This window comes from Nilaparvata lugens, chromosome 4 (assembly GCF_014356525.2).
Source record: "Nilaparvata lugens isolate BPH chromosome 4, ASM1435652v1, whole genome shotgun sequence".
Taxonomy (NCBI): Eukaryota; Metazoa; Arthropoda; class Insecta; order Hemiptera; family Delphacidae; genus Nilaparvata; species Nilaparvata lugens.
Genome location: NC_052507.1, coordinates 3,597,173 through 3,669,261, shown reverse-complemented (window position 1 = coordinate 3,669,261; position 72,089 = coordinate 3,597,173). Strand labels below are relative to the sequence as shown.

Here is a 72,089-nt window from a genome sequence, read left to right as displayed (position 1 = left end):
AAGAGAGCAGCGTTGCCGACTCTATGCCCTGCCACTGCCGGTAGCTGATACCGGTATATCTGATGTAATACTAACTGTTCATCTTTGTTTAATAATCTATATATAAAAGCGAAATGGCATTCACTCACTCACTGAATGACTCACTCACTCGCAGAACTAAAAATCTACCAGACCAAAAACGTTCAAATTTGGTAGGTATGTTCAGTTGACCCTTTTAGAGGCGTACTAAGAACGGATTTGGAAAAATTTTAACTCTAAGGGTGGTTTTTAAGGGTTTAAAGTTCGTCTTTTAGAATGTATATTCTTTCTTATTCCAATCTCTTGATTATAATTGAAATGTCCATACCATATGATAATATAGAACTATAGTCTAGAAAGAGTACCTCTTCGAAACAGTTGTTAACTGGTAACTAAATTAATAATTTTGTCAGGTAGGCATTAAGTTGAGTTGACTTTGTTAGGTTGGCACCAAGTTGAAGATTGAAATACATTTATCGCGGAAAAATTGATTGGGCACTGCTTCTTCAATCAGAGCTATTCCTGGGAATATTATATTACTAGCCGTTTTGTCTGGACCCCCGACTGGATCGTCCTAACATATGATAAAAACGCTCAAATGAAAAATGCAGGCGAGCGAAGCGAGCCTTCTGATCTCATTCTTGGATGATCCAGTCGGGGGTCCAGGGGGCGGAGCCCCCTGGCTAGACGGATATGGCGAGCAAAGCGAGCCTGACGGCTAGTCAATTATATTTCATTCCTTAAGAAGGTGAACGAGATATTTTCGAGTTCAAAATTTGAGTGGTTTATTCTTTATTATTTTGTGAATCTGAAGTTTGTTTCATGCTTTTACAAAAGTTTTGTTATCAATCTATCCAATTTAAGAATATTGGTTGTTTTATTGTAATTTATATTCTCAGATTGTGATTTAGTGTAGAAATCGAAATGGAAATAACCTATATATAATATCTGGACAATTTGAAACTATAAATTAGAAAATTGAAGAAGTTTTGGGCAATAGCCCAAACTAAATAAATAAATAAATGAATAAAAATATATACTCCAATTATTAAATGATAAACAATAAATTTGCACAATTGAGAGCTACTATTTTGTTGATTAGTTTATTTTTACATTGTTAAATAACGATCTCTCAACGTTGCAGATGTAGAGAAGGATAGCACTATCTGCTTTGTCGAATGATTGACAAGGATAGCAACACCAATGTCGATAAAATACTGCCATTATAACGTGTACCTCACTATATAGACTTCCTTATTGTAATGAAAATATATATATATTAGTGAGATTCACTTTGAACTGTCAGCAGAAAATTCTTTAAGCTATTTTTATTATTTAGTTGTAGAATTTTCAAGAGTTTTATTTCCTCATTTAGTATTATCCTTCGTTTCCCATTTGTAATATTTACTCCAATATTTTTACCTTGTTTAGAAGTATATCAAATGTTTTCTCAATTAAATTATCATATTCTATCCAATACTCAAGTGAAACATCTATGTTGGAGTTTGATCTCCTTCTTTTATTTAGCTTTTTTCATTTTTTTTAATAATAATATTCGAACTTACGACTCAAACCTTAATGTTCATGTGAGTGTAGTTTCAATAATTGTGAACATAGTTATTCTATTATGTATGCTGTGTATGCTAGTATTTTGTTGGAAACAAATAAATTCAATTCAATTCAAATAAACAACATTAATTTATACATTGACAATAGCATTGAATCTATGTCTGTCATTTATTCTTGATTTCAGAATTGATTTTAGTCATTTTAGATCTCAGAATACACTCTACCCATTAGTGTAATAGACAGTTGCACACTCAGGATTCAAAATAGAAGCTAAATCGTAAAACTTCACTCACATGGGCTACTTTTTAACAATTAATAAAAACAATAAAAAATCTTGAAGTACCCTTCATTTTAAAAAAAATAATTGTTTAACTATATTAAGGTTTTTTTAAATAAAGGATACTTCAAGATTTTCTATTGTTTTATCAAGCTAAATCGTGTATCTGTCTCATTCTAAAGAATAAGCTTCATCTATTTTTTCACATAAATTATTATTTGGATCTCAAGTACAAAAAATATTCTTGGACATAAAATTGTGATGATGTGTAAAAATGACTCAACCTTATCCCAAGTGATATAATATAAATTTTGGGAGAAGAATATTGAACGGTTCGCCTGTTATTCCTCTTTTAATATAATTTTAATGATATGTGATTTTCTGCAAATTGAAAAATGAATCATGAACCTAGAGCTTTTCACTCTGGAACAAGAGAATATCCGAAGACAATACAAGTGTATCTTTCATTTTGCGACATGGTCTATCTGATTGTAAATATACAAGTGAAATTGTAAATAGAAGTAAAAACTGATTTGAACTCCCTGATTCTTGTGATAAATAAATGAATAAGCAAATAAATAAATATATGCCTACCTTAATTCATAGCAAAATTATAAACACTGCTTTCAGAACCACAAAAAACTGCTCGAAGAATGTAGGCTGTCAATATTTATGTTACAAAAAGTTGAGAGAAGAATAACAAGAGGAATTCATTTACAAAATACTTCTACCCTCAATAATTAATCATTGAATTGGACAATCATAAGAAGGGAACTTTCAAAACTTACATCCTTTTCCAAATCCAGCATGTGTTTATATTTATCACTCCGAACGGTTTGCAATACAAAAAATTAAGCAATCATGATATGAGATTGTCTCACAAGATATTATGTATTTTACAAATTAATTATCAAATTCAAAAAATCATGAAAATGGAAAAAGCATATCCTCCTCTAAAACCAGCATATAATTCAGAACATGTTGCAATGAAATATTATTTTGATAGGTGACTTAACTTAAATATCAAGTTTAGTTATTTAACAAAATATGTTTTCTTCAAATTTATAAATGAATTTAAAAAAACAAGAAAATAGAACTTACATCCTTCTTCAAATCCAGCATAGATTTATCCATCACTTAGAACTTTTTGCAATGGACTATTATTGTGGTAGGTCACCTACCTTATAGATTAAGTTTATTTATTAAACAAAATATGTATTTTTCAAATTAATAAATGAATTTAGAAAAACAAGAAAATAGAACTTACATCCTTCTCTCAATCCAGCATAGATTTATCCATCACTTGAAACTTTTTGCAATGAAATATTATTGTGATAGGTCACTATACCTTATAGATTAAGTTTAGTTATTTAACAAAATATGTATTTTTCAAATTAATAATTAAATTTAAAAAAACAACAAAATAGAACTTATATCCTTCTCCAAATCCAGCATGAATTTATCCATCACTTAGAACTGTATGCAATGAGAGACTGTTGTGGTAGGTCACTTACCTTATAGATTAAATCAATCAATTTTATCAGAAAAACATTTTTACATTGTTGGGTCCTGCTGAACCCGTGGTCCAGCAGGTGCCACATCAAAACAAAATTATTCACAACGTTAAATTAAAATTAAGTATAAATAAAATAAAATAGCTTGTCGTGAATCAAGAGAATGTTTAAGATTAAGTTTAGCTATTTAACAAAATATGTATTTTTCAAGTTAATAAATTAGAAAAACAAGAAACCTGTTGCAATGGAATATCATTGTGATAGGTCACTAACTTTGTAGAATAAGTTTAGTTATCAACAAAATATGTGTTTTTCAAATTAATAAATGAATTTAGAAAAACAAGAGAATAGAACTTACATTCTTCTTCAATCCAGCATAGATTTATCCATCACTTAGTACTGTATGCAATGAGAGACTGTTGTGGTAGGTCACTTGTGGGAGGTGATTTTACATCGAAACAAAGCATCAGAACAACGTGTGGGAAGGGGATACTTTGCAAAGTTGGATCAAGTTCACAAACTTCGATCAAGTTTACTAACTAGACTAAGTCCGCCCCCGCGATCATTGTATTGTATCGGTTTCATACACGCACAAACCACGTGGATTGGCTCTTTCGTACAAGAGAAAGAGAGAGAGAGAGAGAGAAACTGTCAGACAGGAGTGTGAGAATCGACTGAGGAGAAAATTGAAAATTGATCGCGATCAGGACCGTAGAATCTCATACAGCTTGTGGAGAGGAAGCTCTCATGTGTGTTTGTGAAGGAAGCTCTTCTCCTGAAGAGGACTGGGTTCCTGTGATTGGTCAGGATGGAAACGTTCTAGAAATATGAAATAATATTTAATAAGACTTTGATAAACATAGGTAGGTAAGATACTACTTATTATTACCATAGACAAAAGATAGCATAAGATATCTTTGCTAATTAATATGATGACTAGGCTAGCTTAGATTGAAATTCTATTTGCCAAATAATTTTACAGACATTTCTACAATCACAAAATACTAGTAGTTCTGTGAACAATAGACCTCACGCAGTATTCTCATCTACAAGTACCTGATTGAAACTATAGACCCTATGGAAATACAGCAATAGACTGGCTTCTCCACACATCTGTGTAATCACTTGTCAGCTGATTTAGGATGAATAATTCTATTGTCTGATTTTTACTCTTATATTGGCGTATGAAGGAGGCTCCTTTTTCCTTTCATATTATCCTTGAAATGCAAAATTTCCAAAAACCTTGTATATACGTCGACGCGCAATTAAAAAAGGAACATACCTGTCAAATTTCATAAAAATCTATTACCGCGTTTCGCCGTAAATGCGCAACATATAAACATTTAAAAATTTAAACATTCAACTAGTCTGGAGGCTGTAGTGTGAGAAGTTTTTGATTTATTAGTTCTCTCCTCACAAAACAGCATTTTTTTTGTGTTGTAATGTACTACATAAGAATACATTTTATTTAACTTTTATTCAAATTTAGTTTACACAGCTTACATAATTCTTTTCAGAATTAAATTTTCTACAATTTTTATTGCGAAAAATGATTTGTTTACTGGTCATTAAAGAAAGTTATTGGGCATCAAAAGTAGAAGTCTGTGTTTTTCTACTTAGATTTTTTGCATATTTCAACTTTTCTCTCAAAAACTACTCACACTACTGCTTCCAGACTAGTTTTATTCAATTTTTCAGATATTTTTCCATATGAGTCCAGCATAAGTTTATCAAAATCTTGTCCCCAAGCAATTCAGCATCGGTGTATTTCACCACAGGAGCTGAATTCCGGACAAAATCTTTCACTCTGTATAGCTCGCTATAATGAAGCGTTTATGGATATATGTTTATAAGAACCTTTTTTCTTATTTTTAGCTATACTATCACATATTAAATTATTTTACCATAATTAAGAGTAACTCTGTATAAAAGTTCATCCTTTATAAAAATGTGTTGTTTTCTGTCAAGAATAATGCTCACATATGCTCTACGATTTTGTAAGGATCTAAAGATGATAATGATGAGGAGAGATGAGTTGAAGTTCAGCTTTGAGTGGATTCCCAACCACTCGAAAACGATTTTTTAAACTAAAATTATATTTAAGCGAAGTCGGCTGAAGGTGATATTGAGGTAGTCATACTCAATAATAAGACCAGACACCAGACCCGGTTGCACAGAAACCTGTTGAATTTTAATCATGATTAAAATCCATGAGAGATAATCAGAGAAAGTTTTTTTCTAGAGAAGACTTTCCTGATTGGTTCTTATGGTATTTAATCGGGATTAAAGTTGTACTATTATATACAGAAACTATAGTAGCCAATATATTTCATATTGAAACTAGAGCTACAATATCTAGTCTTTTTCAAATTGAACAGGTTTCACTTGGGTACAGTTATCAATTCAAGTGGATAGCATAATCTATAATTTTTATTCATTCATAACTCTACCTTCATTGTATTATCATTCATCCCATCATCATCACCTGGGCTTAAAATACTTCTAGAAAGTCGCCTTTGTAAACTAATGAATAAATATAATTAAATAAAATCAGGTAAAGATACTATGATGTACATAAACTATAGAAAATACAGTTACTATATGAAAAAACCTCATATCGGAGCTACAACTTATATGTAGAGAAACTACAGTTACTATATGAAAAAACTTCATAAGTAACTGTACCCTCCGCGGCTAACTTCAGATTGATTATACATTTTACAGTTTATGGATGTTATCAATTTTTTGTATTATCTTGTAAACATGATGCAGCTCCATATTTCAAAATTGGGAAATGTTATTCTTCAGTTTTGTTAGTGTTTTTTGACTGATTGATACAATACCTCCACTGTTAGGATATAAGGAGAAAAATGATTGGAATTTGTGTTTTAAGTATTCATTTATGGTTTTTATATATTTATACGTTCTGCAACTCTTTTTATGATTTACATTATAGTCATTACAACGAAGATGTTGTGGAATCGCTCCATATTAAGTTGCAAATATCAGGGACCAAACTTCGCTCTGACCAAGAACAAAATCATAAAAAATTTATTATGAAAGTAGAAATTATAATAACATTCATAATTCATACAGAAATGTTATATCTAATCACAGTGAATTGAGTTTAATTCCCAGAGGAATGCAAAAATTTCCCTCACGAAGGCCCGGTTGCTCAAAAGCCGGTTAAATTTTAATCCTGATCAATTCCACGTGAACCAAATCAGAGAAGACTACTATTTTCGAAAAGATGGATCTACTGGAATTAATCAGGATTGCAAACAACCCGGCTTTTTTGCAACCGGCACTAAGTACCCGATTGAATGATTACAAAAGTTCAACAGCTGAGTCATAATTTTGACACAGTACCACACACATGAACTTGCTCACTCACTTCCATCACCAACAGACGACGAAATATCATTATCAGCTGTTTTTCCAAGGATGAATGATAAGTATCCTTTTAATGTCCTTCAGCGAGTTTCTCCAGGGATGAGACCTAGTGCAATCGAATTTTTATATAAACCTACTATGTTCTGAATTTTGTGAGAATCGTTAGAGCCGTTTTCGAGATCCGGTGAAATACAAACATATAAACATCTAAACATCCAAACGTATAAACTATAAACAGAAATTGCTCGTTTGATAGTACAGGGTGGAAGAGATGTTGTCAATTTAATATAAATATCGGGGCACCAAGCTTCGCTCGTTATTTTTATTTATTGATAAACTGAGCACAATTCATTCTCTGGAATCATTAAGTGGAATTGACATCTCTCTCATTTCATAATCTTATAATCTATTGCTACCTACTTGGATAGAATTTGTAAGCTAGCTTTATTTATGAACAAAATATAATTTATAACGTTATTCATGTATCAAATAATAAATTAAAGTTTACAATGAGAATTGATTTGAATAATTGCTTCTATTATGGGCAGAGTTAAGATTCTAGATCATTTTCACCACACAAACCTCAAATAGAGATATTGTGGGATTCATAAATATTAGAAGGTGAATAGAAGAGATGTCAGGTCCTCATAATAATTTATTTAACCTACCGGCAGTCGCGCTGTTGTAAAAAGTACAACAGTGTCAGTTTTGAATGGGGTGGTGTCAGTGAATGAGTCACCTATGCATTCAAAAACTTCCCCCAATCACTCCACTGAGAACTGAGTTTCAGTATCAACCGAGCAATGGTTCAGTCATTAGGTGCCATTTATACGCGGCAGTGCATACAGTAAGTCGCACTGTGCATAAGATAGGGAAAGACTGTATACGGGGACTGTAAACGAACCAATAACACAGAATTGATGGCTTTGCTTGATGTACCTTATTGGGCTATGAAATGGTAATCATCCAAATGTTCATAGGCGTAAATATTCCAAGAAGAAGGAAAAAGTAATTATACGATTAATTAATATGTTTTAACAATAAACAGAGTACATAACACTTGGAAAATTGGATGTTGTACAAAATACAACACGCTACTGCTCGTGTGATTGAGTAGGGCGCGACTGCCGGAAGGTTAAATAGTTCCACATAATTTATTTAATAATCAAAAGACTATAGTTTCAATTCATTCAAGGCATCATCATCAGTGGTATTTTTGGATAGACTGACTAGAAGAATTAGCTTGCCAATATCTCTTTAGTTTTACCCTAATATTAAACAATTTCTTGAGATGATTACACAGTACATTATCATCACAGGAGTTTTTATATAATTTGACTGATAGGAAGTTTTGAAAGTTTTAGAGAGTTTTGTAAGACTGATAGAATATATTTAAGTCAAACTTTTATCAAGTTGGAAATGCTATTTCAAAAAGAATAATAGTGTTTCTTTATTGAAATAATTATTAGTCTTAGTCTTGTTTGGTACTGTACTTCTTGTAATACCTACCAATCATACTAATCATGATACAGTAATTATTTTTATAAAATAGAATTATAGTACCCTTTAAAACTAATAAAATATTAAAAAACAAGAATACAAATTGTTACTAAAAAGGTACTTGTTTACTAAGAAGGTACCAAAAGGTAATTGTTTTAAAGGGTAGGCTACTTTAATTCTTTTTTATAAATACAAGAAAGTAGCCCTGAATTCATACATTTTAAAAAATAATTATTTTATAGGAACTTGAGTAGGCCTATTCTAGAGATCTATTGATTCTGTATAGCCCTGTACTGGGATTTGTCTGTGAGCATTTCTGTGTTTTTTAATTGAATAAATACATGAATAAATAAATAAATGATTAAATAAGGAGTAGCCTACAACACCTTATTCTTCATACATATTCCTCAATCCTCATTCCACAGGCAGTAGATAAATAATTGTATTTTCCTGTGACGATTCAATTAATCTTCTAATAAAATATTAATACAAGTAATATTGATCACTTCATCCATCGGAACAAAGATTACTTTGATGTAACATTTGAATAAGCTATATTAAATTTCTAACATTCACATACGGTAATAAGAAAATAGTACTGGTCAATTGAATAGCAAGGATAATTCAATCCAATTTGAAATAAATTTTGGACATCAATTCCATCAGTATTATTAACTAGAAATGAAAATTACCACACATTTCTCTTTTCTATTTTATTGCATTATTTGTTTCAAAAGAGTCAAGACACTCTTCAAATGATAAGCACTAATAAGCAATTAATCAGGAATTGTTGATCTATCAATAATAAGTTGTTTATTGAATTGTAAGTCAAGTTATCAATAGTATTATTATTCTTTATCAAGTCTAAATACACTTACCATCATCCCATCATATTTATTTCTAAACCAATATGAAGTCAAGTCTGAAGTATGAAGCTATGAATCATTGTATCTTTTTGCAGCTTACATAATATCAGATATACCGGTAATATATACATATAACATATTACCGGTTATTACATATAACAGCTATCCTCAAATCAATTTATTTTCCATTTTTTACAATACATAAAAGAGCATGTAATTTACCATAGTTACTGAAATAATTACCATATAACTAAAAAATCACAATCATACCCTGAAGAACATTACAAGAAAACAATTTATATGGAAAATAATCCCAAAGGTTACAAAAACCTGTTTGGGCAATATCTCCCTACATATTGGATGAAAAACAGAAAAAATTTCATTCAATAATATATTATTATTGTTCAAAGAATATAAGCTTGCTTTGAACATTTATGAATGTAAATTCTCATGTTATCTCTTCAGCAGAATCCAGTTTGCAAAAAAGTTACTTCATGAAAAATTTGAATTATTTCAATTCTGCTTGGAGAAACTTTCAATTGAGAGTAAGATATAAGATAGTAAGTACCATGAAGCCTACCTAATAAAACTAAGTTTCTACAATTAAACAATATATTATACAGTGGACACTTATTTTAATAATTAATAACAAGGGATGGAAATAGAATGGAAATAGCATCTTTTTTAGAAAACGCCTTCCACTTCATAAAAATGTGTTTTTTAAGGGTGGGCCTATACTAATCTCATTTTTTCTTGATCCTACTTATATTATACAATGGGAGTAATTTCTGACTCAGTGTCTGGTGAGATAATAATAGCTTAATATTCAAACTTAAAGAATACTAAATTATTATATCAAACTAGAAATGTTTAGATTTTGTCAATCATAATTCTTCTTATTGTAAATTAATTCTGACAGTTTAGATAGGCTACTCCTATATTGCTTTGTTATGCCTCACTTTACTGTTGTCATTTTATTGAATTTTAATTTTAATTGTACATTCCCTATCATTGAAATTTAAAATTAAAAAAACTCTTCCACTGATTACCACTAATCAGTTAATCTTGTACTGTATTTGCAGGCCCGGCCCCAGGGGTGGGCGGACCGGGCGGCCGCACAGGGCGGCAGGTTTTGGGGGCGGCAAATTTAAAGGAACGGAAAATTTTAAAATACAAATAAATAATAAATTATATAAGACGTTTTTCAACCTCGAGCTAATGAAGACTTTTCTAAGATCAACAATGTCCCAGTCTGAGTGGTCTAGCGAACATAAAATAGTTCAGTCCCCAGATCTTGAAGAATTGGTGAAGGAATTGCAGAGGTCAGACGAGTTATACTTAATTAAACAGGTGTGTTAAAAAAACATGTAGAAATTGTAGTACTAATTACTTAGCAAGTTGAGTAGGCCTAATACTATGTTGCAGTCTACGTCTTAAGGCTGTGCAAAGGCTAAAAATAAACTTTCTTGTACTGGTGATATTTAATAATAATAATAATAATAATAATAATAATAATAAATTTGACTTTATTCCTGCGTGAAAAAAATACAAAACATGTGAAAATAAAGAGTAATAGAAAACTAAGCATGCAGTATTATCATTCTGCTCCACTATAGAAATACAATGAGAAAAAAAAACAAAAATGAAAGTTTTATTATTTTTCAAAGTTTTTCGATTTGTACCGGTATTTATATCAAAATGAAAAAGTTTTCTTAGGAAAACATTCTCTTCCAATCATTACTTTTTGAGATATGAACGCCTAAAGTTTAAATTTTTGGGACAGGACATTTCAAATTCGGTAAGAGATAAATTATTCATGGTATTGTTGATTGAATAAAACAAGAAAATTTTGAAACATTTTCTGAAAATATCAATTTTTGAAAAAGTTATTCAATTTACAAAAAAAATCTCAACTTAACACTATTTTTGGTCATTTTTGATCATTACTTTCTGAGACATGAGCGCCTAAAGTTTAAAATTTTGGGACAGAACATTTCAAATTCGGTACGAGATGAATCCATAAAATTCAAAGGATAAATTCTTCATGGTATTTTTGATTTAATAAAACAGAAATTTTCTGAAAATATCAATTTTTGAAAAAGTTATTCAATTTACAAAAAAAATCTCAACTTAACACTATTTTTGGTCATTTTTAGTAAATTGAAAAACTTTCTCAAAAATTGATATTTTCAGAAAATTTCTGTTTTATTAAATCAAAAATACCATGAAGAATTTATCCTTTGAATTTTATTGATGCACATTTTGGCACAGTCCATTAAGGCACTCAGTATGATTTTCAGTTAAGTGTGACTCCAATGTGATGACGTTAGTGTTGGGCTGATCTGGATGCACGTAGTGTTGGGCTGATACTTGTAGTCGACTGATGCATATCAAACTCGATACAGGTGACATCTCAGTTAGCATTGCTTCATGTTTGTAGTAGACGGCTGCATACCAAATTCAATACAGAGTCACATAAATTTTGTATCATATTTGTAATTATACAATGTACATTTCAGGCTTGAAATGACAATGTAATTCGTTTTTTGGAAAAGAGATAGACGCTGCATACAGGATTAATTTAGGTGAGGATTAATTTAGGTAAGGTTTGGTTTTTTGATACTTTCAGTGTTCAAGGTTTAGAGTTCTGCATACAGGAATAATTTAGGAGAGGATTTTTGAATCAATTATTTCATGATACTGTGACTGTTATTCTGAATTCAAAATTGTGAATGTGAACATGGATGGCAATTACCTCCAGGTAATGTAGTAGTGTTGAAGTTTGAGATACAAAGTCAGCAATAAGCGTTGGCATTGTTATTGGCGTATGCTTTGGTGTTGGCATTGATTTTGGCATTGGCATCAGCATTGGCGCAGATTTTGGCATTGGCGCAGGCATTGGCGTAGCTATTGGCATTGGCGCAGGCATTGACATCAGCACAGGCATCGGCATAGATTTTGGCATTTTGGTGTAGTTATTAGTGTAGTTAGGTATTGGTGTTGACATTGGCATAGTTATTGGCGTTGGCATCAGCATTGTCGCAGATTTTGGCATCAGCATTGGCGCAGATTTTGGCATCAGCATTGGCGTAGCTATTGGCATTGGCGCAGGCATTGGCATCAGCACAGGCATCGGCGTAGATTTTGGCATTTTGGCGTAGTTATTGGTGTAGGCCGCAGCGTAGATGAGTCACACTAGTTCGAAAATCACCCAAATGTTCTTAACACTCTTCCTGGCGTTCACTTGTTGCTGATTTCGAAATTCACATGATAACTATTTCAATGTTAATGTCTGTGCTGTATCTGTTATCTTAAAATGCTTATAAACTAGAAAGAAAAACTTGATTAGGCTATCAATACAATCTAATACACATGAAATTATTTTAAATATATATGAAATTGAAATTTGTTAACATCCTATTATACAGTCAGCAATACATAAATTGTGAAATATCAATTACAAATTTTCACTAAAAAAAAATTTCATTTCCATCTATTCACTGTTCAAATATCAAAATTTAATCCATTCTTCAAAATAGAAATAGAATTCATAACACCCTGTATCATTATCAAAATTGTAAAAAACATCAGATCATCACAACAAAATTAATTTCAATATATAATTTCAATAATTTCAGACAATTGGTCTCTATTCACAATCATTTCATAATATATCTGCATTCATTATCATTTAATATAACATTTCATTTATAGCAAGTTCATTTCACATTATGATTTATCATTCAGGGTTTCAAAATTATTTAGTTTTAATTTTGTGTTCAAAAATTGTATAAAAAGCAAATTATTTTAAATATTAATCATCGTTTGTTGGATACTATAGTTTATTTCGACTTTTCAATGTTCTAAACACAAACTACATTTCATGACAAAACATTACTATCAATCATTAAACAAGAAACCATTCAAAACATCAATAATATTTTGCTTCAAAGGCAATCAATATTCATCATCTGCATCTATGGCAATCAACATTATTAATCATTATTTTGCATCTATGGCAATCAACATTATTAATCAACACAAAAATATTATCTCATTACTGCCTCTCTAAGTCATAACCTCTGTTATTCCTTCTTTAGGCAATAATGGGTTTCCATCTCAAAAAACAATACATACAGCAAATTCTAATCAACAAACCCCACTAAAAATTCTACATACACTCCAGCATCCATTCAAACGATAATCAATCATATCAAAATTATAGAACAAACAATTTTAAAAATTTTGAAAAGATGTCAATCACAAAAACTTATCTCCATTAATAATATAACAAAACGTTTTTATTCAATGAAAACATTATTATTCAAGCTAACTTTCATTAATACATCACATATATATGGCTACAGAATTCATTAATACTTTCAAATTTTGAAGTTTATTTATTATAATAACATAATTTATAATTTAAAGACTGTATAATAAGTACAAACATTTCAAGATTATAATACAAAGATGATCAAGATGAATAATGGGTAAATAAGTTCCCTAAAAAATACAAAAAAGAGAAATAGAAAACTGGGTAAATAAATTCCTAAAAAAATACAAAGAAGAGAAAGATTAATTAGAGCCTATCCTACATGTCAGTACTGAACTTTCATGAGGAAGTATATTAATAAAATATACTACTATGGAATTTTGTAAATTCCAAGTATGACTAATTTGTTATAATTGTGTGCTATCACTCCCACAAAAACAACTGGTGAAGGAAAAAATGTTGACTATTGTGACTGGGTGGAAAGTTCCTAGATGTCTGTAAGGCAATGTGATAGCAGACTCTAGTATCGGACCACAAAAACAAAAGTATGCAAAAGGTTTTACAAACATTGATGTTGCAGTCTTAAGGTTTTATATCGCAAACAAGTAGGTCAGATAATCGAGTCCAGCCTTATTGGTTCACGCCCACACCTCTAAAAGAATCCACCTACTTGTCTACCAAAAATCCAAAGTATTGGACAGCAAAGAAAGAAATAAAATGCAAAATGGGTTAAAAGCCCAGAGAAAACTATAACCTAATTACATATGGCTTATGGCACAATATGCAATGAAGATGAGAACATGGGACATAATTGCTCTGAAAAACCTATTACCTAATATGATACCAAAAAAAATAGACATGATTAAAATATGTAATACATGATGAAAAAATATACCGCAAGCAAACAATTATTTACACTACAATGGATAGATTTTGGAAAAGTTAAGTTTTATCAACAATTTAAAGATTAGGAAAATAAGCTACTATTTTAACTTCTAAAATTATTTCAGAAGAATACAAATTTAAATGACTATGGACAAGATTGGTTAAGATATGCATCATAGAAGAAATTTACTGAATATTACACAAAGACAGGAAAGAATCGAAAATTGAAAAGATTAAGGGCCAAGAAAAATAGGCTACAGGAAAGAAAAAATATACAATTATGGACTCTTACCATACGTAGTATTTACGGTCATTGCTATTCTGAATCCCGGCATGACACAGGATTCCTAATCATTGTGTGTTGGGGAATACCCTTTCATCATGTGATTCACTGTCATCATCTTGTAAATAAGCAACTTGAAACAATCTTTGAATACTAACACATCAATGGTGACTTTGTGTTTTGTTTTCTTCAAGAACATAATTTTATTCATGGGTTCATTTGTTTCAACAAAGCCATTTTGCTTGCAAAAGTTAATCATGTTCACTTGCATTGCATACACCTTTTCAATTCTCAGTTGAAAGTTGAACTCATCAACTTGACTCAAAGCAAGATTCATTTTGTTTACATTGTTCCTAACCTCCACAGAAACCTGTCTCATGTAATCATTCATTTTGTTTACAATCTTCCTAACTTTTGATGTAGTAATCTGATCCATAGAAACATTTGATTTGTTTACTGTTTTCCTAACCTTCAATGTAGCAATAGTACTTTCTTGATAGTTGACTTTCAATGAAGACAACTCCCTACCTACTTCTTTATTCAATTCTACTATCTCACTAGGGTTGACTTTTTCAACAACAGTAACTAGGCCTACATTGTCAGAAACTTGAATGAGTTGATCTTGTAACTTAACACTACTATCTTCATGATTATCTTTCAATGTTTCATGTGCATTTTTCAATAGAAGGTTTATACTAGCCTGCTCTAGTCTAATGCTAGCAAATTCTTGCTTCATCTCATCAAACCTAGCATTAACTTAGCATTTTGATTTTTAAACATTTGGTCTAACTGAGCCTCTTGCTTATCAAACAGTTGTGTTAAGGCAGCTATTAAGTCATCATCATTTTTAATATTTTTCATATTATATGCCATTTTGCTAGTCTGCACAGATAATATATTCATTAGGACTTGATCTCTCTTGAACCGATTTCCCACTCAGCAACAAACCATTCATAACCTATCAAGATATCTATCCACTAATATTTCTATAACCGGATTTCATGGTGTACCATTTGGGACATATTTATTTGTAATAATTCGGTCCACCACAGGGGTAACATTTGCCGTGCTACCAATTTTTCCTTAATCGGTTGGAATAGCATTTAACACCTATTAACCTAAGGATAGTTGTCGGCTCCAATGAAATAGATTCTTGATAAATTGTGAATGGATCTATCGCCTATGAATGAGAAATCCAGTTTTCAGAGCAAATTAACTTATAATCTTCAGATGAATTTATACAATACACAAAGAACTATATCTAAGCCTAATTATTTAGAGTTACTACGAACTAAAATACTTATCTAGTTTACGTTGAAAAACAGTGGCTATTGGCTTGAATACACAAAAGCTATATATTAACAAAATAGAACACAATAAACTGTTTAAAACGCAATTTAAAACATTAATAAACGAAAATGATTCAGAGCAAAATTTTACAACAACACACGTAGCCAGCAATTTTTCTAGAGAGAAAGAACAGGCCAAAAAACTAGTCAGAACAGAGACACCTCCAACATTACAGACACGTCACAAAAAATTTATAAATTACAAGTTTAGAATTCACATTCTACATCTGTTCTCAATAAAACTTTATTTTGAAACTGTTATTTTAAACTTTCATATATATTCTCTATTTAAATAAACTATTTATTCTGTTTCTCAGCCCCGGTGACACCATGGAACAATGCAACAATCATTTACGATAAAAAATTCTCCGTCGAAAAGTTTGTCCGTCTATTGATGACTCTGATATTTACTATAAAGTTCCATAGATCTCGAATTGAAGATTCGATTCCAATGTGAGAAGAAAAATGTAATATTACACTACTTATATTATACAATGGGAGTAATTTCTGACTCAGTGTCTGGTGAGATAATAATAGCTTAATATTCAAACTTAAAGAATACTAAATTATTATATCAAACTAGAAATGTTTAGATTTTGTCAATCATAATTCTTCTTATTGTAAATTAATTCTGACAGTTTAGATAGGCTACTCCTATATTGCTTTGTTATGCCTCACTTTACTGTTGTCATTTTATTGAATTTTAATTTTAATTGTACATTCCCTATCATTGAAATTTAAAATTAAAAAAACTCTTCCACTGATTATCACTAATCAGTTAGGTAATCTTGTACTGTATTTGACTTTCCTTTACATGTTATCCTTTACTTTAATGTTGTTATTGATTTTTTTCAATACTTATTTTATATTCCCCACCAATTTAATTTATATATTAGTTTAGTCTAATGATACATTTTGGGTAAAATCTTTCATTTCACTTCACTTCACACTTTCTAAGAGAGACACCAGCCAGACCAGAAAACACCAGCCTGAGAACATTATATTATGGTGTCCTATACAGTGAACTCTATACTAACTTAATACGGTATAGAGTTCACTGGTCCTATATAGGTGTAAATAAGCTGAGAAGTGGTGACCGGTGACTTTCTCGAACTTTTGGTGTCCAGTCGAACAGAAAACGATGAATTCACATGACCCTAATCTGTTAGGTTGGTACTTCACTTTAATCAAGTTTATGCCGGACTATTAACAATAGTTGATGCCAGAGACTCTCATCTACGCACTCATAGAATAATTCGAATGTCTCAATTTATGTTTCATTTCAGGGAAAAGTGGAAAATAGGACTTTATTGATTTATTTTGCCGCCACTGTTTTTCAAGAGGTTCACGATACCGCCGCTAGGAGAGCTAGAAAGCAGGCAGTCAGATATAAACATGAGCCGGCAGAGGTCTCTTCAGATCTTCAAAAATATCGTCTGTTTTCAATGAACATGGCGCGGGGCATGTTATTATCAGTTTTTCGTCTGTATTATTTTTCAAGTATTTTGTATATTAAGCTAATAGATGCTAATGTTATTCGTCAAGTAGAACCAGTTGTAGAATCGATTAATGTTATAAACGAAGTCAGTGTACACGATTCATTCACAAACATGATTGTAGAACTTCGTGGTTTCAATTTTCACAGCGGCATGAGGGTTAGGGCTGTAAAGAATCCTTCAGATTCTGAGTGCTTTAATAGTGAAAAAGATTATTATAGTGACAGTGCTTACAATTTTCATGAGTTGTGGTCAAATTCAACGTATGCCTTGATGGCTTTGCTTGTGAAGATGCAACCGATTGATGAAAGTGTGAACTTGTATGTTTGTGTTTCAAGCTACAGAACCAAAATGAAAGATGATTTTAAAAAGTTAAGTACGTTCAACAGTGAAGTTATTAAGTGGAAACATCAAGGTGATAGCGTTGTGTTTAGAACTAAAAGTGACAAAACCACTGATGAAAAGGGGAGATCAAAATCAAAGCGACATGGTGGTGAAGATCTCAAGTAAGTTTTGGCTCTTATTCTCCTACTTAAATTTAAGAATTACTTACCTTTACCTAAACTGTCAAGGCTGTATTACATTTTTCTTATATACCATGATTATCTCAGATAATTAGGTCATGTAAATCTTGAAAATACACGGATTTTTCTGTCATCTCTATTAAAAACCTTCCAGACAATTCAGAGCAATATTTGACTAGGCAATAACGAATCCCATATCTACATTTAAATAATATATCCATTCATACTACTTTGAAATCATACGTAGTAGCTTTGAAGCTTTTCAATGATTTAGTTCATTGTTATTATTAAATAAAGTTTAGGTCTTCAACCATTTACATCCTTGCTGTAACTGGTCAAGGTAGTAAACTCTTGGTTGTAAGATCCAAGTTAGAGAAATGTTCACTTTTCTGACAGAGAAATCATAACCACTTCAAAATTATAGATTCTTATAAAGAAATACTCTATTTTGATGAGAAAATACAACGAAAAAATAATCTGGGTTCAAACAGTTACATTTTAATATTGTTGGCTCCAGTCATAAGGTTTAAAAAGTGATTTCTTTCTGAATTAGCCATTGAATAAAATAATACTCTCTGTATAATTCCAAGCTACCTACCACCTTTTATTTCAAGCCTGAATTCTCATAAGGTTTTTCAAATAAAGATTTCCTATTAAGTGTTCTTCAATAATATATTTCATTGAAAAGTAAGCTTAATTCACATTAAACACTCCTGGATTAGTTGTCAATTCTTTTCTTGAGCTGGTCTACACCATCTTGTTATTTACAAGATGTTTATTTTTCCGTCGTTAGAGATTTTATTTCAACGGAACTTGGCAAACACATATTATGTTTATCATGTGCATGATAAGTTAAGTTTAATCTAATAGATTTTTCGAATCTATAAGGACGGAGAAATAAACGTTTTGTTATTTACTCTGGTGTAAACCCAGCTTTATAAGTCTCAAGTTGGGCCTATAGGCTACCTTACATATAATAAAATATATTTTTAACAATAATAATAATAATAATGTTTTATCAACTCAAGAGCTTTTACAAACAATAATAATAGGACAGGGGTAGACAGATATCCTTAGATTTCAGCCTCTAGCTCTCAGATTTATCTTAACATTTTTTTTAAATACAAATTTCATACCTACTAATTTAATCTCAGGTTGTCTGACGTAAACAATTTAATCTCACCTTGTCTGACGTAAACAAATAGTTGTTTACCCAATCCTGTAAATTTTATTGATAAAACTAGCCATGAAGGCTCATGCTTAACTTATTGTATTCTTGAGCAAAATAAATTCTAATTTATTTTTTGCATGAAATAAATTCACAATTAATTGAATTATACACATCACAATATTCAGTACCGTACAATTATTTAGAACAATAACAGTAGATTGGTGTGTTTATGGTAAAAATTCTGATTCCATTTTTGATCTCAGATTAAGTCTACTCAACAATTAATTACAAATTGACTGTTATCAACCCTTCAAGACTAATCACATAAATAAATAATTGAAATATTTTTGATTTTCAGTTATTACAAATAATATAAATCAACTGTTATCAACCCTCCAACTGTAATCACATAAAATATAACTGGAATATTTTTGTTATCAGATTCAGGATTCTCATTTCCCACGTAGGTAGAACCTTGTAGATAAGATAAACACCGTGAGGTCGGATCTACCCTTGGAAGGGTGTCCACATAGGGACAGCCTTGCTAACATACAGCTATTAGCTCCGAAATCTCTTCCTTGTGGTTTGGAACCCACCTTGTACTGTAGGTCTATGCATCAGTCTTCTCCAACTAAGCACAAGTCTCGGGGTTTTTTAGGGCGTCATCCTCAATAAAATAGCCTGCTTCTTCTTTTCTGTACAACTAGAACCAATACAAGTTTGAAATGATTAGAATCTAACAGGATTGGTTTATATAACGCTTAAGCTGCGTTTACACCAAAGTTATTAACAAAATGTTAAAAACTTAATCTTTATAGAATCTTTTAGATTGAACATAACTTATCATACACATGATGAACATATTAGATTGAACGGAACTTGACAAACACACATGTTCATCATGTGTATGATAAGTTATGTCCAGTCTAATATAATCTATAAGGATTGAGTTATAAACATTTTGTTGATAACTTTGGTCTAATCGCAGCTTTAAGGTTTTTGGTTCCAGTATTTTGTTTTGAAGTCATGGTATTATTATGCGTGCCCATTAGTATCTATATTCTCACCTTCCAAAAACCTAATTTAATAGGTGATTAAAAATAAACAAATGAACTAAATAATGCTGGAGAAATTATAACATTTTTGATTGTAAAAAATCAATTTCCATCAGATAGAAAGATCATCACGGAACTGGATGAATTATATCATATGGAATACAAACTTAAACGTGAACTGAGTTTGTTAACATTTGAAACAGTTGTCATGTGGTACTTGTGGATGAGAATACTGCGTGAGGTCTACTGTTCACAGAACTACTAGTACCGTACCTACATTTTCATAATTGAGATTAGATATTTTGTCGATTAATTATATTTCTACATTGTTAAACAACGATATGTCAAAGTTGCAGAGGTAGAAAAGAACCTTGTAGATAAGATAAACACCGTGAGGTCGGATCTACCCTTGGAAGGGTGTCCACATAGGGACAGCCTTGCTAACATACAGCTATTAGCTCCGAAATCTCTTCCTTGTGGTTTGGAACCCACCTTGTACTGTAGGTCTATGCATCAGTCTTCTCCAACTAAGCACAAGTCTCGGGGTTTTTAGGGCGTCATCCTCAACAAAATAGCCTGCTTCTTCTTTTCTGTACAACTGGAACCAATTATAAGTTTGAAATGATTAGAATCTAACAGGATTGGATTATTGACCGAGGGAAGTGAGGTCTAAGATTCAAGTCAACAGTTTGGCATTTCTCTTAATGTTTAAATGTTTAGGTATATGTTTATATGTTGCGCATTTACGGCGAAACGCGGTAATAGATTTTCATGAAATTTGACAGGTATGTTCCTTTTTAAATAGCGCATCGACATATATACTGTACAAGGTTTTTGCAAATATTGCATTTCAAGGATAGGAAGATATATTATTATATCCTAATATAAAAGGAAAAATCTGGTGTGGTACACTCACACAACTTTCCTTGCTCATTGAACTATAAGCCTCATTCTTAAACGAGAATGATTTAGGGGAATAACATAATGACGATTGGCGGCAACATATTTGAAACTACGATCAGACTTCTGTATATGTGTATAGTTGTTTTCAGAGTACTTTTTCCTTTGTGTAAATTGTGAAATTCGATATTTTTTAAAAGTCGTCAAAACAGCTTTTCTACAGATGAAATATCTCGACTATGTGTTCTTTTTATGAACTGCTCTACCTACCTACCTCATGAACGAGATGGAGGCTACAAAGTCCATTTCTCAAGGATGGGGTGGACCCCCATTAGTTTTTCAGAAAGGAGACTCATTCCAGTTAATAGAGCCGATAAATAACTATACATGGTATGAATTTGAAAAAAATCGGTCAAGTCATTTTTGAGAAAATCGTGAAAAACATGTTTTTTTAGTGATTATCCGCCATTTTTCTCAATAATATTACGGAGCTCCTGAAATTTTCCAGAAATGAGACTCATGTCAGTTGATAGGGCTAATAAATAGCTATCCATGGTATAAATTTGAAGAAAATCGTTAAAGCCGTTTCCGAGAAAACCGTAAAAAACATGGTTTTTTAGTGATTATCCGCCATTTTTCTCAATAATATTACGGAGCTCCTGAAATTTTCCCAGAAATGGGACTCATGTCAGTTGATAGAGCTTATGAATAGCTATCCATGGTATGAATTTTAAGAAAATCGTTCGACCCGTTTTCGAGAAAACCGTGAAAAACATGGTTTTTTAGTGATTATCCGCCATTTTTCTCAATAATATTACGGAGCTCCTGGAATTTTTCCAGAAATGAGACTCATGTCAGTTGATAGGGCTTATAAATAGCTATCCATGGTATAAATTTGAAGAAAATCGTTAGAGCCATTTTCGAGAAAAACGTGAAAAACATGGTTTTTTAGTAATTATCCGCCATTTTTTCCGCCATCTTGAATTGAATTCTATTGAATTTCTTATTGTCGTGTCCTCATGGTATAAGGATCTTAAGTTTAAAATTTCAAGTCAATCGGTCAATTAGGAATGGAGTTATCGTGTTCACAGACATACACACACACACACATACACACACATACACACACACACACACATACACACACACACACATACACACACAGACCAATACCCAAAAATCATGTTTTTGTACTCAGGGGACCTTGAAACGTATAGAAAACTTGAAATTGGGGTACCTTAATTTTTTTTGGAAAGCAATACTTTCCTTACCTATGGTAATAGGGCAAGGAAAGTAAAAAAGAGCCTCCTCCATACGCCAATATTGGAGTAAAAATCAGACTATAGAATTATTCATCATAAATCAGCTGACAAGTGATTACACAGATGTGTGGAGAAGCCAGTCTATTGCTGTATTTCCATAAGGTCTATAGTTTCAATCAGGTACTTGTGAATGAGAATACTGCGTGAGGTCTACTGTTCACAGAACTACTAGTAACGCTTAGAGAATAAAATAAGTCGGGATAATTCTATCGTTAAGACTCTTCTTGCTTTATTGAAATTGTAATTAATCTTTTAGTTTATTTTGTATTGTTTGCTGCAGCCAATAAATGAGATAAATAATAAAACATAAAAACAGCTGTTGATTATCACAACAGCTGTTTATGAAGTGGTCAGTTTACTCAAATGTTTACATCTTCTCCACATAAAATTATGATGATCTTGACAGTTTTATTTTCCTTCAAGTCCCATAGAATCATGAAAAGGAATAGGCCTACTGTAGTGAGGTCCGATTATAATGGCAGTGGAGAAAGATAGACGAACAAAGTTGCAGATTCTCTGTTTTTCCACTACCTTCTATACAGCTAGCTGATACCGGTGTACCTGATGTAATATTTATTTATAGTGGAGAATATTTTTATTTATTTATACATTGTCAACTATGAATGATTGGGAAATATGAAATTTTCATTCTTGTTTAAAGTGTAAAATTGCATTGAAATTGAAATTATCTTTATTCTTCTTCTTAAAAAGTAGGCTACAAACAATACACAATATACACATATACAAAACTTGAAGAAGTTTCCTCACACGGGCAAAGCCTGTGTGCGAGGAACGAACCTTTTAAAATTTATTTTTCAAGAAAAAATCTTTTTCAATTATTAAATAGTACCTACAATTTCATAATTGAGATTAGATATTTTGTCGATTAATTATATTTCTACATTGTTAAACAACGATATGTCAAAGTTGCAGAGCTAGAAAAGGATATCGCTATCTGCTTTGTCGAATGATAGACAAGGATAGCAACACCAATGTTGATCAAATACTGCCATTATAACGTGGACCTCACTAGTAGAACATTGTAATGAAATCATTGTAAAATCCTTGAATGGTGAAATCTTATTATAATGTGATTTACTCCAATCTGTCAGTATTCCTCATTAATGCTTTTCATTCAATAAATTCTGATATTTTGAAGTGAATTTCAGTAGATTGATTGATTGATTGATTGATTTTTATTATGACGTGCTAGGTCTCGATAGACCCGTTGCACTAAACAACAGTACAATACAAAACAAGTAAACAAGATACAACAGTATTCAAATGAACAAGAATACAGTGAAGAGGTATACAGTGCTACTTACTTGTAATTCACATCTGTATTACACTGATTGTAAAACCTGTAATCATATCAATAAAAAAATTATGGGACCTCTTCAATTACCACTACAGAATTTTCTGCACTAGGGGATATTGTAACTCATTTTCATCTACAATCAAGCAATTATTGTAAATTTGAAGGGACGCGTTTCTGCTATTACCTTTTTTATGATCCTCCTTCTCCTCCTCCTCCTCCCTTTTCTTCTTCTTCTGGTTTTTCATGATCCTACTTATCGCATATTTCATGGATCACGTTTCCTCCCTATTTCTATTCCACTAGGAATGAAATAAAGGCAGTAGTAATTCAATTCCACTATGCTTTCTTATTAAGGAAGTATGTTCACTGTGAATATTATAGACTGTTTATAAATAATTTGTTGAACATGTAGTCTGAAATTTCCCATTTTCATTAATAATTAAAAAGTTTGCCATCATGTAATGATGTACATAACATGAGAGAAAATTTTTAAAGTAGGTTATAGGCTTAATTGAAACAAAAGAAAATCTTTCCTCTATAATTGAAGAGACCCGAAATGTTGTCAAAAAGCCCACTTTATTTTAATGAAACTAATTATTTACAGGAGCATGCTTTCGTGTGTGTTCACACACCATGGCCCTCTGAAATATTAATTGTTATTAAAATAAAGTGGATTTTTTGACAAAATTTCAAGTCCCTTCAATTATTGATAGTTCCATAACATCAATACTGTACTTACTCTACAAACTTTCCTCTATAATCATCAATAAATAAGACTCACCTTAACACCAGTTCAAAAAATTAGAACTTTCTTTCAATCATTAAAATAAAATATTAATAATTGTGTAGAATTTTATTAAGACAATGTTTAATGTTAGCCAAGAATAATATAGACCAGTTCAAGAGGTCATCAGGATTGAATAGCTTATGATATTATATAACAAAATTATTTTAACAGACATTAAATTGGTAATTGCATAATTCAATCAGTAAGAACAAGTCATTGATATGGCATGAATTTTGTTTTTTATCCACTTATTTAATTTTATTTTATGCAGAAATAGATTTTTTTAATAGAGATTCATCGTTGATCTTGCTCATATTTCAAGACTCTTGACAGGACAATATTTAGTTCTGTCCATAATATTTCAGTATTAATAATGAATAGATAAATAGAAATAGAGTGTTTTCATATTATTGATTCAATTACAGAGGCCAATCATATTTATTCAATTATAAACTGCATGGTGTCAAGTGCTCCAATGTCACATTTTACCTTTTGGATTTATTTAGAGTAGATTTATTTTTGAGTTAATTTTATCTGAAGCGACTATATTTTGACTATGATTAATGGAGTTCACTAGAATTTCAGCCATTGCAACATTTGGCTTCTACGAACTCTGCTGAAAGACATGTGATGTATGAGTGTATATATATGTGTGTACTATGACATAACTGTAAATATATATTAGGAGTGTTTACGTACATTATGTGTGAGGATCTAAATTCGTATATATAGATACACTGTTCTAAATTTAGTTATTATATATAGATGCATCTAGTGAAAGTGTACACAGACATGCGTAGGCGGACTTATGTGTGTGTGTGAAGGAGGGTCGGTGTTAGAGAAAGATAGAGTGAGTGAGTGAGTGAGTGAGTGAGAGAGTGTACGTGTGAGAGACGGATAGTGAGAGACAGAGTGAGAAAGAGGGAAGGATAGAGAGAGAGACAGACAGAGATTGACTGATTGATTTATTTAAACCCAGGAGACTGAAGTTAGGTCGTAGCTGGCCCTTTCTCACACTTAACCCTCAGAGAAAGAGATAGACAATTACAGAGAGAGAGAGAGATTGATTGATTGATTATATGCCTTTATTAGGGCGGAATTAGGACTCCTGGTCCTCTCTGCCACACAAGCTCCCTCCAAAGAGGGAGTGAGCGAGGGTGAGAGACAGATAGTGAGAGATAGAGTGAGAAAGTGGGAGGGAGAGGGAGGGATAGAGAGAGAGACAGACAGAGATTGACTGATTGATTTTCTACTTTTATTCAAAACCTAGGAGGCTGAAGTTAGGTCGTAGCCGGCCCTTTCTCACTCTTAACCCTCAGAGAAAGAGATAGACAATTAGAGAGAGAGAGAGAGAGAGAGAGACAGAGAGAGAGAGTGAGGGTGAGAGAGGGATAGTGAGAGACAGAGTGAAAAAGAGGGAGTGAGAGGGAGGGATAGTGAGAGAGAGGGATAGTGAGAGAGAGATAGACAGGCAGAGATTGACTGATTGATTTGCTGCCTTTATTTAAAACCTAGGAGACTGAAGCTAGGTCGTAGCCGGCCCTTTCTCACACTTAACCCTCAGAGAAAGAGATAGACAATTACAGAGAGAGAGAGAGATTGATTGATTGATTATATGCCTTTATTAGGGCGGAATTAGGACTCCTGGTCCTCTCTGCCACACAAGCCTTTTCAAAAGAAGACAAATTTACATAAGAACAGAAAAAATAGAGAGAGAGATTGATTGAGTACTCTATCAGAGAGTGTGAGAGAGAGATATGGAATACATAAAAGGTTACAATTGACTGCTACATAGTCTGCTCTGGTTTGAAAACAGCAGTAGAATTTAATCGATCGTCTCACCCTTGGCCTCCTAATGCTCGCTGCTCTTACAATGCACGGATCTGGACCTCGTCCAAATAATCAGGGATAAAGAAATATTCGAGATGGAGCGAGAGGGAGAATGTTGAGATACAAGGGTGTGTGTGTGTGTGTGTGTGTGTGTGAGAGAGAGAGAGAGCGATTAGATTAGAGTTTCTCATTTATGTATGTTACAATATACACTGGCTTAGACTATACGCTGATTTGACATTAAATGATAGTATTTATGATTATTCAACGAATATTACAAAGTATGTAAATTAATGAGAAAAGAGAGTGGTTGGAGTGTGTGTGAGACAGAGAGAGTGATAAGAGTGTTCGTATGTGAGAATGAGAGAGAGAGTGAGTGTGTGAGAGGATTGAAGAGAACCACAATTCAGATTATCAGGGATGAATACATTTTTGATAAAGGGCTTGAGGAAGAACAGAAGTTTCAGGACAAGAGAGAGATGTATACATAGTGAGTGAGAAAGAGAGATGGAGTGATTGTAATTAAGAGGGAGTGTGAGAGAGAGTTAGTGATTGAGAAAGAGCGAGAGAAAGGGTGATTGGAGAGGTCCCAGTTTATTATCAGGGATAAATACATTTTTGAGAAAGGGATTGAGGGAGAACAGAAGTCTCAGGTCAAGACAGAGATGTATGCATTGTGAGTGAGAAAGAGAGATGGAATGATTGTAATTAAGAGGGAGTGAGAGAGATAGAGTGAGAGTTAGTGATTGGGAAAGAGCAAGAGTGGGTAATTGGAGAGATCCATAGTCAGAATTTCTTTTAAGAAAGGGCTTGAGAGGGAACAGAAGCCGAAGTGCGAGAGAGATATTTATTTAGCAAGTGAGAGAGAGTTAGTGAGTGGAAGAGGATGAGAGAGAGAGAGAGAGAGAGAGAGCATAAGAGAGATTGTGAGTGGGGAAGAGAGAGAGAGAGAGAGAGAGATATAGATTAGATAGATTCACTGTCAGAATTCGAAGTCAAAGATCAAATTATCAGGAATAAATAAATGTTTGAAAAGGGATTGGGGGAGAGAATGAGCCTAAGGGTGAAAGTGATATATAGTGAGTGAATGAGAGAGAGCGAGAGTGAGAGTGAGGGAGAAAGAATGAGAGAGAGCAAGAGGAATATTGAAGAGATGCCCAGTCAAAACTGGAAGTCAAAGATCAAATTATCAGGAATAAATAAATGTTTGAAAAGGGATTGAGGGAGAGCAGAAGTCTAATGGAGTGAGGGAGATACATAGGGAGTGAGTGAGAGAGGGTGTGTGAGAGAGAGAGAGGATGAGGAAGATTGGAGAGATGCACAGACGTATTGTAGTTTAATCATTGAGTCAGTGGACTTCACTGTCTATCATATAGTGAGGTCCACGTTATAATGGCAGTGGAGAAAGATAGGAGAACAACGTTGCCGATCCTCTGTCTTGTCAATGCCTTCTATAGACGGTAGCTGATACAGGTTTATTGATGTAATATCAACTGTTAATTCTCGTTTGAAATAGTTAATTATATTTTATTAAGCAAGAACTTATATTTATCAATAATTTCATAATGAATTTTCATAATTGAGAGGAACTATTTTGTTAATTATCAATTCTACATTGTTAAAAGACGATCTGGCAACAGAGCAAAGCGAGAAAGAGAGAGTGATATCCGCTTTGATGAATGATAGACAAGGATAGCAATATCATTGCTAATCAAACACTGCCATTAAAACGTGGACCTCACTATAGAAAAGGATAACGCTATCCGCTTTGTCAAATGATAGACAAGGATAGCAATATCAATGCTAATCAAACCAGCGACCACATAGTAGAATCACATAGATCTACTATGTGGTCGCTGAATCAAACACTGTCAATAAAACGTGGACCTCACTATAGAAAAGGATAACGCTATCCGCTTTGTCAAATGATAGACAAGGATAGCAATATCATTGCTAATCAAACACTGCCATTATAACGTGGACCTCACTAGAGCAATGGGTTGACGCTAGTTGCTAGGATGCTGACAATTTGGAGTGAATGTCGTCACTGCAGTTGACACAATAAAAAAACTTAACAGTGGAGCAATGGGTTGAAGCGAGAAAGAGATAGAGCTATCCGCTTTGTTGAATGATAGACAAGGATACCAATACCATTGCTAATCAAACACTGCCATTATAACGTGGACCTCACTAGAGCAATGGGTTGACGCTAGTTGCTAGGATGCTGACAATTTGGAGTGAATGTCGTCACTGCAGTTGACACAATAAAAAGACTTAACAGTGGAGCAATGAGATAATTCCCACAACTAGATAGCGTGGTCCGAGTTCAAAATTGTTGTGTAGACTCAACTCAATTAGAGTTGTTTGTGTTCCATCTACATTCTACTCGTTGTAATGAAGTCAATGAGGAATAAATAGAATTGTTTTGGATGTGGGTAACGCCAGGATGAACTGGAGTTTTATTTTTTATGATTGTGATGCCCGTATTAGCCATAGACTTGTGCTAAGCGTCATGATGTTTTGGTAGGTTCAACTAAATTTAATTGATGGGTGCTTCATTCATTTATGCTATTCATAAAAATAAACGATCATGAATAAGGATTATCTCTCATTATTATTGCTGAGGGTGATACCCGTGTGAGCCCTAGAATTGTGCCAGAGTTGATGTTGATGATGATGATAATGAGATCTGAAAGGACAGATGTTTTGGTAGGTTTACAATATTCACAGAACATTAAACTGGATTCGAGTAGTTGATGATCCATTAGGATTTGACTATGGTGAGGTCCACGTTATAATGGCAATGGAGAAAGATAGGAGAAACATTGCCGATTATCTGCCCTCCCACTGCCTTCTCTAGAGAATAGCAGATACCGATGTATCTGATGTGATATCAACTGTTCATTCTTGTTTAAAATAATCAACTGTATTTTATTTGTCAAGATACTTTTTTTTAGTGATCTAATAGTAGATTTTCAGATTTGACATTTACTATTTTTGTTGATTAATTATATTTCTACATTGTTCAAAAATGATCTGGCAACATTGCAGAGCTAGAGAAGGATAGACCTTTCAGCTTTGTCGAATGATAGACGAGGATAGCAACACCAATGTTAATCAAATATTGACATTATAAAGTGGACATGACTATAGCAATAAAACTGAATTCAAGAAATAGATGTTTCATTCGCATGCTACTCATAAAATAAAACTATCATCATAAAGGATTATCTCACGTTATTATTGCTGAGTGTGATACCCGTATGAGTCCTAGACTTGTGCCAGAATTGAAGATGATAAAAAATGAATGAACGGTTCTTTAGATAGGTTTACAATATTTTTAGAGTACTCGATTAAAGTAGGTACTTGTTTTTCATTCACTCTTCCTTGAGATGATTGGCTCGAATTGTTTTCGTTGGGGGTGATACTCATGGAATTGCTAGACTTGTGCAAGTATAAGGAGAGCTACAAGAGAAAGTGATTGATTGAGTATTTTATTTATGTAGATTACAATATATACTTGCTTATACACTTATATACAATAGCCTACAATACAGCAAAATTATAGATGAATTTACATAATATAGACTAAGAAAATATTTATTGAACTGTATATGATTTGTAATATTATAATAACTATAGATAATTATATTGTTATGCATCTACATAAATTGGCGGAGCTTTGGACATATCAATGTCCATTCTTTGGAATGAATACCAAGAGAGAGAGAGAGAGAGAGAGAGAGAGAGAGAGAGAGAGAGAGAGAGAGAGAGAGAGAGAGAGAGAGAGAGAGAGAGAGAGAGAGAGAGAGAGAGAGAGAGAGAGAGAGAGAGAGAGAGAGAGAGAGAGAGAGAGAGAGAGAGAGAGAGAGAGAGAGAGAGAGAGAGAGAGAGAGAGAGAGAGAGAGAGAGAGAGAGAGAGAGAGAGAGAGAGAGAGAGAGAGAGAGAGAGAGAGAGAGAGAGAGAGGATAAAGGTGGGCTCCGAACTGCCGGAGTCTCACATCATAAAAGTTCATGTACTGGTGAAAATTTATGAATAAATATCAGAGTGAAGATGTAGGATAGTTAGCCTACAACCGATTAAACCGTTTAATTGATTGGCAGAATTTAAGATGATAAAATATGAATGAACGGTTCTTTCGATAGGTTTACAATAACCATTAGAGTGAAGATACCTTTCAATTGATTACTTGTAGTAATCAATCATTTGTCTCTGCTATTAGCTAGTGGAGCTGACACAAGTAGTCTCCCTTCCAACGGGAGTAACGAGGGCACGTTACTTGTCTAATCGTTAAGATTAGATAAGACTGTATCCGCCTCAAAACGTTTGGAGTATAATTAACTCAGCCGACAGTAGTGTTGATTTTCCATTCACACACAAATCAATAAATCAACATATATTGAAGTTACCGTGTTGTCCTGTGTTTTCGTGAGACCTGAATTTGAGAGGATTGATGGGCCCGTTGCCCGGTTGCACAAAAGCCGGTTAAAGTTTAACCGTGATTAACTTTACGAGAACTAGTCATAGAAGGCGTTATCGAAAAGACACCACGCCATTATTGATGGATTGTGAATAATCTACTGTACATAAGGATTATGATCAAGCAAACATCGGGCCGCAAACGTCTTCAAAATGACTAACCGTATCTTCTTATTAATGAACTTCTTAACTGATATCAATTTGATCATAACCGGTAGCCTAAATTCGCCTAAAACTGCAGGTGCCGGTTGCACAAAAGCCGGTTAAAGTTTAACCGTGATTAACTTTACGAGAACTTGTCAGAGAAGGCGTTATCGAAAACACACCTTATTGATGGATTGTGAATAATCTACTGTACATAAGAGATTATGATCAAGCAAACATCGGGCCGCAAACGTTTCAAAATGACTAACCGTATCTTCTTATTAATGAACTTCTTAATGATATCAATTGATCAGAAACCGGTAGCCTAAATTCGCCTAAAACTGCAGGTGCCGGTTGCACAAAAGCCGGTTGAATTTTAACCGTGATTAATTCCACGAGAACCAATCAGAGAAGAGTCTTCAATAACGCATACTCTGATTGGTTCTCCTTGAATTAATCACGGTTAAAATTCAACCGGCTTTTGTGCAACCGGCACCTACAGTTTTAACCAATCAGAGAAGATGTATTTTCAATAACGCATACTCTGATTGGTTCTCCTTGAAATTAATCACGGTTAAAATTCAACCGGCTTTTGTGCAACTGGCACCTACAGTTTTAGGAGAATTTTGGCTATCGGTTATGATCAAATTGATATCAGTTAAGAAGTTCATTAATAAGAAGATACGGTTAGTCATTTTGAAGACGTTTGCGGCCCGATGTTTGCTTGATCAATATCTCCCTATGTACAGTAGATTATTCACAATCCATCAATAATGGCGTGGTGTCTTTTTGAAAGTTGTAAATGATTGAATACATCTTTAATAATAATAGATCATGGATTAACTGACTCATTCCCCATTCTACAAATTGCTTTACTATTTATGTTTCTCAATGATTTCAGAATGTAACATTGAATATATTTTACAGAAATATGGATAGCAGAATCATAGCCAATCTATTATATTTTCACGATAGAGAATTCCACTTGATTTTTGACGATGCATTTGTATAAATGTTTTCTGCAATAAAAGAAATCTTGAATCTTTAGAGACATTTCTGCATCATTTTGTTCTACAGCTATTTTAGTCCAAAATTATTGGGCTGACAATATCTATCAAATTCAGTATATCTGACACCCGTTCGCACAAAAGTCTGTTAACTTCTAATCCCGATTAAATGCCACGGGAACCAATCAGAGAAGGCTTAACAGAGAAACCTTCTCTGATTGGTTCTCGTGGTATTTAATCATTATTAAAATTTAACATATCTTCCAATTCTTAAATAATGTTTATTATTGGTAAATTCTTCAATATAACCCTAATTTAAGTACTTAGTCATTTGTATTTTATATTATTTATCAATATCAGGTACCGAGCTTAGCTCTGGAGTACAAAAGCATGAAAAATGTATTACGAAAGAAGAAATTATAATAACATTCATACAGAAATGTTCTATCTAATCACAGAAAAATGAGATGAATTCCCAGAGGAATGCAAAAAATTTTCTCACAAAGGCCCAGTTGCACAAAAGCCGTTTGAATTTTAATCCTGATTAACTTCACGTGAACCAAATCAGAGAAGACCATTTCAAAAAGATGGATCTATTGGAATTAATCAGGATTAAAAATAACCCGGCTTTTTTGCAACCGGCACCAGATTGAATGATTACAAAAGTTCAACAGCTGAGTCATAATTTTGACACAGTCCCACACACATGAACTTGCTCACTCACTTCCATCACCAACAGACGACGAAATAATTATTATCAGCTGTTTTCCCAAGGATGAATAATAATTATCCTTCTAATGTCCTTCAGCGAGTTTTCCCAGGGACAGACGACGAAATAATTATTATCAGCTGTTTTCCCAAGGATGAATAATAATTATCCTTTTAATGTCCTTCAGCGAGTTTTCCCAGGGATGAGCCTAGTGCAATCGAATTTATATATAAAAACCTACTATGTTCTGAATTTCGTGAGAATCGTTAGAGCCGTTTTCCAGATCCGGTGAAATACAAACATATAAACGTCTAAACATCTAAACATCCAATCATCTAAACATCCAAACATCTAAACATCCAAACATCTAAACATCCAAACATCTAAACATATAAACAGAAGCTGCTCGTTTAACAGTGTAGGATTTTTGTACTTACTGTATTGTGGAATAAAGAAGGTTCTTGATTGATTCATTGATTGAAATATATCTTCCAAATTCAGTAAATTTTATCAGAGACATATTCATTCTTAGATTGTATCGGTCATGTCACAAGTTATATTAATTTTAAAATCGACAACATTGTTAATCGTCTCAATTGAATTCTGAGTTGATAGAGATACTTATAAGAAACGTGAGCGGATTTTGACCCACTTATCTCACATGGGCACCACAAGTGCTGTCTCTTATTTTTGAGCGGTTTTTCAAGTGTGGATCTCGAGTCTAATTAACGTGAGCTGTAATCAACATTTTAATTAGCTCTTATCAGTCGACTATCAATCGAATATAAGACTATCAATCGACTATCGACTATATATCGACTATCAATCGAATATCGAGATCGATAATTGAATGTTGCAGCTTCTAAATTCCTGATGCTTTTCAAATTTTCCTTTTGTTTTTCCTTTTGTGGATTGTATCTCAAGATGACATATTCATAATCTAATTGAGTATAGCATATCTATTTTAAAACATTACTTGGAATAATAAATTCATTATTATTACAATGATACATTACACATAATCAGGAATTATGAAAAGTAGAGTACATAACAACAATATTGAAAATTATAAAAATAAAGATGATAAAATAATATTTAAAAGAAATCATTGTTCAATATTATTTATTCAGTAATATGTAATTTGTACATATGTAATGATTGTAAGCTAGAAAGTTTTAGGATCGGTTTCCGAGCTCGGGATTTAGGTAACTTCTAGACTTTAAACAGCCAGAAAAATGAGGCTTTGAGTCAGAAAATTGGCTTTCCAAAACGGGGCATAGTCGTAGTTTTTATGATAATTTTACTTTCTCATATCTATGATTGAAAACGTTTTACTTTCCTTGCCCTATTACCATAGGTAAGGAAAGTATTGCTTTCCGAAAAAATTAAGGTACCCCAATTTCTAAATTTCTATACGTTTCAAGGTACGCTGAGTCCAAAAAAGTGGTTTTTGGGTATTGGTCTGTATGTGTGTGTGTGTGTGTACACGATATCTCGTCTCCCAATTAACGGAATGACTTGAAATTTGGAACTTAAGGTCCTTACACGATAAGGATCCGACACGAACATTCTCGATCAAATGCTATTATTCAAGATGGTGGCTAAAATGGCGAAAATGTTGTCAAAAACAGGGTTTTTCGCGATTTACTCGAAAACGGCTCCAACGATTTTGATCAAATTCATACCTAGAAAAGTCATTGATAAGCTTTATCAACTGCCACAAGTCCCATATCTGTAAAAATTTCTGGAGCACTGCATCATCTATGCAAAGTTTGATTTTAGATTCCCAATTATCAGGCTTCAGATACAAATTAAACAAAAAAATTCAAGTGGGAAAGATTCAGCTTAAAAATCTCTACAATCAATGTTAAGTAACATTTTCACCTTAAATTGAAAATAAGCTCGAAATTCGAAAAAATAAAATTATTCAATTGCAAACTGTTGGCTACTGTTGATTCTATTGAATCATCCATTATGAAGAGATAGCAGACCTCGTGTGTCTCCAGCGTTATTGCCCTGTCACCAGCTGGCTCAAATCTTTGAATAGTAGACTGGAGATGCGCGGGAACACTAGCGTCAGGTGATCAATTTTCATAACGGCAAGGAAAGTTGTGTGAGTGCGCCACACCAGATTTTTCCATGTAGCCTAAAAAATGTTGGCTGTGACTACGCCCGTTTCCGAAAGCCAATTTCCGACTCCAGCTGTTAAAGTGTAGTAATTAGCTGAATCCCGAGCTCGGAAACCTACCCTAAGGGCTGTTAGGCTCTTAGTGTGTACTTAGGCACTGTGTACTTTGCACAGTGACAGTTTAAACTAAATTTCATTTCAAACTGGATTAAATCAGTATCAAGTATAATTTATTATAATGCGGTTCATTTTGAGTTTAAGCCAACAGCTGATTAAATTCAGTTTTGACTGTGCAAACGGCGTTAAGTTTGTATTCTGGTAAAATTCTATCTTGGGATGAGATATTGTTGAAGTGAAAGTGTAATCTTGACCTTTTATTCTTCTTTGAAATATTTATTTGTAAAAATTGGGAGAAGACAGTTTTGGGCTATGCCTGTTGTCTTCTCCCAATCATATTATATTTATTATAATTATGATTCGTAATTGTCAATGAAATGAATAAATAAATAAATAAATGAATAAATACTGTGAAAAAATTCGTGAACTTGAAATTTCTATTTATCCCATTCCAATAAACGTCCATGTTTATATCTTACGTCAAGAGCAGCTGATCTACACATATAGTACTATGAGGTAGTAAATTGTTATTCCGATGATTTTTATATTTGTCTTTTGCGGACTTGCATCTGGATTATATTTACATCTGGAGATATTAATGATGTCCTTGACATTGCTAAGTTCAAACCTCCATTTATTTATCTCCAATCATTGATTTTGTTTATATGTTACGTCAAGAGTCTCACAGCTGGTAGTATGAGATAGTAAAAAATAGTAATGCGTACTATCATAATAGCTGTTGATAAAATGATTGGGATAAGGCTTAACCGGTGAAGAAGTAGAAGTAGGAGAAGAAGAAAAAGAAGTAGACGAAGAAAAAGAAGAAGAAAAAGAAGAAGAAAAAGAAGAAGAAAAAGGAGAAGCAGGACAAGAAGAAGAAGAAACAGGATGAGAATGAGAAGTAGGAGAGAAGAAGAAAAAGAAGAAGAGCTCGGTGAAGAATAAGAAGAAGCAGGAGAAGAAGAAACAGAAGTAGGAGAAGAAGAAGAAGAAGAACTTGGTGAAGAATAAGAAGGAGCAGGAGAAGAAGAAGAACTCGGTAAAGAATAAGAAGAAGCAGGAGAAGAAGAAGAAGAAGGAGAAGAAGATGAACGTGGTGAAGAATAAGAAGGAGCAGGAGGAGAAGAAGAACTCGGTGAAGAATCAGAAGAAGCAGGAGAAGAAGAAGAAACAGAGGAAGTAGGAGAAGAAGAAGAAGAACTTGGTGAAGAATAAGAAGGAGCAGGAGAAGAAGAAGAAGAAACAGAGGAAGTAGGAGAAGAAGAAGAAGAAGAACTTGGTGAAGAATAAGAAGGAGCAGGAGAAGAAGAAGAAACAGAGGAAGTAGGAGAAGAAGAAGAGCTTGGTGAAGAATAAGGAGCAGGAGAAGAAGAAGAACTCGGTAAAGAATAAGGAGAAGCAGGAGAAGAAGAAGAAGAAGAAGAAGAAGAAGAAGAAGAAGAAGAAGATGAACGTGGTGAAGAATAAGAAGGAGCAGGAGGAGAAGAAGAACTCGGTGAAGAATCAGAAGGAGCAGGAGAAGAAGAAGAAACAGAGGAAGTAGGAGAAGAAGAAGAACTTGGTGAAGAATAAGAAGGAGCAGGAGAAGAAGAAGAAACAGAGGAAGTAGGAGAAGAAGAAGAGAAGACTTGTTGTTGAAGAATAAGAGGAGCAGGAGAAGAAGAAGAAACAGAGGAAGTAGGAGAAGAAGAAGAGCTTGGTGAAGAATAAGGAGCAGGAGAAGAAGAAGAACTCGGTGAAGAATAAGAAGAAGTAGGAGAAGAAGAAGAAGAAGAAGAAGAAGAAGAAGAACTCGGTGAAGAATAAGAAGTAGCAAGAGAAGAAAGAGAAGAAGAACTCGGTGAAGAAGAAGATGAAGAAAAAGAAGAAGAAGAACTCGGTGAAGAATAAGAAGTAGCAAGAGAAGAAAGAGAAGAAGAACTCGGTGAAGAAGAAGATGAAGAAAAAGAAGAAGAAGAAGAGAGAAGAAGAAGAACTCGTTGAAGAATAGGAAGAAGCAGAGGAAGATGGAGAAGAAGAAGCAGGAGACGAAGGAGGAGCAGGAATACAAGGAGGAGAAGGAAAAGAAGGAGAAGCAGGAGGAGAAGAAGAAGAAGTAGGAGAAAAAAGAAGAAGCAGGAGAAGGAAAGAGAAGCACGATAAGAATGACTAGTAGAAGAAGAAGAAGTAGGAGAAGCATGAGAAGAAGTAAAAGCAGGAGAAGGAATGAGAAGTAGGAGAAGAATATGTAGAAGAGGAAGAAGCATGAGAAGAAAGAGAAGCAGGAGAAGGAATGAGAAGAAGGAGAAGCAGGATAAGAATGACAAGTAGGAGAAGAATATGTAATAGAGGAAGAAGCATGAGAAGAAGGAGAAGGATGGAGAAGCAGGAGAAGGATAAGAAGAAGGAGAAGTAGAAAAGAAGAAGAAGAAGGAGCAGGATAAGAATGACAAGTAGTAGAAGAAGAAAAAAATAATAATAATATCGAGTGACCTGGCTGGCTCAGGTCTGGTGTCAGAGTTTTCAGGTCGCAACTGATCAATTTCAGGGCCTCTGACATGACCTAACGATGCTTTTTAGGCAGCCGGGACGGACGACTTATCGTGTCCATCCGAAACACGGGAGTGGCCCGAGATAAATATCTTGCCCGGGCCGGGATTTGAACCCGGGCCACTGAATCATAAAGCCAGCACGACTACGGCCACTCCAAGAAGAAGAAGAAGAAGAAGAACTCGTTGAGGAATAAGAAGAAGCCGGAGAAGATGGAGAGGAAGAAGCAGGAGACGAAGGAGGAGCAGGAATACAAGGAGGAGAAGGAAAAGAAGGAGAAGCAGGAGGAGAAGAAGAAGAAGAAGTAGTAGGGTAATAAGTAAAAGCAGGAGAAGGAAGGAGAAGGAGGAGGAAGAAGAAAAGCTCGGTGAAGAATAAGAAGCAGGAGAAGTAGGAGCAGCAGGGAAAGAAGGAGAAGAGGAGGAGAAGTAGAAAAATAGAAGATGATGATGAAGAAGTTGAAGAAGAAGAAGATACTACGCAGCTACGCAACTTTCTTCGTAGTGACTGGTATACAATAATAATGCGCACTTTTCCCGTGTACTGTTTACATCACGTGTTGATGATCTGAAATCTGGATGTAGTGAGATTCATTTGAAACTGTCAGGAATACTTGAAGGAGTAAATCAATGCTTCCCATCCAGACAATAGAGTAAACCATAGACACCATAGAGTGAAGATACTGTCTTTTTCCTTGGAGCTACTTTTAATATAAATAAAAAATATAAATAAGCGAAATCACTTGAAAATGGCATTAGTAGCCGAAACATGTCGTGACAAAATAATGAAAAATCTGGTGTGGCGCACTCACACAACTTTCCTTGCCGTTATGAAAATTGATCACCTGACGCTAGTGTTACCGCGCATCACAAGTCTACTATTCAAAGATTTGAGCCAGCTGGTGACAGGGCAATAACGCTGGAGACACACATGAGGTCTGCTATCTCTTCATAGTGAATGATTTAATAGAATCAACAATAATTTGCAATTGAATAATCACATTTTCTCGAATTTAAAGCTTTTTTCAATTTTAGGTGAAAATGTTACTGAACATTAATTGTAGAGATTTTCATGCTCAATCTACTCCACTTGATTTTTCTTGTTTCAATTGTATCTGAAGCCTGATAATTGGGAATCTATCTGCATTGATGGGGCGAAGCTCCTGAAATTTTTACAGATATGGGACTTGTGGCAGTTGATAGAGCTTATCGATGACTATTTTAGGTATGAATTTGATCAAAATCGTTGGAGCCGTTTTCGAGAAAATTGCAAAAAACCCTGTTTTTGACAACATTTTCGCCATTTTAGCCGCCATTTTGAATTGCATCAGATCGAAATTGTTCGTGTCGGATACTTATATCGTAAGGACCTTAAGTTCCAAATTTCAAGTCATTCCGTAATTGGGAGATGAGAATGATATCGTGCACACACACACACACAACACACACACACACATACATACAGACCAATACCCAAAAACCACTTTTTTGGACTCAGGGGACCTTGAAACGTATAGAAATTTAGAAATTGGAGTACCTTAATTTTTTTCGGAAAGCAATACTTTCCTTACCTATGGTAATAGGGCAAGGAAAGTAAAAATTAAAAAGAGTACTTAGATTTATATTTTTTATTTACAGTAAAGATACTGTTCAATTACGTACTTGGTAATTATTTTGTCCCTGGTTCCACTGAATGAAACAATAGTGAGGTACATGTTATAATGGCAGTGGAGGAAGATAGGAGAACAACGTTGTCGATTCTCTGTCTTGCTACTGCCTTCTGTAGAGTATAGCTGATACTGATATTATCTGATGTAATATTAGGTGTTCATTCTCGTTCAACATAATCAATCACATTTTAATCGTCAAGAAAATATATTTTAAAATGATTAAATAATTACTTTTAATAATTGAGATCAAATATTTTTCAAATAATTACACTTCTACGTTGTTGAAAAAAAATATGGCAACGTTAAGGATTATAGAAGTTCTATCGGCTGCGTTGAATGATAGACAAGGATAGCAACACCAATGTTGAGCAAATATTGCCATTATAACGTGGACCTCACTATGGAAATCCTCTCTATCCTCTGGTTACCTGCTAATCATAAATAATATATTCGTGGCTTTGTAATGAACTTGTATATCAACATTGATCGAAATTGATATCTCGAAGGGTAACTGGTGGCTCGGAACCCACTTGAAACTGTAGGTCCACTCATCTCTCATCACCACCCGTCTCATTACTAACGCACAAGGCTATGCTCATGTGGGCATCACTCTCAGCAAAATAGAAATACTACATCATAAAAAAATGAGAAGCTTAATTGACCGAGCGAAGTGAGGTCTAAGATTCAAGTCGACGGTTTGGGATTTCTCTTTATGTTTAAATGTTTATATGTTGCGCATTTACGGCATTTACGACGGTTTAAACATTTAAACATTAAGAGAAATGCCAAACCGTCGACTTGAATCTTAGAGCTCACTTCGCTCGGTCAATTATGATTCAACTGTGATTATTATGTTTCAACTGAATCAACTAGAACATGTGACATCAGATACTTGTGGATGAGAAAACTGCGTTAGGTCTACCTGTCACAGAACTACTAGTAATTAAAATAGTGGAATAGTTCTCTATATGCAGTAGGCCTAACCAAATTGGAACAGTGCAATATGTAGCCTACGTTCTACGTTCTATAACGTTCTTATAACTTTCTACCAACGTTCTACGCTCTATAACGTTCTTATAACTTTCTACCAACGTTCTACGCTCTATAACGTTCTTATAACGTTCTACCATAGAGAAACAATAGCATAAGTAGATATCCCGTGGTATAGGGCGTTTATGTCGCAACTTTTACTGTTATCTCAAGCTGATAGTTCATTTAATTATTACCTGTGAAGCTGTGTGACATTGGTAGTCTCTCATACTGTGCCGTTCATTCACTCTCACCCCAAGAAAACAGTAAATTCGACAGTAATCAACAGTAATCGGCTTGAGATAACAGTAAAAGTTGCGACATAAACGCCCTATACCATGGGATATCTACTTACACTATTGTTTCTCTATGGTTCTACGTTCTAGCCTTCGTCAACGGTACACTCATTACTCAGCTGAGTTTCCTAGTATTTGAACAAATTATGAAATCCTATGACGATGATTTCCGAGGAAATCTCTGATTACTTGTTAATTTTCTTCAACTTTTCCTGGTATGTGTAGGCCTAGGTTGTCAGAAGCAATGTACACACACACCCACACCTCTCGGCATTGTAATAAATCTAGGTACTACGCATTATGTAATCTTATGTAAGCTATTTATATACCAGGCATTATAGTGAGGTCCACGTTATAATGGCAGTATTTAATTGATATTGGTGTTGTTTTCCTTGTCTCTCATTCGACAAAGCAGATAGCGCTAACCTTTTCCTACCTCTGCAAAGTTGCCAGATCGCTTTCTAACGATGTGAAAATATAATAATTAATCAACAAAATATTTAATCTCAATAATTATTATTAAAATGTAGTATTTAATCATTGAGAAATAGGTTACATTTCAAACAAGAATGGACAGTTGATATTACACTGAAGTTGTAACATGTTTGTAATTTTACAATAAATTAGTGATATTTTTGACGACATCCCAGTGTTTTATTGACCGAGCGAAGTGAGGTCTAAGATTCAAGTCGACGGTTTGGCATTTCTCTTAATGTTTGAATGTTTATATGTTGCGCATTTACGGCGAAACGCGGTAATAGATTTTCATGAAATTCGACAGGTATGATCCTTTTTTAATTGCGCGTCGACGTATATACAAGGTTTTTGGAAATTTTGCATTTCAAGGATAATATAAAAGGAAAAAAGAGCCTCCTTCATACGCCAATATTAGAGTAAAAATCTGGTATGGCGCACTCACACAACTTTCCTTGCCGTTATGAAAATTGATCAACTGACGCTAGTGTTCCCGCGCATCTTAGGTCTACTATTCAAAGATCTGGCAGCTGGTGACAGGACAATAATGCTGGAGACACGAAGTCTGCTATCTCTTCATAGTGAATGATTTAATAGAATCAACAGTTGCCAACGGTTTGCATTATTGAATAAACACATTTTCTCGAATTTCGAGCTTATTTTCAATTTTAGGTGAAAATGTTACTTAACATTAATTGTAGAGATTTTTAAGCTGAATCTCATCCATTTGAAATTTTTTGTTTAAATTGTATCTGAAGCCTGATAATTGGGAATCTAAAATCACACTTTGCATTGATGGGTGGAGCTCCTGAAATTTTTACAGATATGGGACTTGTGGCAGTTGATAGAGCTAATCAATGACTATTCTAGGTATAAATTTGATCAAAATCGTTGGAGCCGTTTTCGAGAAATCGCGAAAACCCCTGTTTTTGACAACATTTTCGCCATTTTAGCCGCCATCTTCAATTGGATTTGTTCGAAAATGTTCGTGTCGGATCCTGATAGGGGAAGGACATTAAGTTCCAAATTTCAAGTCATTCTGTTAATTGGGAGATGAGATATCGTGTACACAGACGCACATACACTCATACACACACACACACACACACACACACACACACACACACACACACACACATACAGACCAATACGCAAAAACCACTTTTTTGGACTCAGGGGACCTTGAAACGTATAGAAATTTAGAAATTGGGGTACCTTAATTTTTTTCGGAAAGCAATACTTTCCTTACCTATGGTAATAGGGCAAGGAAAGTAAAATCAGACTATAGAATTATTCATCATAAATCAGCTGACAAGTGATTACACAGATGTGTGGAGAAGCCAGTCTATTGCTGTATTTCCATAAGGTCTATAGTTTCAATCAGGTACTTGTGGATGAGAATACTGCGTGAGGTCTACTGTTCACAGAACTACTAGTTATGGATAGATATCACAACATCTCACCAGCAATAGTATCTGAAGCTCATATTACTTCAGATTTTCCGATATCAGCTTTTCTCTATAGAAGGCTGTGACAACTGACAAGGCAGAGAATCGGCAACGTTCTTTCCCTATCTGCCTCCACTGCCATTATAATATGGACCTCACTATATCAGGTACTGTCATAATTAAACATAGTGACATAGTGATTACCTCCTACAGTGAGGTCCACGTTATAATGACAGTGGAGAAAGATAGGAGAAAAACGATTCCGATCCTCTGTCTTGTCAATGCCTTCTTGAGTCAATGGTGATTCATTCAACTCAGTTCTCAATTTTAAAATGATAGTTTCAAAATATTGTTGAAAATGATCAACTACCTTCTAATCTATTCATCTCAGAATTTTTTTTAATCATTTAATCATATATTTTCATATTACATATAACATATTTTGGCAATTCATTAGATTTCTAAATAGTGTAAAACATGCAGGCAACTTTGCGGAGCTATAATGAATAGATCTTTCTTGTTTCTCTAAACAGAAACTTTTCTAAAACATTTCTAAAAATCTTCTCTTAAAGGAAGAATTCAGCGTAAGTCTACTACTATTATAAGATGTACTTCCAATCGTCACATTTCTTTATGAATAATTTTAACATTCCTATTGAATTAATGCTCATAGTTTAAAGTGGTTCTTCTATTATTTATTCTTTATTCATTCATACAATAAGTACATCTTCAAAATGATAGGGAGAGAAAAAATAAGGTAAACCATGTGCTCTTCCTCTCCCAAATTTAGATAAGGTTACACATAGTCCGAAATAGGTTTAGTTTTGTAGTTGTTCACTTCACAAAATTTTCAGTCCTTAATTATTTTTACAAAGTAGATTTTTACTTTCCTTGCCCTATTAACATAGGTAAGGAAAGTAGGCTATTGCTTTCCGAAAAAAATTAAGGTACCCCAATTTCTAAATTTCTATACGTTTCAAGGTCCCCTGAGTCCAAAAGAGTGGTTTTTGGGTATTGGTCTGTATGTGTGTGTGTGTGTGTATGTGTGTATGAGTGTATGTGCGTCTGTGTACACGATATCTCATCTCCCAATTAACGGAAGGACTTGAAATTTGGAACTTAAGGTCCTTACGATATAAGTATCTGACACGAACAATTTCGATCTGATGCAATTCAAAATGGCGAAAATGTTGTCAAAAACAGGGTTTTTTGCAATTTTCTCGAAAACGGCTCCAACGATTTTGATCAAATTCATACCTAAAATAGTCATCGATAAGCTCTATCAACTGCCACAAGTCCAATATCTGTAAAAATTTCAGGAGCTTCGCCCCATCAATGCAGATAGATTCCCAATTATCAGGCTTCAGATACAATTGAAACGAAAAAAATCAAGTGGAGTAGATTGAGCATGAAAATCTCTACAATTAATGTTCAGTAACATTTTCACCTAAAATTGAAAATAAGCTTTAAATTCGAGAAAATGTGATTATTCAATTGCAAATTATTGTTGATTCTATTAAATCATCCACTATGAAGAGATAACAGACCTCATGTGTGTCTCCAGCGTTATTGTCCTGTCACCAGCTGGCTCAAATCACTGAATAGTAGACTTGAGATGCGCGGGAACACTAGCGTCAAGTGATCAATTTTCATAACGGCAAGGAGAGTTGTGTGAGTGCGCCACACCAGATTTTTTTTTTTAATCATACATTTTCATATTAGAGATAATATTTTGGCAATTCATTATACATAGTATATGTATATTATACATAGTACATTCATTATAGTATTTCTACATAGTGTAAAAAGATGCAGGCAACTTTGCGGAGCTATAATGAATAGATCTTTTTTGTTTCTCTGAACAGAAACTTTTCCAAAACATTTCTAAAAATCTTCTCCAAATGGAGGAGGAATTCAGCGTGAGTGTACTAATAGATAATTATGAATTTCCAGAACTCCTTATGAATAACATAAACTGTTCAACCAATACTGATAGTTTAAAGTGATTCTTCTATTATTCATTCTTTATTCATTCATACAATAAGTACATCTTCACAATGATAGGGAGAGAAAAAAATAAGGTAAACTTGTGCTATTCCTCTCTCAAATTTAGATAAGGTTACGAAATAGGTTTGGTCTTTTAGTTTTTCACTTTACAAAATTTTCAGTCCTTAATTATTTTTACAAAGTAGATTTTTGAATTTAGATGCTTCAAAACCAAACATAGAATAAATATTTCTCACTCTGTAATGCGGATTGCGTGTCTAAAACGCATGATAAGGCCAAACACGCACACTAGTGCGCGCATGCGTGAACGACCCCTGAAAACAGTTCAATTTTTGGAAAAGATTTATTGACGACACGCTGTCTGTTCGACAGTAAAATCGATTGCAATCACTTTTGTAAAATTCACTTCAAATCGTCAGAATTGTTTGAACGGGAAGCATAGATGATATCCATAAGAAACTGATAGTTTCCAGTGACTCACCAATATAATATAGTGAGGTACACGTTATAATGGCAGTAGAGAAAGATAGGAGAAAAACGTTGCCGATCCTCTGTTTTGTCAATGTCTTCTATAGATGCATGTGATACAAGTTTATTGATGTAATATTGACGGTTCATTCTCGTTTACAATAATCAATTATATTTTACTAGTAGTTCTGTGAACAGTAGACCTCACGCAGTATTCTCATCCACAAGTACCTGATTGAAACTATAGACCTTATGGAAATACAGCAATAGACTGGCTTCTCCACACATCTGTGTAATCACTTGTCAGCTGATTTATGATGAATAATTCTATAGTCTGATTTTTACTCCAATATTGGTGTATGAAGGAGGCTCTTTTTCCCTTTTATATTATCCTTGAAATGCAAAATTTCCAAAAACCTTGCATATACGTCGACGCGCAATTAAAAAATGAACATACCTGTCAAATTTCAATGAAAATCTATTACCGCGTTTCGCCGTAAATGCGCAACATATAAACATTTAACATTTAAACATTTAAACATTAAACATTTAAACATTTAAACATTTAAACATTTAAACATTTAAACATTTAAACATTTAAACATTTAAACACTATGTGCTTAGTCACGCAGCATTTATTATTCCGAAAACATATTCTTCTCAATCAATTGGTAGTAATATCTTTCAGTAAAGTGTTGAATTAAAAAAAATAGATAGGTTAAATTGATTGATTGAGTACTTTATGTAGATTACAATATATACTGGCTTTTACACTTATAAACAATAGCTTACAATACAGCAAAATTATAGATGAATTTACATAGTATAGACTAAGAAAATAATTATTGAACTGCTTATGATATGAAAAAAGCAATTGGTAATAGGCTATAGATAATATTGTTATGCATCTACATTAATTGGCGGAGCTTTGGACATATCAATGTCCATTCTTTGGAAAGAATATTCAAAATATCCTTCCCACTAACTCTCTACCAGAATCAGTGTTTCAAAGATGAATTTAATGCGTTCATAGTTGTTGATGGTCCAGGAAATAAAATGCGATAAACGATGTGAATCACACAGAATTCCATATTCTTTCCATCTTCTATTTTAGGATGAATATCAGCTAAGCTAAATTCAAAAAAATTGTAAATCATTCTGTCATTCTTCAGTAATTAATGATGTAATATGAACAACTCTCTTTCATGAGGTGAATCAATTTTTTTCAACATTTTCCAGTTTCTCAATGATAGGGAATGATTTGTACAGGTCTTCTAAGGAACCATTATCTACAGCTGGTACCAGTCAACTACACTTCAACTCCAAACTACCGTATAAAGCACGGGTGACCTGTTTATTACAGCACTGTGTATGTCCCAACCATACAAGGCGTTTGTTTTCAAAAATTTGTGAATTCAGGGCTAGTTTCTTGTATTTATGAAATGGAATTATAGTACCTGTAACGGTGGGAAAAAGAAAAAAAATGGTCGTTCAGGTTTTTGAAAATAACGAAACAATAGTTATTTGTGCAACTAGTGCGCAAAGTAACAGTTTGCTGCACCGAAAGAAACGTTTACGCCCGAGCCGTAGGCGAGGGCGGAATGGTTTGTTGAGTGCAGCAGAGGAACTTATATTCATATTCAATGGTAACTGTAGGAAAAATTTAATGAGAAATACGTGTGCAAAGTTCGTTTGCTGCACTCAAGAAACCATTCCGCCCTCGCCTACGGCTCGGGCGTAAACGTTTCTTTCGATGCAGCAAACTGTCACTTTGCGCACTAGTTGCACAAATAACTATTCCCGCACTAGAGCGGAAAAGTGATTCTTTGCGTTCTGTAATCAGTGCAGCAATGGCCACTTTTCAAGGTATCTGTAGGAAAAAAATATTATATAATAAAACTATAGGTCTGAAAATAAAAATGTGTGCAATTAACTATTATCTTACTTTACCTTAAAAAGAGTCCCTTGGCCTGCTCCTCAAGGTCCAGTTAAACTACTCCCGACTTTAAATAAAAAATATATATATATAAAACTCTGCCAGTTGATTGAATCAAAAACCCAGCTTTCCCTACAAGATTCAAATCCCGAAAAAACAATTATGTAGGTGTAAACTGCCCGGACTGCGACAACCTATAATTGAATTCTCAAGACAGAATCCTTCAGGTAACCAATGCCTTAACTCAACAACTAACTTCACAAACGGTTCAAGGAATACGGGCCTCGAAAGAAAAATTCAAAATCTATTTATGTGAAAAACACATGCAGCCTTGATTCACAGACCAAAAGTCGACTCACTCTTGTTTGGAGCTAAAACCCATAATATTGCCTTCACGAAACGTGATAAAACACACGTTTCATCTTTGTACATTGGAGATCTTCTCGTATATATCAATTACATTCAATAATTAAATCTGCGACCCGATTTCCAATTCACAAAATAATATTTCAAAAATTGAATAGGTTTTGATGCCATGTATGACATACCCTTTAAAATTAATAAAACAAGAATACAAATTGTTTTCAATCTGCTCTACTGTAGTGACATATGATTGTATTTCACAAGATTTTTGTTGTATTTTTTAGGAAATAAATTTGATTTGGTTGCAGATCTAAACACACCGGAGGTGACTGGAAGGTAACACACGAGGGGGGCGAGGCGCCCCCACCCCGCCAACAGTCCGACCAGGCGGTCGAGTCGTTTAATCCGTCCCTCTACGGTCCGGCCGTATCGTCCTTCAATCCGTCCGTCTACGGTCCGGCCTCGGAACAGTTGCGTGAACTCCGCGTCTACGGTTTTCGGGTGGAGAGCTCTTCTGCTGAGGTTAATATAAACCACAATTATAATATCAATATAAACACAATTATATCAGTATAGACCATAATTATATCATTATAAACCAAAATTATATCAATATAAACCACATCCCGACAATTTTTAGTTTAGTTCTCCCTCCTTTAATACAAAGTATTGGGATATTTCACACCTAGCATATGTAATAGTTATTTGTATATCTAGAGTGAAAAGTACTGTTTTTTCTCCCTGAGGGAAAAGTTTGAAGAACAATTTTCCTGAGGGAGAAAAAGCATTTTACACTCGTGATGTACACAACATTTTCCTCCACCTACATTTTTATAAAAACTGCAAATAAAATAATTTTTAAAAACGTACTTGACCAAACAATGTGTTACAAACAGAAACAGCTGGCTTGTAATCACAGTTCTCCGCCGACAGTGGTATCTGTCGGCAAAAGTTGTAAGAACAATGGCCGCCACAACTACAGCTATGATGAAGTTTCCGTTTCAAATTTGATTAGTTAATGAGGAATATTCGTTGGCTGGTATTTTGAATAACATGGAATTGAAAAAAAATTGATACATTTTTTTATTATAGTGAAATGAAGTTTGTAATAATTTTAGCATACAAACATAAATTTCATATATTGTTCAAATGTCTGGTTGAGGTATTGAATTTAGTTGGTTTAATTACTACTCTATATGCTTCCTCATCTGAGCTTAGACATTCTAACCTATTTCAAATGTTCGTTTTCAAAATAGAGATGCTTCCCATGTTATTTAAATGGAGTTACTTTTCCTCCCTAGCGAGTTTTTCTGTTTTTTAGTACCGAGAGCGAAAAAGTGACACATTAGTATTATGTTTCAGGGAGTAAAGTAAGTACTTTAGACAGTAGGTGGAGGAAAATTCAATTTGCATTACTTATTCTGTTCAACGTTTTTCCTTCATTGAATTTCCTTGTTCAATCCCTCCAAGATCGAGCTTGCTCTTTTGGGGAAGTAATTTCTAATATTACATTTTGCAAATTAAATTCTTTATTGCAGTGTATATTTTACAGTTAATTGATTTATTTTGTAATCTATGAGGAATAAATGAAATAAATTCGTCACCTTGCCAATTATTTCTAATGTTCCATTTTGTGGATTAAATTCTTTATTGCAGTGCCTATTTTATAGTTTATTGATTTATTTTGTAATCTATGTTGAATAAATAAATAAAATAAATTTACCACATTGGCATTGACTGTCAGTGGATTACTGGTCAGTCAGCAAAGGAAACTGTATGCTCTGAGGTGTGCTACATTTGATTTTTCTTTAGAAATTTACTTTTTCTTGTTAGTTTATGGAGGGTTTTTCCAGTTATCTATGGTTTAGTCTTCTATAGTGAGGTCCACGTTATAATGGCAGTGTTGGATTGACAAAACTGTTGTTGTCCTTTTCTATCATACAACAAAACAGATAACGCTATCTCTCTCTAGCTCTGCAATGTTGTCTGTTTTCCAGAGATTTTATTCTTACTTTTACAGTGACTATACAAAAGTAGACAAACAATGCTCAGCCGCCATTTTTTTCTTCATTCTATCAAAATACTTAAGTACACAAGTCGTATAATTGATTTAAAATGTATTTTTGAACAATTAAATAATTTTTAGACATTACCGTATGAGAAACACAAATTAAAATACCTGAAATGACATTTTAAAAGTTGATTACTAACCATACTGGACTTTATTCATGCTTCAGTTAGCCTACACATATAGGTTAGACAGCTACTCGTACCGGTATAAATAATATTGAAACGTTATTTCAGAATTATTCGCATTGAAATTACTCATTTTTAATAGGATTTATATTTTTCTATTATTTTCAAATGAAATTGGAATAGAAAACCTACCAAATAACTTAATTTCTGTTGATTTGAAATTCAGATTGGTGTATCACAGCTTTTTAAATTAGCCGCCATTTCAGGTTTGTATAAAAATAAAATCAGATCTTAGTTATGGAAGCAAATTTTTGAATCAAATTATGAAATTCTTGTTTAATTTGACATTAAATTTATTATTTTATCAAGGAAATGGTAATTATTATTAGATCAAATTTAATGGGACGAATTGAGTAACAGCTGTGTACACTCAGTGGCAAAATGGAGAGACTTGGCAACGTTCTTCTCCTATCTTCCTTTACTGCCATTATAACGTTAACCTCACTAAAACTGACAAAAATTACTCTCAATTCACAGAATAATCCAGATTCGACGTCTACTAAATTTTTTAGAAAACTTTTAAAATGGATCTAGTTTTGAAAGTAATGTCTGGATATTCTAAATTGTTTTTGTATGGATTTTCTACCTATTTTGTTATTTCCTGTAAGAAATATGCATATGTATAAGGACCGGTTTCCGAGCTCGGGATTTGACCAAGTCCTAGACTTTAAACAGCTGGAGTCAGAAAATAGGCTTTCCAAAACGGGGCGTAGTCGTATTCATTGTCAAAGTCAAGTTTGAATTAAATTTCAAGAAAATAGAAAATTAAACATAAAATAAAATAAAGAGAGAATAGTGTAAAGTTTCAGCTGTTTTGAATTATTTAGAAATGTTTAATTTCGTCAAGGAAAAACGTTTCCAATCATAGAAATGAGAAAATAAAAACTGTGACTACTGTTATAAAAACTGCGACTACGCCCCGTTTTGAAAAGCCTATTTTCTGACTCCAGCTGTTTAAAGTCTAGGACTTAGCTAAATCCCGAGCTCGGAAACCAGCCCTTAGTGTTCTTTTCCGGGTTATCTGGGAAAGTTGTGGAGGTGGTAAGGGAAGGGATATCTGCTTTGTCGAATGATAGACAAGGATAGCAACATCAATGTTGATCAAATATTGCCATTATAACGTGGACCGCACTGTATGTTTGAAGGTGAAGGACGAGGATGGCGTCTCGGCGCTGCGATACGACTCGACGGCCGTATTGCGCCTGTTCGGCGCCGGCTGGCACGACTCGGTCGTGTTCACGCTCACTGAGAAAGCGGGGGAAGCGGGGGATGAATGCGAGTTCAAACTCAACGCTCAGTTCCAGGTATAATTCTCTATGTTTTGTGATGTATTTTTTGTTTAATTTTGAATGAATGAATGTTATTTGCCAAAAACAAAATACAAAAAAGCTTTACAAAAAATAAATATAAGTATATGCTACTGCACTTAAACCAAGATACATCCATTTATTTAATTAGATATAATGACGAAATGATATCCTCTATATTATAAATAATAGCTATAAAATGAAGATTCAATTTTTGTTCACATGCATAAGTACAGTAGGTGAGGCAAAAACACCGGCAAAAGGAAGATTCCTTGTGCGCCAGTGTGAGTCGTAAATCAGCTTAATCAGGGATGTAATATATAAACTTGAATTTAGCGTATGAAGTGTTCGAAAATATAATTTATATATGAAGTTGATTATTGAAAAGTCAACGATTGGAAATAATTCAAGTTCAGCCATGCCTCTATGGCTCTTTCAATTTAATTCTCTATGTTTTATTTTGTGATGTATTTTTTGTTTGATTTTTATTGATTGTTCGAGTAGAGTTGTCAGCTTATTGTTTACTTTTTTATCAATTTTACTGTTAATTTCTCAATTGTACTGTATTTCTCTCTATGTTTTGTGATGTATTTTTTGTGTAATTTCCACTGTATGCTTGAGAGAAGTTGTTTGCTTATTTTTTTCTATTAATTTTACTTTTAATTTCTCACTTGTACTGTACTTCTCTCTTTGTTTTGTGATTTATTTTTTGTGTAATTTTCACTGTATGCTTGAGTGTAGTTGTTTGCTTTATTACTTTATTTCTACTTCATTTCTCTATTGCGATTACTGTTTATTTTCAATTTGTAGGCTACTGTCATTTTTTACACAGAAATCAAGTCAAATTTGTCATTTTTAATTATTATTCTCATTTATTTATTTATTCATAGACAATAGATACAATTCAGGTGTGAAGAACAGGCTTGTCCAATACAACATTCATGTGCGCCATCTCAGTTATTTCAATGTCAAAACTTGGAAAAATAAATGAATGAATGAATTTGAAATAAATGAATGAATGAATTTGAATAGTATTGCTTCTTTGTATACGTTTGTCAACCGTATCTTTGTGACCAAATTAAACTTTTTATTATGTACTGCTTTACCGAGGTTTAAAAGTTTTTTGTTGGCATAACTGAACCACTGGAGTGTCATGTCAACACTTAAATAATGATGACTTGCAAACTAAATAATTGTGAGAAATATTAAATATTCACTGACTGACTGGAGCACGCTTTCAAGTCCCACGTGAATCATTACTCATATATTGATCCAATAAATATTGGAAATATAAATATTAAATATTTGATAGAAACTATCATAAATATTGATTGATCCAATCAATCAAACGAAATTATGGGAAGGATAACATTCTTTATTCTTTCTTTATTGATTCATACAATAAGTACATCATCAAAATGATAGGGAGAGAAAAATAAGGTAACCTTGTGCTATTCCTCTCCCAAATTTAGATAAGGTTACACATAGTCCGAAATAGGTCAAGTCCTGTAGTTGTTCACTTCATAAAATTCTCATGCCTTAATTTCACAAAGTAGGTTTTTAAATTTAGATGCTTCAAAACCCAAAATAGAGAAATATTCCACATTATTATCTCTAAAAAATGTTGTCAGGAATATCAACACCAATGATGTCATCTTCAGTGTCATGGATAGATATCACAACATCTAATGAAATGAAAATACTCTTTATTAGGCGGAGTTAGGACTAGAAAGTCCTTTCTACCACTCAACCTTAAATCAACCTCTAATCAACATCAAAATCTGAAGTCTGAATCATTGGCGTAGATAGCTGTTTGACATTGTGGGGGACGTACTGGGGGGTCTGGGGGGTGCCCCCAGTGAAGATTTTTAAAAAATAGCTTATTAAAATGATGGTATCCAAAGCATATTTCACTTCAAATCCGTTTTAAATCCTCTTATTTGGCAGTGGTAAATTAGTGGGTGAATAAATGAAATTCTGAGTTGATGAAGTTTTACTAAATACAAAATTATTAAAAAAAATAGCATTAGTTGTATTGTTTGTTTTGATTAGCCTACCAACCAAAGCAGGATAGCTAAATATCCATAAAAAAGTTCTCCACTCACAACCATACAAAGCTGTAATTTTTACTTAATAACTGAAACTGTGTTACAAAGATCAACATAAATTCTCATGAGTAATTATTACATTTTTCAAAACAAATAAGTCTTAAATCTTTGTGATTACAACTCTTGTAACTGTCCTTGTTTGAAGAGAGTTTCAGATACAAAATACTTAGGTAACAATCGTAACATAATAGACGAGTGTGTCAGTGTGTGTTCGTGCATAATAAGGATAAAAAATTATACTATAGTGAGGTCCACGTTATAATGTCAGTGGATAAAGATAGAAGAATAGCGATGCCGATTATCTGCATTAATTAATCATATTTCTACACTGTCAAAAACATAATTGGCATCGTTGTGGACCTAGAAAAGGATAGTACCACCGGCTTTGTCGAATGATAGACAAGGATAGCAAAACCAAAGTTGATCAAATACTGTCATTATAACGTGGACCTTACTATAGAATACTTTGTACACTGGTCACTCTTTTCATACATACAAACGACACTATGTATAAATATTTCGTACAAGGCAAGTTTATTCCCAATTTACAAGTAAACTAATAAAAATGTGTTATCATAATTAAAAACTTTAATAAATGTTTCCGGGGGACATAGCCTATACCATAAAATATTGGGGGGACGCGTCCCCCGTATCACCCCCGGGATGTACGCCCATGGTCTGAATTATTTGAGAATACTGTAGTTTCAATTTTTGCGCAAAACCAATGTTCTATATACGTTCTATATATTCATTTTCAACAGTTATTATATTGTCTGAAAGTGTCAATTGTTTAAAAACAATTGTTGGAAAATACTTTATTTATGTTGAACATCGTTGTTAAACACTCAATAGTCTCCAGGCCTACTAAAGCAGACATGTGGTTCTATGTGGTTGAACGGGTTTGCTCTAAGGGGTGATGTGGTCGACAACTACTAATACTATAAGCATAGTCTATATAATATAATAAAGGAAAGAACTGGCTGGTACATCATCACGTCTGAACTACTGCACTTATTAACTTGAAATTTTGCATATAGATTCTTAATTTACCTAGGATTGTTATAGGCATATTTTCAACTCATCAAGATTTCTTTTCGTCAAGTATTTAATTCGACTTTTGAGGAGCACGGGTTACGTTACCTGCTAGTATTCTATAAATCATTATTATTATTATATTAATATTTAATACAGATTAAATAATATTATTGACCGAACGAAGTGAGGTCTAAGATTCAAGTCGACGGTTTGGCATTATTCTCTTAAGGTTTAAATGTTTATATGTTGCGCGTTTACGGCGAAACGCGGTAATAGATTTTTACGAAATTTGACAGGTATGTTCCTTTTTAAATTGCGCGTCGACGTATATACAAGGTATTTGGAAATTTTTCATTTCAAGGATAATATAAAAGGAAAAAGGAGCCTCCTTCATACGCCAATATTAGAGTAAAAATCAGACTATTCATCATAAATCAGCTGACAAGTGATTACACAGATGTGTGGAGAAGCCAGTCTATTCACTACCTCCGTAAACCTCTGTTAACGGAGGTAGTGGTCTATTACTGTATTTGTATAAGGTCTATAGTTTCAATCAAAGACCTTGAAGAGGTATGCATCTTTAAGCTGGGTTTACACCAAAATTATTAACAAAATGTTAATAACTTAATCCTTATAGATTCTATTAGATTGAACGCAAGTTGACAAACACAAATGTTCATCATGTGTATGATAAGTTATGTTCAATCTAATATAATCTATAAGGATTGAGTTATTAACATTTTGTTAATAAATTTGGTCTTTTGCAGTCATGGTATTATTATGCGTGTCTATCAGTATCAATATTCTCACGTTCGAAGAAACTAATTTAATAGGTGATTAAAAATAATCAAATGAACTAAATAATGCAGAAGAAATTATAATATTTTTGATTGAAAAAAAATTGATTTTCATTACATGGAAAGATTATCACGGAACTGGATGAATATTATATGAATTCTGGAATAGAAATATATTCTATTCATTGTTTAAATTAACATAAATATTAATAAATTATTGATTACAAATTCAAACGTGAACTGATTTTGTTAACATTTAAAACAGTTGACATCAGGTACTTGTGGATGAGAATACTGCGTGAGGTGTACTGTTCACAGAACTACTAGTTAAATTAATTGAACATTAGCGTTGCGCTGTCAGTGAATTCGGACTGGGCGAATGATAGCAGATGCCTTCTGTTCCAGCTAGACAGCCACTCCAACTACTCAGCCCTTCTGCCCCTCAAAATGCCCCTGCAGGGCGAATCGGGCACGCCCTTCTACCTCTGCTACAAGGACGACACTCACCTGCACAAGGGCAAGGGTGCCTGGAAGCATGTGGGTTCCGAACCCTACCTGACGATCGTGGGATACCAGCAGCTGTTGCCCATCTGGCTCACTCTGCTAGTGATAGTGATATGTCTCATGTTTTCGTCGCTGTTTTCTGGTCTCAATTTGGGGCTCATGTCGCTCAACCAGACTGAGTTGAAGATTATATCGAATACTGGAACTGATACTGAACGAAGGTGAGGAACTGAATTTATTTTTGAAATTTCTTTTATAAGACATAAAAAAATCCAAGTAAGTTTTGTTTGTTTCAAATTAATGTGTCCTTCTCACAACAATGTGACTGATTAAATTCCTCATTCTAAATTCATAGGCTCTTGTAAAAGTCTCGTTAAATTCAGTCAACATCTTAATTATTACTGTATCTCTATTGAAGTCACGACATGCATTCTTCAGTAATTATTAGAACTTACTACCTTTTTAATTACTAATTGCAAAGTGGTATACATTTTTGACGATCTTCATCAGTCGTGAACGATATGCATAACCATTTTGCAGTACCAAGAAGTCAGTGAATTAATCACTATCTACTAAGAAGTTGAGTAGGGCTCAATGAAAAAACATTGAAAAACATCGAGAAACACGGAAAAAACATTGGAAAACATTAAAAAACATTGAAAAAACATCGAGAAACTCTGAAAAAACATTGAAAAACATTGGAGAAACATTGAAAAACATCGAGAAACTCCGAAAAAACATTGAAAAACAATGAAAAACATCGAGAAAACATTGAAAAACATTTAAAAACATCGAGAAACATCAAAAAAACACTGAAAAACATCGAGTAACTCGGAAAAAACATTGAAAGACATTGAATATATATAGGGCTACTTGAATGTTCAGTTACAGAAAATAATCAGTACTACTTATTTTATATGAAACACGTCTACTTTCGGGAATAATGTCATTCATTATAAAGTGGAAGGACACTTGATATTCTGCCAAATTATTATTCCTTCATTTTTTTATCATTGATTTGTTTTTTGATGACAGATGAATTTGAATTTATTATATTTTATATGAAACATGACTAGTTTTGGCAATAATGCCATGATTTCAAAACGACATTTGATAATGGCATTATTTGCAAAACTAGCTGTAGCCTATTTGATATAAAATATCAGTTATCCACAGAGTCCACGGAGTCCACAAAGTCCAGTTATCCACGGAGTCTTAACTCCGCCTAATAAAGAATTTTTTCATTTAATTTCATCAGTAAAAAAAAAATATTATTTTATTATTATTAGTTTATTTATTATTTAATTTCATCAGTTAAATATTATCTATATACTATAAGGGTACTAGTGATTTTTTGTAATATTCCACTAACATTCATGTATTGTGTTGTTAATCCATTATTTTCATCCGTTAGCTTTGTATAACAAACACTTTTGAAGCATTCAGTTTTTTGCAGAGAGAACTTTTCGACCCAACTAATCTAATTTTCCTGGATTTTGTTGTTTTTACCGTGAGTCAACTATATGTTGAAGTCTTAATAAAATATTTAGTGGAAAATATAAATATCTTCCCAAAGCTGATCAAGAACACTTATCATTTCAGACCGGGTGTAACAGAGAAATATCAAGTTTATTCTACAAGACTTTCATTGATCAAAAGACAGCTAATTTACACACGCAGTAAACTGATCAATGAATTACCTTTTGATTTGGATTTCAAAATTAGTAAAGAGAGCTTTAAAAGAGTGGATTAAGAGAGAATATTTTTCACATTAAATATAACGGTTTAATATAATTTCATTTCCTTTATTTTCATTTCATAGTGTTTTCTCTGCACATTATTTGTTGATTTTTCTACTGTTCTAAAGTTTCTACTGTAATTATTAGTTAAGTAAGTGGTATACATTTTTGACGATCTTCATCAGTCGTGAACTATTATTTACCAATTATTAGGCAAATGTACCAATAATTTAAAGAATATTTTCGAACTCGTGGCTGGAGCTCAAGGCTTCTTTTTCCAGCCACACCAATGTATATTAGTTGATAAGTGTTATTTTGTAAATTTCTAGTGAATTGGTAAATAAATAAAAAAAAATTAAATTTGAACCTCTATTTTCTGAATTATTTCGAAATATTACAAATTCTACACTGTTTTATTTAGTACACGACCAAGGTTTCGTGACCACACCAGTCTCATATTCAAGTTGACTAAAGCTAAAAGGCCACCTTTACCTTTTAGCTTTAGTCAACTTGAAAATGTGATTGGTGTGGTCACGAAACCTTGGTCGTGTACTAAATAAAACAGTGTAGAATTTGACAACAGATTTGTGTTTTTATTCAAAGATGTATATGTCTTGTAAGATATTCAATTCAGTTTTGAATAATTTTCTACGATATTCTTAGGTACGCCGACATGATAATCCCGATCCGCAAGCACGGCAACTTCCTGCTTTGCAGCATCCTACTGGGCAACGTGATGGTCAACTCGACCTTTACCATCCTGCTGGACGGGCTCACTTCCGGTCTGGTGGCGGTGATCGCCTCAACGTTGGCCATCGTCATACTGGGCGAGATCTCGCCGCAGGCCATCTGTTCGCGGCACGGGTTGGCGATCGGCGCGCGCACCATCGCTGTCACCAAAATGGTGATGCTGGTGACGTCACCGCTCGCCTACCCCATCAGCCGCATACTGGACCTGGTGTTGGGCGAGGAGATTGGTGCCGTGTATACTAGGGAGCGGTTGAAGGAGTTGGTCAAGGTAGGAAGGACGACTTTATGAAACCTTAGTAAACCCAACCTAAGATAGACACAACCTTAGACCAGTTATAGAATAGACACGCCCCATACTGAAGTGGGTCAGTATGCCAGATTGCGCTGAGGATTACATACGCTGCCAGATTGTATTATTTATTTATTCATTCATTTTTATTTATTTGTACGTTGATACATAGGTTACAATATCATTCTCAATTTCAAATTATTGGGGAAGGAGCAAGAGGCTTAAAGCCCAAAACTGTTCCAGTTATAGAATAGACACGCCCCATTGTATATTCATACTGAAAGTCGATGAAGCCAACATCTACTGCCATATCGCCCCATAGTGACGTCAGCATTATATAATATATAAATATGTTTTTAAGTTCTTAATTATATAATTTTAGTTCTTTAATAATCTACTTCCATCTGAAATAGACACAATGTGCTATGGAAAACAATGTATAGTTTGTGTTTTATTTCTGGTTCAAAATTTTTCTTAATAACTCAATATTTTCAAGTTCTGAGAGTTTATTGAATGTAATCATTCTATTATATTAGGTTTTTAATCAAATCAAATTCAAAATTTCTAGTTCATTTATTTCTGGACTGAAAAGTGGACTCAAATCAATTCAAGTGGATAGCATAACCTATCATTTTTATTCATTCATAACTCTACCTTCATTGTATTATCATTCATCCCATCATCATCAACACCTAGGCTTGAAATACTTTTAGAAAGTCGCCTTTTGTAAAATAATAAATAAATGTAAACAAACTATACAGTAAAGTTTTTTATAAGATGCTGACGTCACGATGGGGCGATATGGCAGTAGATGTTGGCTTCATCGACTTTCAGGATGGGGCTTGTCTATTCTATTACTGGTCTAAGGACACAACTCACCTAACCTAACCTATAGTGTTTGACAATTCCCCGGTTTATTGACTGCTGTGAAGACTAAAAAACTGAAACTGTGTGAGATTTAGATTGTAAAGTTTATGTTATGAAGCAATGTTCTATAGTGAGGTCCAAGTTATAATGGCAGTGATCAAAGATAGGAGAACAACGTGGCCGATCATCTGTCTTGTCAATGCCTTCTATAGACGGTAGCTAATACAGGTTTATTGATGTAATATTAACTGTTCATTCTTGTTTAAAATAATCAATTATATCATAATTGATATTATATTTCATAATGAATTATCATAATTAAGATGAAATATTTTGTTAATTAATTATTAATTCTACATTGTAAAAAGACGATCTGGCAACAGAGCAAAGCGAGAAAGAGATAGCGCTATCCGCTTTGTTTAATGATGGAAAAGGATAGCAACACCAATGTTAATCAAACCCTGCCATTATAACGTGGACTTCACTATATAGTGAGGCTTATTAAATTTACGTTAAGCAATAGGTGCCGTGTCTATACTTGAGAGAAGTTGAATGAGGTGGTTGAGTAGGAAAAATCCTAAATTTACTCTAAATATTTTTGTGGAGCTACAAAAAGGATAGCGCTATCAGCTTTGTCGGGTAATAGACAAGGATAGCAACACCAATGTTAATCAAATACTGCCATTATAACGTGGACCTCACTATAGGTGCTGTCTTAACTTGGGAGCGGTTGAAAGAGTTGATCAAGGTAGGGAGGATATCTTTTGTATTTTATTGTCGTTACAGAAACTCAGTCCACAGTTCAAAGTGGTATCTCAGTCATGTTTTGGTCATCAATTCAAGTGGATAGCATAACCTATAATTTTTATTCATTCATAACTCTCTACCTTCATTGTATTATCATTTATCTCATCATCATCATTTAGGCTTCAAATACTTCTAGAAAGTCGCCTTTGTAAAATAATAAATAAATAAATCTTAAAAGTATCAAGGTAGGAAGGAAAGCTGTTGTATTTATTGTCGTTACAGAAGCTCAACTTATACTGTAATGTATAAGTCGCCTTTGTAAAATAATAAATAAATAAATCTGAAAAGTATCAAGGTAGGAAGGAAAACTGTTGTATTTATTGTCGTTACAGAAACGTAACTTACACGGTAAAGTGTAAATCTCACTGATGTTTTGGTCATCACATTCCAATCTCAAAAGTTTCATTGAAATGTTTGAAGATATTCGTTCAGAGCTCAAAGTCTACTGTCTGGAAGAGAAGGTCTACCAGCTTGTCGTTTCTTGAAGAAGCACGCTGACAGAATTTCAGGCAAATATGCCTAATTCTTGAAGGCAAGATGAAAAAGAAGACCCAATAAATGCGCACTTCTTCCATGCACTGTTAACATCACGTGTCAATGATTCACGTTATAGAGTCAGCACCTGATTGTCTGTCGTTGAACAAAGCAAACTGCTCTCTCCTTTTCCATCTCTGGACTGTTGCCAAATTGTTTCTAGACCACCGTTATTTAGAAATATTTAGGCCTACCAAATTATTTCAACTCAACGATGTAAATTTATTATATTGAATTCTGAAAAAATATTTTATCTTGACGAATAAAATATATATATTTGAGGTACGGTATATTAACATAAAATATAATAGCTCATTATTAACAAGAATTAACAATTGATATTATGATAACTCGAATCACAGCTATCAACTTTCAGGCGGTGTGAGAAAGGAAACTGACAACTATGCCGTCCTATCATTTACACTGACTATAGGGCGAATTTCACTATATATGAGTTCGTCAATTAAATTCTATTTGGAGATTTGAAAGTACTCAATCAGTGGGTAAAATACTTTAATTTTGAATCAGTGCTTAACGTTTTCTTTATTTGCTATTTTATTTACTACTTGACCTTTACAGTTGGCTGTTAACTTAATTTTAATTCATAGTCACGATTGGTTGATTGAAGCTAATTGAAAGAAGCAATTAAATCAAGAGCTGCATCAATTCATCTAATTAAAATTGTTCTTTCATTTGTTGAGAATCAGGAAAGGCTTGGCTCTTTACGAAATCAATGTGTCAGTCAGGTATCACAAGGTGCTGAGCTGAATCCGGTTGAATCTAGTATATCCGGGGTTAAAAATACTTTGTGCAACAGATTCCTCAAGTCAGTCAACATATATGTATCTCACTTGAATATACTAATATTTTAGTAGACCTAAAGAAAAAAGACAATCTCACCTAAAATATTCTCTTATCACCTACTATTTACAAATTATTGCCTCATTGTTTGCTATATTAATTTCTCTACTAGGAAACTTCTCTGTAAATATCCAAGATTTACAATCATTGCGAAATTTCCCTTTTTAGATTATCTTGTGTAAACATAAATTTGTACACAGACAGTTTTTTTTTTTGAGAATTTATGTGAGGTAATCTTTGAAATTTACTAGGGCTAATTATCTAGCTTTATTAATCTAAAATTCATGGATAAAGTAACAACAGCCGTAATTTTATTATGTCATACAAAGTAGACTGTAAAATTTTGCAAAGAAATTTACTATCACCTACATGTTTGATGCAGAGAAAAGTTGTAAAATATTTTTGGCTGAAATTGTTATCACTTTCATGTGATAATAAACGGCAGCCACTTGCTTGACGTGACGTAAATTTACGATTTTTTAATTAGTAGATTATCATTACTCGTAATCCCAGGCAGAATATTACTGCGGAAGTTTTTATGGATGCCGTGATTCAAGTCAAAATGTTTCAACAATAAGTCTGAGATTATAATATATGATACTGTTTATAGTGGGTGTTTCAGCTTGTGAGGTATAATACCGTGAAAATCTAGCTAGATTATCTGAGAACCTTTTTACAGACTGTCGTTTCTGAGATGTGCGAACGTAGGGGGATAATAATTAATTAGACGTTATAAAATGAGTGTTCGGTGTATGCTTACTCTAGTAAACGATACTGAGCGATAAAATATGAAAAATGGAGGTATATATCCTATACTATTAAACGAGCTACTTCTGTTTATATGTTTACATGTTTGTATTTCACCGGATCTCGAAAACGGCTCTAACGATTCTCACGAAATTCAGAACATAGTAGCTTTATAATATAAAGATTAGATTGCACTAGGCCGCATCCCTGAGAAAACTCGCTAAAGGACATTAAAAGGATAATTATTATTCATCTTTGGAAAAAACAGATGATAATAACTATTTCGTTGTCTCTTGGTGATGGAAGTGAGTGAGCGAGTTCATGTGTGTGAGACTGTGTCAAAATATTTGTAACTTTTGTAATCATTCAATCAGGTACTAAGTGCCAGTTGCAAAAAAGCCGGGTTATTTTCAATCCTGATTAATTCCAGTAGATCCATCTTTTTGAAATGGTCTTCTCTGATTTGGTTCACGTAAAGTTAATCAGGATCAAAATTCAACCGGCTTTTGTGCAACTGGGCCTTTGTGAGGGAAATTTTCGCATTCTTCTGGGAATTAATCTCAATTTAATGTGATTAGATAGAACATTTCTGTATGAATGTTATTATAATTTATTCTTTCGTAATAATTTTTTTTATGCTTTTGTACTCCAGAGAGAAGCTCGGTTCCCGATATTAAAATAACAAATTGAATAGCATAACGTGGACCTAGGAAAGGAACTGTTCATATTTAAAAAGGTGTAATATTTATGAACTGTCTGTGATTTTGTAAGTTTTTAATGTTGTTGAATTTTAACTATTGCAATACTCATGATGATCTTTAAAGCCTTCTGCAATAAAACTATCTTATCGATTGTAATAGATGACATTGGAAGTAGAATTGTTATGGTAAATATAAATAGAATAGAGCAGCATTGCGGAGCTAGGAAATGATAGCGCTATCTGCTTTGTCGAATGATAAAGAAGGATAGAAACAACAATGTTTATCAAATACTGCTATTATAACGTGGGCCTCACTATAGGAAGATGATACAACGGTAATAGACAAGGATAGCCAATGTAAACCAATGTTAATCAAATACTGCCATTATAACGTGGACCTCTCTATAGAAAAGGATTGCGCTATCTGCTTTGGCGAATGATAGACAAGGATAGCAACATCAATGTTAATCTAATACTTTCATTACTCATTTATTTATTTATTTATTCACAATCGTCACATGGTACATCAAATTTTGAGTATCACTCAAATGACTGGTGACATGTCAGAACAATAATAATGATAATAATTCCTATAACTAGTTGTGTACTAGAACATTGAAGATTGGACCCATAAGCCATGAAGTCACAAAACTCCACTTATCGCTATAATAACTCGTCAAATACTAGTAGTTCTGTGAACAGTAGACCTCACGCTCAGTAAGTTACATTGACCTGTTGTTATGTTTTCTCAAAAAATAATAGAAAATGTATCAATTTAAAATGTCTAGAAAAAATCCTAAATAAACATAGAGCTTTCTGTCCTATCGTACCGTTACGTGTCGTCCCGGAATGTGAGTGTGAGTGCTGTTATCAGGTCTGGCTGCAACTGTCTACAACGTTGATGGAAACATACTTTTTCAAGATGTTCGATGTTTTTGAACGGGTAGTATTATAGTCAACTGTATACTAACATTGATGGAAAGATACATTTTCAAGATGTTCGATGTTTTTGAACGGGTAGTATTATAGTCCACTAAACAGCTGATTTATGATGAATAATTCTATAGTCTGATTTTTAATCTAATATTGGCGTATGAAGGAGGCTCCTTTTCCCTTTTATATAATATCCTTGAAATGCAAAATTTCCAAAACCTTGTATATACGTCAACGCTCAATTAAAAAAGGAACATACCTGTCAAATTTCATGAAAATCTATCACCTCGTTTCGCCGTAAATGCGCAACATATAAACATTCAAACATTTAAACATTAAGAGAAATGCCAAACCGTCGACTTGAATCTTAGACCTCACTTCGCTCGGTCAATACATTTTTAGGAAATTTTGTTTCATCACTTGATAAAATTATTATTGAAATTGAAAGTCAGCTGCATTGTAAATAGTTTTTTCAATCAATATTTCATTGACTGTTTTTTTAAATAGTTGTACTGATTCTCTGTTTTTGATGATGTTTCTGGAAGTTTATTAAAATATCTCATCCCGAATTAAACGGTGCTTTCTCAAATGCTGTGCTGTGTTGAATGGGAAAGGTGATCAAGTTTCTATTGCGGGTATTATATTCGTGGTGGTTATCAGTACAGAGCTGGAACTTGTAATTATTAATTTTCACAAAAGTTGATAATTGAGAGGTGTAGATAGATGGAAATAGGTCCATTATATCGTGGACCTCACTTTAGAAAGAGAAAGAAGTTTCCAGATAGAATGAAACAATACTAGACATAGATAGAGAAGTTTCCAGATAGGAAGAAACAGTGCTATAGTTTGTGTAAAATAAGTTGAGACTTGGCCCTCCATTCGAAGAAATTACAGGGTTGCCAAGTGGTGTAAAATTGCAACTTTCTCAAATTTCCAATTCAACGTCAGAATTGGATGTAGAATATGATCCCCGATATTCTAGTAGTACTAAAAAAGCTTCAGGGTTGAAGGATTAAAAGGAAATTTAATGATGTTTCATTAAAGAAAATTAATGATGTTTCCAATTTTATCATAAAAGTTAAATTTCCTTCAATCCTTCAACCCTGAAGCTTTTTTAGTACTACCAGGATAACGGGGATGATATTCTACATCCAGTTCAGACGTTGAATTGGAAATTTGAGAAAGTTGCAATTTTACACGATTTGGCAACCCTGTAATTTCTTCGGATGGAGGGCCAAGTCTCAACTTATTTTACACAAACTATAGATATAGAGAAAGAAGTTTCTAGATCGGATGAAACAGTAGATTATCAGTTGCTCACTTTGCAAAATGATTGTGAACGACCAGTCAACTCCACATGTTGTTGAACGCGAATTTGCATGTTGTTTTTGGCACTTCTAGCCTCTGTTCAACTTGGCAATAACCACACAGAGCGGCGACCGACAAAAGTCTATTAAAAGTCTGCTAATAAATTGTACTCATTCAGGAATTGCATTCAAGTTGAGAGAATGGCGCATTGTTTGTTGAAGTCTGTGATTTATACAGGCAGATTTGGAATATTTTTGAAATATCAAGACATTCAATTAAACTCATCAATTTATGATCAATCAATAATTTTATTCAGTTCAACACAAGGTTCACAAAAGAAATCAGAATACACAATCAAAATATAGAAATTTCTAATAAAAATACATGATAAATCTATAACCTTCCATGATATATAGTTAGTATTTTAAAAGGGCTACTTAGATGTTCAATCATAGAAAGTTTGTTTTTCGGTTCGTGTTTAAAAATTTCTCTAACAAGTGAATATTCTCTATTTTAAAAATAGCTGACTGTTATAAATTATTATCATTCTGGTATTTGGAACATCTAAATTCAAAATATGGTTTGTATAAATATTTTTGGACTGAAAATTTTATGGAAATCTAGAAGACATAAACTCATTTGAACTTTTAATTTTGCATAAATTTGGGAGAGAAATAGTACAAGGTATTCTTAGTTTTTCTCTCCCGATCTGTGCTTCATTGTAAAAAAGAATAAGATTTCTAAAAAATGAAGAAAATAACTTTAGTTAGGTCAGTGGAGAAAGATAGGAGAAAAACGTTGCCGATCCTCTGTCTTGTCAATGCCTTTTATAGACGGTAGCTGATACAGGTTTATTGATGTAATATCAATTGTTCAAATAACCAATTATATTTTAATAAGCAAGAAATTATATTTTTCCATAATTTCAGAATGAATTTTCATAATTAAGATGAAATATTTTGTTAATTAATTAATAATTCTGCATTATTAGAAGACGATCTGGCAACAGAGCAAAGCGAGATAGTGATAGCACTATCCGCTTTGCTGAATGATAGACAAGGATAGCAATACCATTGCTAATTAAACACTGTCATTATAACGTGAACCTGACTATAGTTAGTATTTTAAAAGGGCTACTTAGATGTTCAATCATTAAAATAACTGGAAATGAAATAATGGGAACGGTGATTACAATTCGAATAATCTTTCAAGTTTTTTTAGAAAGCTGAATCTGAACTTTATAGCAAAATTTGTATCTGGATTTCATGGCAATTAAATTGATTTTAAATCGAGTTGAAAAAATAAGACGATGATTTTATTAATAATAATTTTTGAATTAGTTTGTGTTTTATTTCTGGTTCAAAATTTTTCTTAATAACTCAATATTTTCAAGTTCTAAAAGTTTATTGAATGTAATCATTCTATTATTTTCGGTTTTTAATCAAATCAAATTCAAAATTTCTAGTTTATTTATTCCTGGACTGAAAAGTGGACTCAAATCTATTAAAGTGGATAGCATAACCTATCATTTTTATTCATTCATACCTCTACCTTCATTGTATTATCATTCATCTCATCATCATCATCACCTAGGCTTAAAATGCTTCTAGAAAGTCGCCTTTGTAAAATAATAAATAAATAATAAAAATACCACAAAATTTGTTCTAAATTAATTCAAATTACAGGACCAGGTCCCCCAAACTCAGACGCATAGTCTTACTGGGGAATTCCATTCAATCAATATGTTCTTTGTACTGTTTTTGTAAAAATGTAATTCTTATTTTGTTAAAGATCAATATTATAATTATGTGCATGCATTGTTATGCCAAGTGGAAATAAACGAATTAAATTGAATTGACGTTTCATGGCAATACCTGCTACATCTTCATCTTCAGCTAGTAATTTTGAAATTAATTTTGGACAAATATAGTGGAATTGACAACATCAACGTCTTCTTCCAATTATGGAGAATTACTACAACACCTCTTACCATACAATCAAATTATATTAATTTGAAACATTGGAAATCAATGAGAAACTAACGAAAACTGACCGCTTAAGTGGTTTTCGAATCTGGATTTTACTAGATGAGATTTTACTTTTCTGCCAATGCAGCTCTCAAATCTGGCCAATCCCATGTTATGGTTGAAATAAAAATAGAAAAATCCCATTCTGTAATTCGTCCCAATTCTTACAGTTTACAACTCGACATAACAAACAAACGCAGAAACATAATCAAAAGGAGCTTTTCTCTCTCTCACTCTCTCTCGGTAGAGAGTTAGTGGGAAGGATATTTTGAATATTCTTTCCGAAGAATGGACATTGATATGTCCAAAGCTCCGCCAATTTATGTAGATGCATAACAATATTATCTTTAGTTATTACAAATTGCTTTTTTCGTATCATATACAGTTCAATAATTATTTTCTTAGTCTATATTATGTAAATTCATCTATAATTTTGCTGTATTGTAAGCTATTGTATATAAGTGTATAAGCCAGTATATATTGTAATCTACATAAATAAAGTACTCAATCAATCAATCTCTCTAGTCTTCTGAAAATCGTGTATTTCTTCAACATTTTGGAAACCGCAGAATGAATTTTTCCCGTATTTTGTACAAAATTGTTACTTTGTACATATTTTATCTCGTATTTAGTTTTGGATCAAAGCCTGTTGTTATATCCCAATCATATTTATGTTCTGTAAGTGCATCCACAAATAAATAGTTGAATTAAAATAAATAAATAAATATTCAAAGTAGACTATTATTTGCTTTCTGCTTTATAATTATTAAGACTACATACGGATTTATGACTAGGGTTGTTCACGTTTATTTCACATAAATCATTCACCTTATCTTATTATCTTTTAGAGTATCTCATTTTAACAATTCGTATTATCTTATCAAGGAGTAACTGTATATTATTTCTATATTATAATAAAAAACTTCTATCGTGTTATTTTTAGTTTTTCTAAATGCATGCTCTGTTTCTTATCCCATCATGAACATTTTTATTTTGTTTTTCAACATAAATTGAAAAACATAAATAGATGCCTTTATTCAATAATTAATAAAAATACAATAGAATCATACACTACAATCATTAATATCGAAACATATTATATAATGGAAGCAAAAGAAAGTTATTGTAATATCAGAAATTTAATAACATAAGACAACATTTGTTGTGTTTTTGTTGAAATAATGAACTATTTTCTTTTTCTCTGTTTGTGAAATATCGTATTACTATTGTCTATTTTGGGGGTTATGTGATGTATTCTGAATTATTTTGTGAACTATTTCTCGAAGAGAATAAAATTAAAATTTATGGAATAATCAGAAGAACATCAAAAAATTGAAAACTAAGTATCAATGAATTCAAGTCTCATATTAAGGAACCTTTAGTTTGTTACCTCCATTTAACCCCCTGGTTAGAGTAGGTGGATATTATAATCAATATCCATTCTACATAAAAACACCCCAGTTGGAATAGGATTACTATTGAAATCAATAACGCCCATTTATAGTGTGAAGACCCCGAGCGTTGACTGAAATTCGTGAGTGGCTACAGAATTGCCTCTATTCACAGCTTTAGTGGCTTGAAGAAGTGGTCCCAGGTGTCAAGTTGATAGTGAGAAAGAGAGTGAGAGAGTGAGATCTCACGACGTTGATAGAGAGAGACAGACACCTCACGACGTTGATAGGGAGAGACAGACACCTCACGACGTTGATAGAGAGAGACAGACACCAAACAAAGTTGACAGAGAGAGACAATCACCACATGAAGCTATAGAGAGAGAGAAAAACAATCACCACACGACGTTGATAGAGAGAGACAGTCACCCTTTGTGATTGAACCACACGTCATATCGCGTGATTTGTTGACAGTTGGAAATTCGCCTCAACAGGATATGATAGCTGTAGTAAACGTTGAAGAAGGATGGACTGATAAGACAAGTTAACTGAACCGACTTGTGAAAATCCGTCAGGATTAAGCTGAAAGCTGAAATTTTTGTGCAATTTTTTTTTCAATTCAGTTCAAAAATTAATTTATTTCGCACAACATAACATTATTTCAAAAATTGTACCAGCTAAAAATAAAAAATAAAAAATACCCACATCAAAGAATGTGAGTGTTTTTTACACTTTAAAGTTTCATGAAATGCGATAGAAATCCTATTATATTAAGAGAGCAATTCCTGTATATCTGTTTATATATATTTTTTTTATATCTGGTTATTTATGTTCAACGGATCTCGAAAACGGTTCTAACGATTTTCACGAAATTTGGAATATAGTAGGTTTATGATATCAAAATTCGATTGCACTAGGTCTCATCCCTGGGAAACTCGCTGAAGGACATGAAAAGGATAATTCATCCTTGGAAAAACAGATGATGATTTTGTCGTCTGTCGATAACAGAAGATGCGTGTGCCTGTGTGGGAGATCAGCTGTGTAATCAATTAGCGTACCGTATCTCGCGAGAAATCTAGAAATTTTAATTGACTCGATCAAAATACAGTAATCTGGTTTGTTGACATGAGATGGTATATCATAATATTCAAAGTTAATCATTATTTTACAGTTCTAAGTGATTAGTGAGTGTTATTTTGTTATTCAATTTGGTATGTAAACAATCCAATCTAAATTAGAACTTTTATGTTTTCAAATATTTGGACTGAAAATTTCACCTGAATTCAAGTGTATGGAACATAATCTACTTTTTGGAATATTTTGTATAAATCAAAATTCGGGGAAGAAACAGTTTTGGGCTGTGCCTGTTAGTCCTTCCCCAATAATTTTAAAGAATTATATACTGTTTATCAATAAATAAATAACGAGCAAAGCTCGGTGCCCCGATATTAATAATAGTGAAAACAAGATGGATAATCAACAAGGAAAAAATACCAATGAAAATCCATACAATTCAATAAAAACATACTTAAAAAATATACAAACCAAATAGTCATACATTGAATTTAATTATTTCAAATATCTTTACTTATTATAAAAGTAATGATATCCAGCAGTTGTTTAACTGCAATTTCTGTAAAATCATCCTTGTAAACTTGGTCTATCTATAGAAGCACATAAATAATCAATTATTCAAAGTGGTTTCAATTAGTCAAGTCTCCCAATTAACATTCTTCACTGGCACTAAAGATTGATGGTTATTCACACACACGGTAGGGGCGGTTCATGTGTACTCACAACTGACTGTGGGAACCACAAATCAATGAATCTTGAACTTGATTCTATTTCCAAATGCTAAGCTTGCAAATCTTATCGGAATCTGAGCTTTAAAGTAAGTAATTTGCGTGTTTTTCCCAAATTCTAAGCCGGCAAAATCGTATGCGAATCTGTGTTCTTGAAGTAATTTCAGTGATAAAGTACAGAATACGGTGGGTGTGAACAATATTCTTTCTTTTCTCTTTTCTGTATAGGGCTACTTGTAATATAAATAGAAATACTAATCTCAGTACCCTTTTTGAATTATTTTGAGTGATTTTGAAATCACTTGAGAATGGCTTGAATGTCCGAAACATGTTTAATAAAGTAGTTCAAAAAGGGTACCGAGATTTGTATTTGTATTTATAATAGTGTTTCTATTTTATTCCCACCTACATAGTAAGTCAATACAGAGGTACAGAGCTCTGATTACAGAATACAGCATTCATAATATTTTCATAATCTATTATATTATTATAAGGGAAAGAATTGGTTTATACACTTACGGGATAGGAAATTCACGAATGACACATCATCACGTCTCAACTACTGGACTGATAACTTGCATTTTTACATATAGATTCTTATTTTACCGAGGATGATTATAGGCCTATTTTAAATATTCTTAAAGTTTTTAGTTTATCAAGTTTTTAATTAGTGCTCTCCAGAGCACGGGTTACCAGCTAGTTATTAATAATGTAATTATTGTAATTATAATAATGTAATTTTGTAATTAATTCTGCATTCTTGTGATGCAATATTCAGCTCATATTCAGTTGATGTAAACTCATATTGAGTTGAAGTTCCTTGTTTATTCATAATTGCCAAGTCGTGATGGAATTCAAGTAGAAATATTATTATTGTGTTTAGCCTATTGCGCATGCGCTCTGGTTGGAATGTGTTTTGCTATCGATCTGCTCTGTTAGAGGAATAAATGTCAGCACATTACTTTTCGATCGATTGAATTACTGCTACTTGGTGAAATAAAAATGAAATGAAATTAATTACTTAATTTATGCAGCTTACTTTATATCAGAGATGAAATATTACTTTCCTCTATGAAGTATTATTTCCTCCATTTTATTCTAGCAGGTAACCCGTGCTCCGCCAGGGTATAATTTATTATTATTTATTTAAAATGCAAATCAGACTATAGAATTATTCATAATCAATCAGCTGACAAGTGGATTATTCATTGCATACACAGATGTCTGGGAAAGCCATGTCTATTTCTATAAGGTCTACGGTTTCAATATTTTGTTTTGCAGTCATTGTTTTATTATGCGTGCCCATCAGTATCAATATTCTCACATTTGAAAAAAAAACAAATTTAAAAGGTGATTAGAAATAATTAAATGAACTAAATAATACTGAAGAAATTATAATATGTTGATTGGAAAAATTAATTTTCAATTATATTTGAGAAAATATTTTCATTAGATGGAAAGATTAACACGGTTCTGGATGAAATTATCATATGGAATACAAATTCAAACGTGAACTGAGTTTGTGAACATTGCAAAAAGGTGATATCAGATACTACTTTACATAGGCCTACTTGTGGATGAGAAAACTGCGTGAGGTCCACTGTACACAGAACTACTAGTTATAATGAAGAAAAGAATTGGATTATACGTGTACGGGATAGGAAATTCACGAATGACGCATCATCACGTCTGAACTACTCAACTGATTAATTTGAAATTTCGCATTTAGATTCTCAATTTACTGAGGATGGTTAGTGGCCTATTTTATATTCTTCAAGATTTTAGTTGGTCAAGTTTTCATTTTATCAAGTTTTCAATTAGACCATTGTGGAGCAGGGGTTACCTACTAGTTATTAATAGATCTTCCAATAATTTAATTAAAAATATAAATCAGAGTACCCTTTTTAAATTATTAAGTCACCAAATAATTAAAATATTGAATGAAAAAGATTAAGAAATTATCAAAAAGGAAGAAAAACAAGACTAAATTCTTAGTATTTTTAAGTTTTTTATTCATTATGAATAATTACCACAATATCAACTTCTCAACTACACAAAAAGGGAAAAATAATTACAAATTAAATAAATCAAATAATTTTTTGTGACGGAATAATTTTAAAGGTTATTCAGATTTATATATTTATTTATATTAAAAAGTAGACCTAGAGAAAAAAGATAATCTTCCAATA

At 33.1% G+C, this 72,089-nt stretch overlaps 1 protein-coding gene across 1 annotated transcript; it reads left to right on the top strand.

Moving 5' to 3' along the window:
• Positions 1-17,340: 17,340 nt before the first annotated feature.
• Positions 17,341-57,938, top strand: LOC111055534 (metal transporter CNNM4). The gene is made up of 5 exons (XM_039425539.1): positions 17,341-17,932; positions 47,447-47,660; positions 50,540-50,698; positions 55,047-55,366; positions 57,548-57,938. The coding sequence occupies exons 1-5, from the start codon at positions 17,376-17,378 to the stop codon at positions 57,921-57,923; spliced, it is 1,626 nt and encodes a 541-aa protein (XP_039281473.1). The 5' UTR covers positions 17,341-17,375; the 3' UTR covers positions 57,924-57,938.
• The last annotated feature ends 14,151 nt before the right edge of the window (positions 57,939-72,089 follow it).

Coding starts and splice junctions, on each gene's coding strand:
- LOC111055534 (XM_039425539.1), top strand. CDS start 17,376: ATGAACATGGCGCGGGGCATGTTATTATCAGTTTTTCGTCTGTATTAT. Junction 50,699..55,046: donor AACTCAACGCTCAGTTCCAG/GTATAATTCTCT, acceptor CTTCTGTTCCAG/CTAGACAGCCACTCCAACTA. Junction 55,367..57,547: donor GGAACTGATACTGAACGAAG/GTGAGGAACTGA, acceptor CGATATTCTTAG/GTACGCCGACATGATAATCC.